A 72,089-nucleotide genomic window follows, 5' to 3' on the forward strand; every position below is an offset into this window, starting at 1 on the left:
GGGAGTGACAGTTAAATAAATGCGACACATTAGTTTTCTATGTACCAAACTCATTGTATTACATATATTACCTACTCTTTGCCGCACGTTATCGGAAGCGTCTTGAGAACTCCTAATGCGATATGCAGTCTTGGTAATGTTTAGGGTTCCCAATTGCAATTACACTGAGAACACGGAGAGATGTACCTATGTACAACTCAATTTAGTTTCTAAATATAGGTACGAAACATTTAGTTCACTTCGTAGTAAACACTTTCTGATAAATAAAGATAAACAAGGTCAATTGAGCATAATCTTATCTATACCTTTTACCAAACAATATTAAACACATAACACAATGACAAAGTTTAGTCTATTAATTTTGAATTAAGGCTTATATACTCCATAGCTTATTGACTGTGTGAGTGTAAGTAGTTCCTATTCGCGAGGAATAACTACTACCTAAATTCGCTTTAACTTGCGTTACCTATACACAAAATCCAACAAAAGCCAAAAACATACATAATGACATTACCAAGATAAGAAATCGGTAAGTTATTGTAACCTGTAATATTGTCTTCGGTTACCGCGATAGTTACTCATACTACATACTCTTCTCGGGTCCGTGGTGTAGGGTTGGAGCCGGCGTAGTTTTTATCGCGTATAATTATATATCTTTACTTGAAAATAATTGTAGTGTATAACTAGCCTTATGAACCGTTTTTGCATGTACAACCAGCCTTAAAGTTTGTAGTCTATGATTGTTCATTATTTTAGTATGTGGGTATTTTTGCACTTTGTAATTTTTCCTCAGTCACCCGTTGACCACGAACGCTGTAAAGGGTTCGAAACGTCGGGATGTATTATAAATTCAATATACGCGATATAATCCGTTTTCATAGTTTTATTTCATATTGTAACCTGTATTTAATAACTTTGCAAAGCATTGAAGCTGTGATTTTTTAAACAAACCGTAACCGCATAGGCCACACCCGATACTGCAAGCATTTGCAAATGGCGCTAGATAGTCACATTCAACTGATAGGTGCATTACGATGACATGCCGGGCCCAGCTACGGTGCACCGCCTTAGGTGAGTAAACTGCACTTTATCCTCATTAATTTGACATTGCTGGGCTTGGCTCCCACTAGCCCCAGTCTACGGTTTAATGATTGATATTGGGTACAATAAGACGATTTCTGAAAAGAAGTTATACAAAGCTAGTTAATATTTGCCTCCACGCTAGTGAATCAGTCATGTAGGAGCCTAGTTAGATTCTGAAGGCAGAATGATTGAAATTTATTTGTTATACACTCTATACACTAATCGAACTACCTATTTGATGTCAGTACGTATACTTATAATTAGCCTAGGTAGTCAATGATAAAATGATGGATCTGCTCATTTGAAAATAATAAGCACTTTTCCATCTTGTCAATCTCAGAGGTCGATTATTTTCTAATAAAGTATTCAACAATCGGTAACGAAGTGTAACACGTTCAAAGTTGACTAATTCGTGCCGTTTTAAAAGGAGGGTGTTCTATTAATTCTATAATAAGACCTGGCAAACGCAGACACTTAGCTAATTTCACACCTGACTTAGCCCTTTCAAAGTAAAGGGTGGAATGAAACACTTAAGAACGGTGCTTTTGCATTGTTAATGAGATTTTTCAAAGTATTCCATGTTTGCGGTGATGGCTTAATTAACTACTGGTAATTGCTAAAGTGTATTGTACCTTAGTGCGTTACTTTGAGCAATTTTGTGCGCCATTTTTATAAAACAACCTTTTCAATTCACTTACAAAAAATATTTCCATGGTTTCGCAGGTAACTATTTACACCACAATTTTTGAGACTTAAAACGGACCTATTTAAAATAAAGAAATGCACTGCATAAGAAATAATAAATTTTATTTAAAGGCAGGATTTTGCACTATAACAGTCCCTAAGATACGACTGCTATTACTTACTTACGGAAGAAACGTAGCGTCACTGATGCGCAACGAGCTCGCTTTGCAGGGGAAATGTTATGAAACACATCACGAGCTATCTACTGAGTAAATGTAATCCATTTACACCGTTGTTGCTTTTATTCAAAGATAGAAACAACAAAAGTGATAAAAATAATTAAGGTGGGTTTATATTCATTATTTTAAAATAATGGCATAGGCACTACCCACCAGGCCAGAGAGGTCGTCAAAACAAATAGAACAAAATAGAAGTTTGAACAAGAAGGTAATACTTAATGTTATAGTTTAGATAAAAAAGAAGTAAAGATCTTAGTATCATACTCAAAAAAAGTTTACTATCAATCTATGGATCTTCGTCCAGCGCTTATGTAGGCGATACATTCAGCAAACGTTGACCTTGTTTGATCAAACTATGTTTGTATTGGTTACTATGTATCCGAGAAGAATATATTAGGAACTGTACAAAACCGTTATTATTCTCCACTTTTACATACAGCACTAAAATTTTAATCGTAACTAAACTAACAATAATTTGCACAGAACTATTTAAATTTTTAATTATCTACAGCATAGCGGCTACAGCAAGGTTTATTGCGACGGCTAAATATAAAACTCGCTCGCTGAATTGTTAATTTCGCGTAACTGTGCATTTTTGATTATATCTAGTGCCTAAGAACTGGGATATAGTGGGAACAAGGATACGGACAAATATTTTGTTCGTAAAATGACTAATTAAAGGCATCTAAAACAAAAATAGACATTAGGTTTTCATTTCGTTCGTCTGGAATCAAATTTTCATCAAAAATTCTTGAAATTTTAAAAATTCATAGGTATGCGAAAATATTTTTTTACTAACTTGGAATAAAGAAAAATAATTATACTTCCATTGCATTTGATTGGGCGTCTAAATACATTTCAGCATTTGTCACCTTAGTGTGCCTTAGTGTAAGCTCAACCTACGAACTCCTTTAAAAGCGGCTCACGCCCGTAAAGCCAAGAGATACAACCAACATAAAAGTAATATTTTAATTATATTTTATCACTACTAAAGTCGTGTAAATGAAAAACTGTTTTCGCTGTTTTATGGAAATCGTAAAAAACTTGTCTCTCTGCGATTCCCGAAGGAAACTTTTGATGGTTTTGCATTGTTCGAGTTTCATTAGATGAGTTTTATGGCACCTCATTCGAAGGTATATGGTGTTCTTTTGTTGTGCAAGCTTATTTAGATTTTTTCATGCTTCATGCAGTTGTGGTAACATTATTTTATGTCTTCATAGGCGCCAGTTGTGCCAGAGAAACTCTCGCTATGGGGCTGGATCAAGGGTCAGATGCAGAAGGCGTTAATCTTGGATACGCGAATAGTACGTCGGTTCCTCTATCTGCGGCCACCGGCAGCTTGGGTGTTTCTGTTTATTTGTAAATATTTTGTATTGTTTTTGCATGCGTTTTTATATTTTACTTTTATATCCATATTATAAAAATCTAACCTAAGACTTAAGATTAATAAAGGATAACTACATTAACTACACAAACTAATAAAGTTAAGAAAGTAAATAGAAAATTGTATGTACCTAGCGTTTACATTGTTTTTTTTTTTTGGGAAAATCTGACTCAATTAAAATATTTAACAACTGACCTAAGTTGCCAATGATCAATTTTGAAAGTCAGTTAAAGGAAAACAAAAGACGACAAGGGTAGAGAAGTAATGGGGCTGAACTATTCCAATGCATGTTTTATCTCCAGCTAATATATAGAGCTGCTACTTACTAGTAGCTGCTAATTTTGTTCCAATTGATTATTGAGCCACTTATGTTGATCGATCTCTGGATTGACGATCAATATTTACCCAACATATAATTATACGTGTAATTTTTATGCTACATTAAGAAAGGTATCTAACAAATTGTACCTTTACAAAGTATGCCCAATTTTATAGTTGGAAAATTGAACGCAAAAATATACCTATCATTGTTTCATTTTATACGCTTATACGTTCGATATTTTCTTGTTTTCGTACAGTGGTATTACCAACTCTATGCCATTCCGATCCCCTGTCCTCATCGATTCAACCTGATGACTCCAGATAAGGTACAGATGGGATTGGCCAAGTTTTTCTTCTTTATTTATTGAACCGACAGACAGACAAATGGAGGTGGTGCTACAAATGCGACGTCGTTTTTTTGTTACTTCATTATGTTTGATTAGTAAATTGAGACGTTTTGTAAACGTCTTGTTATTTCGTTTTTACGAGCATAAATACAAATGGCTGTAAGATAAAAGTCCTAATGTTCGACATACCCGATTGGAACTTTAAAAACTGTTAATGTTATTGCCCAATTGATGATACCCTGCTGTCACCTCTATATACATACAATTATTATTATTATATAATTATTTATTTCAGATAAGTGACAATGACTTAAGTTTACAGATAACATGTTCCCAATACACGGGACAGTAGCGAACATTCGGATGTCATGGATGGATGGACTAAATTCACTTGATGAAAAATTCTAACATTCTTTGAGTAGCCTCGAATTAGGGAGTAAAACTTATATTGATAAATATGCTGTAAAATATTATATAAGTATGTATTTATTTAAGTGTCTTGTAGCAGTGAAACTATCTTTATATACATAGAAATATATAAGTAACACATATGTGTATAGTGGGGTAGCTGCAGCTGTGGCAAGCTTATAAATATTGACCAAGCAGCAAAGGGTACCTCAAGGTCCATTTGCGGCCTCGCTCGGCTGGTCATTGGGTTTATATGCAAGTGGTCCGGACATTTTTACTAGCATTATTTAAATATGCAGCAGTGCGTATTGAAAGTCAGTTTCGGGATTTTTAATGTGTCGCAGCAGTCGAGGGCAATTCGTAACCATATTTACATATACACACATACACATAGAAAACACCCGTGGCTTAGGAATAAATACCTATGTTCATCACACAAATAAATGCCCTTACGGGATTCGAACCCACGACCATCGATCGGTTTCATAGACAGTTACCACCGATTAGGCCAGACCTAGGCTACCTATTGTTTTACCTATTTATTATTATACTTAGGTAGATATGTACCTACTTTGTGTTTTGATACATGTAGTTTGGTTTAAAATGACTCGAGCACCACCACACATGAGCAATATAGAAATGTACGTATACTGAGATACAATACAATATAAAAACTCTTTAGTGAACACCTCAATACGGAAAAACAATAGAATGAATACAGCAACTTTAAAATGAAAATGAACAAACATGAACCCTTATTCCACTAATGATAAAATTATTCATTATTATTTACAACGACGGGACTTAATCGCGTAAAATAAGTATTAAACCCACCTCCGACGTTTCGAGGACGGCGTTGTCCCCGTGGTCTCGGAGAAGACTGGCTAAAGTTGACATCAACATCTTCTAGGCGCGCGAGTTTTTCGAACTACCCGCACTTGGTCTTGTTTATTAACTTGAACGTTTTGCGCACTAGGGATGTTACCGGGTCGACACACAACACGCACAATATTCGATTTTTCAACTTTCGATATTTGGTTTCGCTTACACTTACTAATGACTGGGTTCCATGTGGATGAGATCTTAAAACCTTCGTCTCGATTGAAATTTCTATGTTTCTTGATTTCAATGGCTTCACGGATTTTTCTACTATAAAACCCACGATCTGTAGAAAGTATTCTAGGGTTGTGAAGCTCAATCCAGTGGTTTGGCCCTGACTCTAGTAAATGCTCAGCAACAGCAGACTTGTTCACCTGACGGTTCTTGACAGCTGCGATATGTTCCTTAACTCGCTCCGCAATGGTACGTTTCGTTTCCCCGATGTAGGAACTACCACAACTGCAATCGATCTTATAAACGCCAGGTGACTGGAACGGGATAACGTCCTTCGGTGACCTCAGGTTTCCTGCAATTTTGGATAAAGGAGTGTATACCGTCTTTATAGAGTACCTCTCAAGTACTGTGCCAACCTTATCCGTTATTCCTTTCACATAAGGTAAAAATGCCGGTTGCCTGGAGACATCAGGACGCTTCACTCTTGCTTTTCGTCTGGGTTGCCACTTTCTCACCTTATACCCGTTCCACCTAAGTACCTCCTGAATATGCGAGATCTCGCTCTTTAAATATTCAGGGTCACACAGATCTTGTGCTCTGTTCACCAGCGAGCTGACAACTGATTGTAAGTGTCGGGGATGGTGGTGAGAAAAAGCGCTCAAATACCTATCCGTGTGAGTTGGCTTCCTGTATACAGTATGCGTCAGATAAAATTATTGCAAAGTAAATAGTTTAGTTTTAGTAGGACCAGGATTTTTTTTATCTTCCAGTTCTCTATTAAACTTAAATTTAGATTTATGGAACACTCTGTTATAAAATCTTTATAGCATCGCTCCGACTTTTCGATTTACGCCATACGTTCGGGATCTATTTGTCATACCTACTTTATGCTAGGTGCTATTGTTAAGTATACTAAACACTCATTATAAAAACAAAAACATTCGATAGACCAGCGCAGAATTAAAACATATAGGTACATATCGAAGAACCATCACAGGGGTAACATAAATCATATGCAGAAAACCGCCAATTAAGACGATTGATCGATTTGGGGATAACTAAGAACATTAATTCTTGTGCATCAATACACAAACATCCAAATCCACTAATAAATAAAAATAAATATTATGAGACAATCTTACAAAAATCTGCCTAGTTCCACATTAAGATCAGTAAAGCTTGTATTGTGGGTAGACGACGATAGATATAATTGAAAGACTTTTATTCATACTTAAATATAATTCAGAAATATATATCTGTGATAAACACAGAAATAAATGCCCTTACCAGGATTCAAACCCAGGATCTCCTGCTTCGAGAGGGTCACTACTGACAAGGCTAAGAGGCCGTTAAAACATCCACTCCGTTAAAACAAACTCGTTCATACTAAAAGTAATATGTACCCGACATATTACATCTTCATCATCATCATCATTCTGTCTAATAATGACACCAACCAACACCTTGTAATACCATGGTTGCAATAAACGATTATGATTATGATTGGTAAAGGTGTTTTTGTAATAAAAAAAACGAATCGAACTCGCCCACCGAGGGTTCCGTATAAATATTTTTTTTTACGAGTATAGTTTTTAGATTTTTCCCTGTACTTGTAGTGTAAGACGATATTACTTGCCAAATTTCATAGTTCTAGGTCAACGGGAAGTACCCTATAAATTTTGCTTCCCTTGAGAGTGTCGAAATCTACGTTTCTTGCGGCATAAACGGCCGAGAAAATTTTAGGACTGTACTTAATTAACACTAGATAGTCTTTCTAAATCTGACTAAAAGCTATAGGTATGCAGTTCTCTATTACCTACCAAATCCTAGATTTACATTTACGGGTCACAATCCAAAATGCTATAAAAGCTTTATAGCTATTGTCCCACGTCGCTTCTCTCGTGTCATGCTCTCATGTATTCCTAGGGACCGCAAGAGACGCTCTGAACATATATGTAACTACGTTTTACAATTAAGTATATAGGTACATAATATTTATTTGAGCCTACCATAAATATAACATAACAACAGAGAAGCGGAGAAAAAAATGTTTTTCCATATTTTTGTAATAAATGGTAGTTTATGAAACCTGAGGTGGATGAGTTGTCTAACGATAGAATTAATACTAACGAACTTTGTTAAAACCTGGAGGATAATTCAATATTCGTTATAAAACGGTTATGGATATGATTAGTCAGCTGTCAACAGTACTATTTCTGGTTGAAGAAATGTCATTAAGACATAAGATTATTCTCGTAGCACTAGCGTGCAATAATATGCTACGCCGTAGTAGTCGCGTAGACTATAAAAGTAAATACGCTTGTAAGCCTACACCTTTCGTAGACTTGATTGTTTTAAAGTATTTTACTTGTATTATACGAGACAAAAACCCTTTTAGATGTGTTTTTCTTATCATCATTATTTCGTCATAAAGTTTAGTAGTTTATATTTTCTGTCCCTATCCTAACACTAAAATAACCTCTTTTTGAACTTCGTAGATTTACCGTTTACGAGGAGATCGATCGTTTATTCAAAGCAGGTAATTTCGTGCGAACATCCTTTACGAGTGTTTCCTTTTGATAGTGCGCGGTGCATGGCGACGGCGGATGCGAAACTACGTCGTAAATTGAAAATCATAATAGTTTGGGTCAGGTGGCACTGATAGTAACGGACGTGATATAAAGCATCCGTTTGTAGCATACAAGTACCTACTTACTTCCTAAATATAATTCTTCTTCTTCCTAGCCTTATGTCCCATTTACTTGGGGTCAGCTCTCCTTATACGGCGTCGCCAGGAGCGTCTGTCCTGGGTCGTCTCTGGTGGTAATCTTTTTTCTTTAAGGTTCTTTTTTACAAGAGATATCCATGTAATCTTGGGCCTTCCTAAATATAATTGTCATATTTAATTGTATAACGTCTCAACAAGTCTACTCGAATGTAATTTATGTATTTAGGGTACCTACCATGTGACTGTAACCATTTAGTAGTCCCTTGAACTTTCGATCTAGCCTCCCGCCTCTCTAATTTGGCCCCACAAGACATAGACTTGTTCTTTGTTAATACCTAAACATTGAGAGATCAAGCAATCATTAAAAAACCTTAGACAAAATTATGGTTTATTTGAATGACTACGTGAATTAATAAACAATTTTATGAATTATGTACTTAAAATTATTTTTGAGCCATACGCATATTTCTTATTATCTAAACTCAAAAAGTACAGGAGAGCCTACTACTACAGTGACAAACATTTTATTTCCAACACACTGCCCCTAGTACATTTACGCAAACAATAAAGCCAATCTGTCCCCTACTCGAGCGTCTCTAGGCTTTTTATATCCGCAATCAAACGACAAGTGGCGAGAGCGGAACAACGACCTAATGAATTTCGACAATTCAAGAGGCGGTGGGAACGTGTCTTACGAGTAAACCAGCGCCTTTCTCTTGTCAAATATGCGCAAACTAAGCTTCTGTCTCCTTCGTACTTCACCGAGAAGAACAAGAAAGATTCAAATTAAATGACAAGGATATTTGAGGGTCATTTTGTTCTTATAGACACTTGAGTGATGGTTTCAAGAGAAGGAATTTACCATTTTTAAGATAAAGAGACGTGATTTTCTGGTTTCCTCAAAATATTGGCTGTACCCTGATTACGCTATATTTCAGTCTACGTCTGTACCTAAGAATCATGTACTTATTTTTAACAAGGGTTCATCTTGTCCTACATACATATCTAGGTCAACATTAAATTTATTTAAAAAAAATGGGGAAATAGGAAAAAATTGGAAGTGAAGTGAGTTGAGAACTGACGATACCGGCCGTTATTATTTGCGAAAATAAAGTCACACTACTCCTCCGCTGGGTATGGGCTCACGAACCTCTTAGAAATGTTCTCGCCTTTAGAAAAATCAAAAATGCGATGTAGCTTAAGAGGAGTACTCGAAATTTAAAGACCTGTTAATGGTTTGTTATTGATATTTGATGCACATCTCGCTTGCAGTAATAGGTACACATTACGACAACAATTAGACATTAGTGCACAAGTCTAAAAGTATTAGAAATTTCCCTACCGTTGACATAGGTGCTTGCAAAATAAATAAATAAAAAAGAGAAGGAATATGTCCGAAGACAGTCTTAAGACTGGGCTTAAGCCCGGTCTCGTTTACAATTTGCCTCAATAATGCCACCACCCGGTTCTTAAGCAATTTATCCGGGCTTATTCTCTTGGACCCAAGTGGAAACCGTTGAGGGAGCGAAACGAACTATAAACATTATGTAGACAATGGAAATTATGCAATATTGTTTTTGTGCGTTATATTATAACTATGTATTTTGTAGGTTGATTTACAAAGTAGTAGGTAAATATAGTCAGATTTTTTTTTAAAGACTACTAATGACAACGAATTTTTACATGAAACGGAGAACCATCCCCTTTATATACCTATACTTATCGTACGGTAAAGTAATTTAAAACATCATAACGATAAACATTTATAGGGATCATTTTCAAACACGGAATAAAGTCATTACAGGACACCACTTCATTACCAAACTTACTTACTGACTATTGGGAACGTTATAGAAATATGAATCTCATGTTAAAGGATATAGGTTTAAAATTTCACTCAATGATTTTAAATGTAGAATGAAATTAAAGCATACCGATTGACTGAAATTATAGGTAGATAGGTTGAAGTTATTGAAGCAGAACTATAGTAATTTAAAAATCATTACCATCTCTTGATAAGTTCGAACTTCATAAAAAATTTAACCCTCGTTAAAAAACAGGCCAAGTGCGAGTCGGACTAGCGCACCGACGGTTCCGTACATTACATAATTTTAACAATGTATTTTTAATGTGAAACGTGAGTGAAAGGTAAATTGCGGTTTACGATTTATGACGTATTAAAAAAAAACTACTTACTAGATCTCGTTCAAACCAATTTTTGGTGGAAGTTTGCATGGTAATGTACATTATATTATTTTTTTTCAGTTTTATCATTCTCTTATTTTATAAGTTACAGGGGGGGACACACATTTTACCACTTTGGAAGTGTCTCTCGCGCAAACTATTCAGTTTAGAAAAAAATGATATAAGAAACCTCAAAATCATTTCTGAAGACCTATTCATAGATACCCCACACGTATGGGTTTGATGAAAAAAAATTTTGAGTTTCAAGCACAAGTATTGGGAACCCCCAAAATTTATTGTTTTTTTTTTCTTTCTATTTTTGTGTGAAAATCTTAATGCGGTTCACAGAATACATCTACTTACCAAGTTTCAACAGTATAATTCTTATAGTTTCAGAGAAAAGTGGCTGTGACATACGGACGGACAGACAGACAGACATGACGAATCTATAAGGGTTCCGTTTTTTGCCATTTGGCTACGGAACCCTAAAAAAGTAAGAGCTCAATCAATCAAGACTACATTTTCAATTCAAATAAAAGCAAAAACTTGTTATCGGAACACTTCCTTTAGTAGAATGGTTTCATTTTACGTAATTCATAAATACATCTTTAGTTGTTAGATTGTTACGTAAAGCAATTATTTCGAAATAAACTGTAGTAGGTAGGTATTTATAAGACCATCTGAAAACAATGGCTTACTAATCTAAAGGGATTACTAATATGCTCTAGTCATCAACGAGCAATCATCCCCTAATGACTGGCTAACCAGATTACAATTCCATCACTACTCTCCATTTTTACCCCCCTTAATTGAAATAGTCAAACTTGTAACTAACGTGTGCTTTTGACTACACAGCGATTCAAGCGCTAGAAAATAAATACATGTTTCGTTGAGCATTAATGTCATAGAAGTCATAGTGCTTTAATTTTTTTATAGCCTGTCCAGGAATTCTCGTTAAAAGTATTTTAGTATTACTGATAACATTTACAATAATTACTTACGTTTATTTAAGGTCTCTTAATTAATTCATTAAAAAAATATTAACTTGTAATTATATATTGTTTACATAATGATGTAGGTACAGATTTAAAAGTTAACGGAGCCCGATTCTGATTTTAATTTCTAGTTCTGAACCTGTTGTCTATGTTGTGTAGTTATGTTACTGTTGTCTGTGTTGTGTAGTTCTGTTACTGTTGTCTATGTTGTGTAGTTCTGTTACTGTTATCTATGTTGTGTAGTTCTGTTACTGTTGTTTTTGTTGTGTAGTTCTGTTACTGTTGTCTATGTTGTGTAGTTCTGTTACTGTTGTTTTTGTTGTGTAGTTCTGTTACTGTTGCCTATGTTGTGTAGTTTTGTTTCTGCTGACAGATCAAACATAACAGTTTTAGAACAGTTTTAAACCGATGCTATGGAGTTGCTACAAGCTGTGTTTAAAATTTGTTCCATCTGTAAGTACATTTATAAATTATCACTTTACCTGTAACAAATGCGGTTTTACCTATAATATGGTTTCTTTTTAATAAAGCGCTGCAAACGGCTACCAATCGAGAAAATAATGCGATTTTTTGCACCGGCAACCCAAGCCGGGTTCGATCTAATTTGTTCCATTTTACACGCGTCTGCTCTTAATAGTTTTAATTAAACGAATAGTTTGAACACAGAATGAAACGTCATCATCCTGATGCCGCCATTTTTACCCATGGCTAATTTTGAAATTTAATAAGACTTTGCTCTAATTGAAGTCTAGTGAGGTTTGTTACTTACAGAGTTACCAGTAGAAGCTAAGGATTGGTGAGAAGTGAGTACACAGTGTTATTTTGACCTATTTTAACGAGGTACGATATTTCGTGGTAAATAAGACAAGGTTGTAAAAATACCTGATATTATTTTATCGATATGTAATTAAACACTTTTGTTTAGTTATTTGATTTACTGAGAGGGAAAACAGTTTTTTTATTTAGTAACAAAAATAAAAAATGGCCAGCTGGGAAAACGAGAATTTTCTATACCAAGTTTTCGAAGTGTGTTTATTTTATTATTTATAAAATATTTCACTAATTATATCATGCTTTTATTGATTATTTTATTTATTTTAAGACAAAATTAAAACCCAGCCTTCGAACATGTAAAATAAATTCAATTAGCGTCGGGTCGCAACGATACACTTCGTAAATAGAATACTATTGACTACCAATAGCCAGCAATGCAGCCTACACAATACGTGCACTAATGGATTATCAGTGATTTGCATTTAGCCAGATCCGCGCGATGGTGGTATGCAAGAGTGGTTTTTACTTGTGCAAACAATTGATATTAAAGGGATAACGAGGAAAATAAGTTTTTGGCAAAAATTAATTTGGTACACGCTTTTTTCACTGACTGTACTTTTCCTTCCACAGGCAACTAATACTTATCGAGACAAATCTAAAAACCCCAAACACAATTACGTTGCGTTGTTTTTATCACAGAGTTCCTATGACCACCTCCTGTCTTCATCATCAGATCAGCTCGATGGTACCATAATGTTGCATTGTCACCCGACTTACATGCGTATGCAAATTTTCAGCTTCATCGGAAACCGGGAGGATGGTTAAATTAGTTACCTTAGAATCCATTACATAGTTAGTTCAGAGTTCCTATGACCAGTTCCTGTCTTCATCATCAGATCAGCTCGATGGTACCATAATATTGCATTGTCACCCGACTTACATGCGTATGCAAATTTTCAGCTTCATCGGAAACCGGGAGTATGGTTAAATTAGTTACCTTAGATTCCATTACATAGTTAGTTCAGAGTTCCTATGACCACCTGTCTTCATCATCAGATCAGCTCGATAGTACCATAATATTGCATTGTCACCCGACTTACATGCGTATGCAAATTTTCAGCTTCATTGGAAACCGGGAAGATGGTTAAATTAGTTACCTTAGATTACATTACATAGTTAGTTACATACAGGTCGACCTAATAAAAGCGTGTTAAAAATGTGCATAAGTATAAAATAATACAAAATAAAATAAAACTCATTTTAAACCTTACTTTTTGCGAGCTTCGAGTCACCAATTGGCGAGAGGTCGCACAGGATCGAGAAAAGTGGCGCTGTCTTGTGTCGGAGGCCAAGTCTCATTTTGGGTCGCTGAGCCAACGGAGTAAGTAGTAAGTTAAACCTTATTTTTTAGTTGAGCTAACTAAATTTGAAAGTAACATTATAATAAAAATATATACTTAACTGTATTTTTGGGGTTATAATATTATTAACATAAGGAAAATACAGTAGGTATAGCTCTCTCTTAAAGATTAAATAACTCTCTGATATATTTTATAGATTCACGGTGACGTATGAAACAAATTATTTGGATTCAAATTATAAAAGGACGTACAAATTATAATATACGTTGCGTTTACAAAACACCAGTTCAGAATATGACGAACAATATGTTTCATTCTATTTAACCTCGTCCACTTAGGTGGAGGGTAATAACGCGAGGTCGCATCCAAATATGCCTGTATTTAGGGCAAAATAATTATCTAGCTGATACGATGCAACCGACGGTATTTGTGATTCCACGCATAAAGATACGTAGCTTATTAGACTACCCGGTTTTACGTTTTCACATATTTGTCCCTGAATTACTGCCGTGACATTTCAAATATCCTTTTGCCAGCATAGCAACAAAATACTACAATAACAAAATAAACATACGACACGAACGAGCACGGAATAATAGCTGATATTACTCCCAGGTAAAAAAAAAACTTTTTTTTTACTAAGTTGGATGGCGTATGGAGGAAATTATGTCAAAAATCTTCTACACTGAAGGAATGAATACTTAACTTTAACTTAGAAATACCTTATAATTATTTTTATTTTACTCGAAATGAGTTAAACTCTTTGAAATAAAACTATGAAAACGGATTATATCGCGACTCACCCGGGGTCACCCGTTGACCACGAACGCTGTAAAGAGTTCGAAACGTCGGGATGTATTATAAATTCAATATACGCGATATAATCCGTTTTCATAGTTTTATTAAACTCTTTTATTTCTATGCATCCTTTTTACTTCCCATTAGTCCGGTTTTCTAACAATCCAATGTAGTCTAACATTAAACAGGTTAAGGACATTAATCTCCACGTTTTAAAATGATCAATAAATGCCAATAACATCCAATCTGATAATTATTATACATCATGTAACAAAACTAAAGTGTTATAAACAGGGTTTTTACGTGTAGAAACTTATTTGACTAGATAGGAAACATTTTTTTAACGAGTGAGCGCGAAACGCGAGTGATGAGTCTCCGTTTCAGCTTGGGCAAACATTTTCCATTGGGGCTTTTCTATGACCAACTGTTCTTTCCTAGATCGTATTTCTCAACCAATTCCCGTGAAATTTTGTGTTTTTTTTTCGATTCAGTTCTTAGAAATCTTTCAAAATGACGGAACCATGGGGGTTCGCGAGGTCTACAAGCTCACAAACCCACTAATATATTTATGTTTAATCTAAAATCTGTTTTGCTAAGAAAGCGTTTATATTGGCTGTTGTTTCAGCATAAAGTATTGCGGCTGCAAACGCCGTGTCGTGGGCAATCAGCCATTTTACTGCCCTTTGTCTTCTTAAATCGCCGCTCTGAGACCGGTGGTGACTCTCAGTAAGGTAGAGTGATTCATTTTTGAAATTAATTTGTCTTTTTTAGGGTTTCGTACCCAAAGGGTAAAAACGGGACCCTATTACTAAGACACCGCTGGCCGTCCGTCTGTCTGTCTATCTGTCCATCTGCCACCAGGCTGTATCTCATGAACCGTGATAGCTAGTCAGTTGAAATTTTCATACATGATGTATTTCCGTTGCCGCTATAACAACAAATACTAAACAGAATAAAATATATATTTAAGTGGGGCTTTTTCGCCGCTTTTTGCATAATGGTAAGGAACCCTTCGTGCGCGAATCCGACTCGCACATGGCCGGTTTTTATATCAGACGTTTTAATATTCTAAACCGTGGCCAAGATTTAAGCAGGACTTCTAGCAACTTGAATGTATTTTTTCATGTGAAAGAGGGAAACGGATGAAGAAGAGATGAGGGAGGGTACGGTCTGCTTAAAACGCCACCCGCGACGGGCAGCGTGCCGTGAAGTCACGACAGACGACTGAGACGCTGCCCGCCGAGGCGTGGGTGCCTTGGTTGCTTGACCACACACGCCGTCCGCGCGTGCGACTGCCGCGCATCACACAATCAGAACAAGATAACAATTAACTCATAAGTGACCCATTTTTCTTTGGTAACCAACCCTATTATTTACCACGGGATACGACGTATTGCTATATTCGAATTCCTGTCAACTTCCGCGGCAGGTGACCTTGATCAGCTGCAAGTGGATCTGATCCGCGTCGCCGGCGGTGGGAGTACCAGACCATGCACATATATTTCCGAACATAGCATTCGGACGTCGTCGATCGCAGGCGGCGGCCAGTCGCACGCCACGGATGGTGTCTAGTCGAGTAGACCGCAGTCTAAAAGAAAATTCCCAATACTCCTGCGCTCAGGCAGATCATCTTCTATTACACATCTTAATTATAATGCTTTTACTTCTTCTAATTCTATCCATCCAGATACTAGGTCTTGAGGATCAGTATCGAATATCTTGTCATTCACAGCAATTTAACGTGCTAGGTGGACGATGTCCGTATCAGATTTTTGCTCGGTCGTAAACCGTCGCAAACAGTCGTGTAGTGTGTAACGGCGTGGAAGCGTAAACTGCCGTAATTCGCCCCGTCTCTTAACTCGTCATCTGATTGGAGCGACTAGTTCAAGCAAAGGTAGGTAGGTCGGTGAACTAATAAGTATATACATATAATTATACTCTCCCGGCCGGTTTCGACCACGGCGACTGCTTCAACTCCGCTGCTGAACTAATAAGTAACTAAAAATCTAATTAATATTTAGTCACACAACATTAATACTTAGGCAACATTTTGTTTAATATTTAAATTTAACGAAGGTCATAAGTACGAGTAAATCAAATCAAATGTTATATAAACTGACTCACTTACCGTTTTCTGTTTAGAGTTAAATAATAAAGGGAGGGTTGGATTTACTTACTTTATAAAATATTATACATAATAGAATTTGAAAATAAGTATAATTACATGCTTGCCGATTTTTATTCCATGCATATGCAAACTCGTATTAATGTTTAATACATGCAGAGTAGTGACCAAGACAAGGTCACGAAACAGTGGGAAAAAGATTAAATTTTACAAATATTTAAATATATATAAATAAGTATAACTCAATATGCTGTACACACGAGTCATTAGGCTTACCCCACCCAACATCATTTGTGTTTGTGTCATTTCCAAATATTGTATAAAAACAGGTATAGCCGTGTCGCGGGAGGGCCAAAGTGGCATCATGATTTACACCCTCTTGTTCATGCTAATAGGAGCACAAGTAGCTGCCTTGATTTACGATCTGGATTAATATATAATTATTTCACTCCGAATGCATTTATCACGGATTTTCCAGAGATTGTCTTATCTTTGGGTTTGTTCTCGATTAGTAGACAGGATAATCTACTCAACTTGACTTTCCCAGAAAAACAAATCCTATTCTTATTATTAATACGATATAAATATGACAAGTTATTACATACTACTACGTTACGTAAATAAAAAAGTTTAAAACAAAATAAAGAAAAAACATTATTGCATATATTTCACCCCTTTTAAATTTCAAGTACCTACTTTTGATTTAATTATTTAGTAGTCGGCTAACTAAGCGGTAGAAAACGAAAACTAGATTCTATAGTAAAACATTCAATATAATAGTAAAAATATGTACAATCAATTAAACTAATTTCTGTCTGTACGCGAGTCTAAACCAATAAAATATCGTCACTGGCCTTAACGTTCTCGAATTCTAATCTTCGTCGAGCCGAACGATGAATTCCGGCAGCGGGTGCTACTGCCGCTACGCGGGCTCACCAGGCACAAGTAGATAAAAACTTCAGGAGTGAACGTCCATCCAGAAAATAAGTAGCTTCAATAATGCGTATTCAGTTTCAAACCAAAAGAAAGGGCTGCAACAATCGTGCGTTCTTAAATTTAGGGTCGGAACCTAACCCAAGCCTTACAAGAACCAGTGACGTACAAATAAGACTAAGATTAGGTTTAATTTTAACATAATCAGAAACTTCGGCTCAGTGATAAGCTACTTACATTAATGTATGTGTTATGTTTTCTCCCTTGAGCTTGCGTCGCGAACGCACTGATGTTATTATTCTGTATAAGGTCATTAACAACATTATCGACGCCCCTGAGTTATTAAAATCTATTTCCTTTATCCCGTCGTTATGAGCGAGCATGTAGAAAGAAGAACCTCTTTTATATTCCTCGTAGTCGAACTTCATACACGAGAAACGGTTTCATTAGAAGAGCATGCAGGATGTATGATAATAAATTTCAAAATTAAGATATTTTCAATAACAAGTTTTGTACCTTCAAACGCCTGACCTTGAAGTGTATTAATAGTGTATAATAATAATTAGAAAATTAACTTTAATTGCACTTTTATTTGTTTACAATTTATCCATTTTTGTTTTATTTTTCCATTCTTGTTTTATTTTTGTTAAAATGAAAGAGTATTGTTGTAACATTGTTTTGACAACTTGGAATTTCTATTTCTAGTTTAATTTAGTATTTATATTCATACTATTTTTTAGGAAACTGTAGCTCTATAAGTCTTTTACCCTATATTTTAACAACTTATTAATATAAGAGACTGTTTGTTTCTAAATAAATAAAATAAATAAATTAATTAATTAATGTTTGACAGCAAAAAAGAAACAATACTATATAATACAAATTTTACCTGCATTAGACGCAGCCCTCGTATTAACTTTTAACACAAATCATAAGCATTGAGTCACATTATAAATAAAATCAGTTGTGCTATTTGCAACAACATTCCAAGAGAAAATTGATAAGAAAAAACAAAAGAAGGGCAAAAGGTTTAGTTTTTTTAGGGTTCCGTACCCAAAGGGTAAAAACGGGACCCTATTACTAAGACTCCGCTGTCCGTCTGTCCGTCTGGCCGTCTGTCCGTCTGTCCGTCTGTCCGTCTGTCCGTCTGTCCGTCTGTCCGTCTGTCCGTCTGTCCGTCTGTCCGTCTGTCCGTCTGTCCGTCTGTCCGTCTGTCCGTCTGTCCGTCTGTCCGTCTGTCCGTCTGTCCGTCTGTCCGTCTGTCCGTCTGTCCGTCTGTCCGTCTGTCCGTCTGTCCGTCTGTCCGTCTGTCCGTCTGTCCGTCTGTCCGTCTGTCCGTCTGTCCGTCTGTCCGTCTGTCCGTCTGTCCGTCTGTCCGTCTGTCCGTCTGTCCGTCTGTCCGTCCGTCCGTCCGTCCGTCTGGGCGTCTGTCTGTCACCAGGCTGTATCTCATGAACCGTGATAGCTAGACAGTTGAAATTTTCACAGATGATGTAGTTCTTATGCCGCTATAACAACAAATACTAAAAAGTACGGAACCCTCGGTGCGCGAGTCCGACTTGGCCGGTTTTATTTTACAACCGACCAGTGCGCGCGGTGGCTGCACTATGCAGGTTTGCCATGTTACAATTTTTCTTCGGTTGATTTTGTAGACTACTCTAATTTTAGAAAGTTTACACGTCCATATCTGGAAAATTAAAGATAAAGTATTACAATAATGCCATTATAATTTTATAACAGTAATACAGTCGCCATTTGTAAAAAGATTGAGTGGTTGCACACGACACTCACTACGTCTTTCGCTAAAGGTTCGTCCACACTTACCACAGACGTATTACGCAAAAAAGTTATCCAGCTAGGAGGCACTGACCAGGACCACCTCTATCACGGTTAAAACAAACAACGCCTGCTCCTGTTGTAGAAGCTCCTCGCTATGGAGCGAAACATTTCGAGCAATCTTCGCCATAAAATACGCGAATGACCCATTTTAAACATATTTAATATGTTTGTATCTCATGGAAGTTTTGTTAAAATTTAGATACATTAAAAACGTTCGTTAAAAAACGCCAACTCGTATAACTATAGTCGAAAAATTGTAGGTAACTATTTGTAAAAATTCTTTCATTTATGTTCGTAAACTATACTCATAATAACGAGAAACAAAAATAACATTTTACAGGACTACAAGCCAATTCGCCAGCGGTCATGAATGTTAAACAAATATGCTACTGTTGTAACAAAGGCATTTACATAATTATGATCAGAATGGAAAGCGCTTTACGAATATAAGTATAATTTTTCTCTGATTCAGATGTTTTCATCTGCAAATTCTGGAAGATTTTCAAGCTTATTATGGAGTTGTAAAACAATCACACAATAAACGCATAGGCATCAAATAAATTAAGAAGTTTTTTCTAGCAAGGTATAAGCAGCATTTTATACTGCACAATACATATACATTTGATATAGAAAAGTCCGATACCTTAATCCAGACGAGGGTAATGATCCGCGCTAGCTCATTTGACGGTGCCCGAATCGTAGAATACAGTCAGTATTTTGAAACAGAACTTTGTACTCTTCGAGATCACGGTAACTTCGGGAAGCACGTTTGAAAAGTCTAGTCGAAATGCAACGCAAATGCAAATGCAGCCGAGAAAAAATAGGCATTTCACGAGTAATATAGCAGTAAAGTATGCGTGCAGCATGCCTTAATTCCTTTCGGAAATAGGTACCTATACTTACATGTTTTTCAAATTCAATATTCTTGTTTTTGACAATGTGTATATGAAGTAAAACAATCAGAACACAAATTAAAACTATACTTATGTACGATATAATGCATACAAATAAAGCACTGGGAGTAATATTATGATTGTGACGAAATCAACCTAAAAGTTGGCTGCTGTTCAATAAGTTGTACAGTTTGCGGCTTACTTAAAAGACATTCATCCATGCATTGCATTGGAAATATTAAGTACATGAAAACCCAAAGGCTTGTATCGTATTATTCTATATTTCAATCATGCCGAGAAAACAAAAATAATTAATGTAACCATTGTTTTTAACTTCTTGACAATGATTAATATACATCAGCAACATTGTTCGACTCGTTCTGCCTCCCCATTCAACATTATACATCAATTTACACATATCAAACCAAAGCAGATATTGTTGTAAGTACGACATTAAAGATCACTTAACACTCATCGCAGGCGTTACCTACGCGCAAATGAAAAATGATTCCAATGAGGGTAGATCGTCCGTCCATATCCGCTTCCGCGCCGCATCCATCACCGTCGGATGTTTGTCGACACCCTTTTTAAATCACGGCGAGAGGATAGCTCGCCGCGCTCTGTGGAATCGGCGGTTAATTTCACTAGGCAAAAATCAATTCGACGCATCATGTTCTTTGACATAGTTGCATTGATTCCAAAGGCTGTTCCTAAAAAAAAATGAATTTGAATTGTCCATGTTGTAAAACAACCTAATACAAATATTCCCATATTCAGCAACAGCTTAAAATGTACAACCAAAACAATTCAATTCAATCAGCAAAGTCTGAAAAGAAATTATAAGGAAAAATCCATAGGTCACGGTTGCATCCAGTCAGTCGGCCATATAGGTAGGTATGGTATTTGTATTTATTTTACAATTTAATTATTGGAATCGATAGTACAGTAAAACCAATTTATTATAGTAACTACTGTTTGTTACTGTCCTATTCCCACTCGCTCCTGAAAATATATTTGTCACTCATGTTTCATACAAACACAAAGATTGCCGAGTATCTACGATTAATATTCTAGTTTTACTATAAAGGTATCTTTATCGCAAGCACTCTTGAAATATATAAGAATCCGAAGATGGCATCAATTTAGTAAAATGAGCACAATACTAGTTAATAAACAGGGGAGGCTCGGCCGTTTGAAGTATGCGAGGACTTACTACCGTTAACAATAGCAATCGAGTGGCCTGTAGTGGATAATAGCGATCATTACATGGACATCTTTTGTCTGTCCGTATGTCCCTAATTGACCAGCAGCCATGACAACGGGTGGTACCTAATTGGGACTCATGCGAAATTCTGTTCAGGCTATTTATGTTTATTTTTTAGAATTAACTAGTTGACAGTTTTTTTTTTCATCTGTAGGTAAGAAACAATAACTTTCTTCAATTCTACATGCTATTGAAAGCAGTCGGCTAGTCGATATTTTCTGAAAATATGGCAAATAACCTTAAAACTTGTATAAAAAATTGCATAGTTGTACCTAAATAAGGAAATAACTATGGTGCGAAACGTTATTTTGTCATAACTAGTGTGTGTCGGTACTCAAAAGAACTAGGTAAAGGAGAAACAAGGTACTGAAACATAGATATTTTAGTATGATATCTGTAATTAAAAAACTCTACATGTAAAGTTTTAAAGTAATGTAGGCTTTTTGGACGTACAATAATCTGGCAATTTCGTAAAAGCGTTTAAAGCAGCGTATCACAAAATATCCTGTACTTCCCTACCTATAAAACGAAAGACAAAGTGAACTTACCACCAAAGGGATTAAAGCGCGGATTATGCTTTCTTTTACTTTTTTTTATATAATTGAGCGCTTTGAGCTTGAAAGTTTTAAAGTCCTTTGCTGTTTGGCGGAGTGTTTTTCAGGCAATGACCGGGAAGCCATCGCGGTGAGTTGTACGAGTTTCAGGTAGAGGAGACTTTAATAATAGTAAGAAGGTAGATAAACGGTCAAGTTCGTGATGGTTTTTCACAGAAAGCATACATGGATAATTTTGCATTTTTTGCATTTTTGTTATACCTTTACACCAGCAATTCTTGTATATATCTATCTATACTGTATATATTTCGGGGATCTCGGAAACGGCTCTAACCATTTCGATGAAATTTACTGTATGGGGGCTTTCGGGGGCGAAAAATCGATCTAGCTAGGTTTTATGTCTGGAAAAACGCGCATTTTTGTATTTTAAATGTTTTTTCTTTCGCCTTCTGCCATCTGTATTTTTTTCCGTATTGAGCATACGCGCTGTAAGGTTAATACGGACGTACTAAATAGTCGTCAGTTTGACATTTAAAAATGAAACTAATGACAAATTGGTTTTGTAGTCGGATCATGGAACTTGAAAATATGTATTTGTAAATTACGTGTGGACTTCGAAATGCCTAGGAAACCTTTGAAAATTGTATTAAGTAAACAGTTAGGTCTCATTTAAACACATAACAATTATAATGGTTTAGGGCCACTTGCACCATCCCACTCACCCGGGGTTAACCGGTTAAACCTGGAGTCCATACCACCACCATACCACCACCACCATATAATACCTATATATATATATGGTGGGTACCATGGTTACCAGTACAATTAGACACTAGGTTTACAGTTAAACCGGTTAACCCGGGGTTAGTGGGATATTGCAAGTGGCCCTTAGTGTTTTACTAGCAATAAATAAATGAAATACAAAATATTCACAATTGTCAGGACAATTGACCGAAGAGCTGGCGGCTTTCTCGCACAACGTATCAGCATTGCGATACAGCGGGGAAATGCCGCCAGCATCCTTGGTACAATGCCTCAAGGGCCTATTTTAGATTTAAGCTAGTTATTAATTTCGTTTACGTAGTACCACTGTATATATCTTGTATGTAAATAAATTAATAAAAAATTGTCAGGATCGCACTTAAACTATCGTGACATGTTTTTTTTTTTTTTTTTTATATATCAGTACGGTTTTTACTCACTATTATTTATAGTCGCTTTTGGCGACATGTTTCGGATTCTTTGGGAATTCATCCTCAGGCACGAGTGTCCGCGGCGGTTGTACGTCGTGCACTGCCCGCGCCGCCCGCCTCGTCGCTCGTTGCGCACGCGCTGATATATTATCAGGATCACTAATAAATTACACAAGTTTTATGGTATTCTACTTAATACATACTGTCAAAATAAAAATAGTACAAATTAAACCACGTCTAAAAATTTTTTAACTTGGCGTATGCACAGACGTAATCCGGCACTTGTGCCGTAAGTAGAAAATTGTACCGACTAACTTCCTTTGTCCGCTGACCACTCGGCGAATTTTTTACTATTTGGCTCAATGACTAAGAAACTAGAAGCTATAACGTGCACTCGAGTGTTCTCCGTCGTGAATAACGAAATTATCTTGTATTACCTACCTAAATGTAAGTTATATTATTTAACTTGAGGCGTATTCTGATTGTAATAAAACTTACAGTTCTTCAACCAGAAAGGTTATTTTTTAAACTGACAAATCATATCTATAAGAAATGCAGATCAAAATCATAACATGTTATAACAATCAGAATACGCATCCTGATCTCCTTTTATTTATAGGTTTGGTAGGAATGAAATTCATTCGAGCATTGTATTTTCTTATTTTAATATTGATCATTATTTGACTTTTTGTACTTTACCTAAAAACATTTACCTACCTTAACAAGGTATATAATTGTACATTACGATACAAGTGCGAAAAGTAGGAAATTCGCAACGATTGGCGATAAATACGAGTTGTGAATTACTTATTCGCACATCTATCGTACGTTTTACAGTACATATGGCCCTTTAAATTTTCGACATAGTCAGTAGCACCATGTGGACTGTAAATGTTATAAGTATTATGCATTTTCCAATTGACTGTGAAGTAGACAGTAAAATACCTTTCATCCCTTGTGCGAGCAAATTGAAAGCAATGAAGTCGAAACCGTAAGTTCTCAATCATTCAAGTTAACGACAGTGCCAACATCCCTCGTTCCGTGGTGCTAGAGAGTCGTGAAAAGCTTGTGTCGGATATTGAGGGCACTCTATCCAGAGTTTCGGTGTGGGGCCGGGACAATTTAGTGCGATTCAACCCCACCAAGACACAAGTTTGCGCGTTTACCGCTAAGAAAACCCCATTTACTGTGGTCCCACAGTTCGAAGGCACAGCCCTTACCATGTCAGGGAGTATTGGGATCCTCGGTGTCGACATCTCCAGTGACGTCCAATTCCGTAGCCACCTGGAAGGGAAGGCTGATCTGGCATCCAAAAAACTCGGTGTGCTCAATAAAGCACGGCGATACTTTACTCCGGGGCAAAGACTGCTGCTATATAAATCGCAAGTCAGACCCCATATGGAGTACTGCTGTCACCTTTGGGCAGGAGCACCTGGATGCCAGCTTGGACCCTTCGACTCAGTCCAAAGGCGCGCTGTACGAATCGTCGACGATCCCAAACTCACAAGCGGTATCGAACCTTTAAGTCTAAGGAGAGACTTCGCCTCCTTGTGTGTGTTCTACCGCTTGTACAATGGGCTGTGCTCTGAAGAATTGTTTGACATGATGCCAACGGCCGCTTTCTATCACCGCACCGCTCGCCATCGGCAGGGTGTTCATCCTCACACCCTAGCACCTAAATGGTCGCGTACTGTGCGGTTTAAGAGGAATTTCCTTACGCTTCGGCTGTGGAATGAGCTCCCTGCCGAGGTTTTCCCGAGGGGCTACAGTATGGGGTTCTTCAAAAAAGGAGTGTACAGGTTTTTAAAGGGTCGGCAACGCGCGTGTAATATCTCTGGTGTTGCAGGCGTTCATAGGCTACGGTAACTGCTTACCATCAGGCGGGCCGTATGCTTGATTGCCACCGACGTGGTATAAAAAAAAAAAAAAAAAAAGTAGAGTAGAGGGTCGGTGTGAGTAGAGCTTAGAAGAGACCTTTGGACCTGGCATGTTTTCATTTGGAATCCTGTACGGATTACTTATATTTTGTATCTAGATGCCTATGTTCGTTATTACATGAATTCACATAAGAGCACATCGTTCTAATTCACAAGTAGGTATCCTTAGCTTAGATATCAATTTGCTTGACGTTATATAAAATGGAAATTTTGGTAGTAAGTACCTAGTTTTATTTCAACCGTTCACAAAAGTTGTCCTTTTAAGCAGGGTATTTTTGTTAACTTTTGTTGGTTATTGATATTCAATGATAGGTGCATAATTTGCCATTGTTTTAGTTTAAAGATGTGACTAAGTAGGTAAATTTAACATATAGGTTAGTTTAAAGCGCGCGGTTGTTTTATACGATTAACGCAGCGTTGAACGCATGCGTCAACGGAATGTAGGACAAATGACAATGCGCTTACAGCTGCGTTTTCCGCGTACAGCAATGTACTGTCATTGGATTATAAATAAGATAAAATGGGTGTGCGGCAAACTCATTGCGTTTAAGAGGAAAAGGGACGGCCGCTTCTTCATACAAACGTAGTCCCCATTTTCCTCTCTGGATATTGACATTATGGAAAATATTTTTACATAATTGGATGTATATTAACCCTCTATGCCCCTACGTTTGAATTTTAGATTTTTTGTTTGTAGCAAAAATTAGGAGAGAAAAACAGATATATATAATTAAATATAATATAATATAATAAAAAAGGGCATAGCTGTGGTTGATATCCAATAAATTGTGTCAGAATATTTTGAATAAAGTTAATATCCAGGGAGGAAAAAGAGGTTTAAGTTTGTATGAAAAGGCAATTTCGCGCGGGTCTTCCCTTTCATCTTAACGCTACATATTTTATCGCATAAAACAACCGCGCGCTTTAATAATCTTGTGTACTGGAGCATTATAGGTACGTTTTGGCATATTTAGCTGTGTACAAACCTAAAGTAAGTATTGTAGCGCTCTCATCCAATTAATTTCGGACATGTGAAAAATTCACAAGGCAAGAACTTAATAATATAAAAGCGAACGACATTGTCGACTCGTTCTACTAATGGCAGGCCCTAAACTATCTCGTTTAATGGTTGGTTTTTCATGTTCACTTACCTAATACATATATATGCAGATAGTTAGGTATACTTAAAAAAATACACATGGCCACGCACCAAACTATCCACAGTGGAAGCTAGACTACAACGACTCCAGAGGCTGGCCTGTACGGCGGCCACGGGCTGCATGAGGACAACACCAACTACGGCCCTGGAAGCCCTACTGGGCCTGCCACCGCTGCACCTCTTTATACAACAGGAAGCGTTAGCTGCGGCGGTACGTCTCAAAAAATCTAATCTCTGGAGACCGCCTAAGGTGCCACACACCGAGATCCTCTACGAGGCCATAGGTAAGGAACCGCTAATTGAGGCGGTGACTGACAGGATACCCAGGCAATTCGTCTTCGACAAAAAGTACAAAATACAATTATACGAAGAACCCCATGAAGGACTCAACCCAAGGGAGCTGAGAATCTTCACGGATGGATCAAAGACAAGGTCAGGCACTGGCGCTGGGGCATTCTCAGAGGACCTAAACATACACATCTCGACACCACTTAGTACACATAACACAGTCTTCCAGGCAGAATGTATGGGCATCATAGTGGCAGCACACGCAATCGTCTCAAGGAAAGTACTGGACTACCCCATCCGCATACTCTCCGATAGTCGGTCGGTACTACAAGCCCTGCAAAGTTATACTTTGACCTCAGAGCTAATCTACGAATGCCACAAAGCTCTGTTAGATGTATGTACCACCAATAGCGTAACTCTGCAGTGGATTAAAGGACATAGCAACTCGCAAGGTAACGATGCAGCCGATATATTAGCAAGAGGAGGCTCGGAGGCTGAAGGTGGCAGGACCGGAGCCAATCCTACCTCTGCCATATGCCTGGCTCCGGAACATGCTGCGGCACAACACCAAGGTAAAACACCAACACTACTGGACTAACCTAGGTACTTGCAGACAGGCGAAGGAAGCCCTCCCGACGATCAACCCAGGTCTGTCACGGAGGCTGCGACTGCTGAAGAGGCCACAGCTCCGGCTACTAACTGGAGCCATAACTGGCCACGCCCCACTAAACAAGCACTTACTAACCATGCGTGTTACAGATAGCCTCCTTTGCAGGGCAGGCATGGAGGCAGAAGAGACAGCCGCCCACGTCATCCTCGAATGTCCAGGGGTGGCAGAATACCGGGCACAATACCTCGGTTCGCCGGGGTCTCTCCCAGAAGTCGTCGGCAACATAAAGGGTCTGCTAGGCTTCCTGGAAGAGTTGGGTTGGCAAGAGTAGTGCCGTCAACCCATCACGCAAAATAGGCGCATTATATGGCTTCGAGTTGCGGAAACCAAGCCCGCGAAAACCTATAACCTATAACCTACACATGACCAGACCAACATTGTGAAAAGTGACCGGCTATGATTGTATCACTTAATTGATGTAAATTGAAGAATATTAGACATTATAGATAAACACGCTTTGCAAAAACAAATTATACCTAATAAACTTGATAAATCATCACACGCCTCTACGCTGGATACTACGTTTGGATGTCAACTGCTCAACTTGCGACATTACTGCGGCGGCGTTGACGTTGATCTGTCAATTTCCTTGATAAAATGGGTGACGTTCTAATGCCGCAATTATGACGGTCAATCCGTCACTCATCACTCATTTTACGAGTGACTATTCAAGACACCGTCATGGTATAAAACAAAAAAAATATTGGTTCAATATTTTCGTCGTAAAATACGATGACTATTATCATAAAATCAACATTCGAAGTTTTCTTAGTTTATTATATGTAATAAAAGAATTGTCTTCCAAATTCTATCAAAACGTCAAGTGCAGTATTGTTCAAAGGACACCTTTGTTAACCGAAATACATGCCACGCGAAACCGATAGTAGTGCATTGTCGCATAAGGTTTATTTTGTATAAACACGTTGCGCAAAGGCTTTGTGACTCGTGGTCAGTTGACGTCATTTGTATGTGATTTTCGACAGGCTTTGACTATTTACGAGGCATTTACATTACCGTTACTGCATTCAAACATTGTAGTAATTAGTACATAATTATTAGTCAAATGTACCTGTATGTTATTAGTACATTACGATACAATTTCCTATTTTTCGCACTTGTATCGTAAATAATTGTTACATATCATAAATTTCCCTTTAAGTTTTCGACATAGTCACGTATAATTATCGCACTAGGGCGGTAACTATCACTATCCGCGCGTATGTCGAAAATTTAAAGGGCCATATATGTACTGTAAAATGTCGTACAATAGGTACATGTGCGAAAAGGTAATTCGCATCTCGTTTCGATTTAAAACACTCTCTTCGGTCGTGTTTTAATTTATCGCCACTCGTTGCGAATTTCCTACTTTTCGCACTTGTATCGTAATATACTATTACATTTTATCTACTAATGATAGGTATACTGTAAGTAACACATCATCAGTCTTGTAATATGTCGTATTGTTTAATACAAACCAAGAACATCACTGCATAATACTTTCCTTAGTTAGAAGAAATATCTTGACCTGTAAAACAATGATTTTACCAATAAATAAATAAATCAATCAATCAATCAATCAATCAATCAATCAATACACGTAAATAATAAAATCAGAAGTTATTCGATGTCTATAATCAGGGATTGAAAACCGGTTAATTTGTATGAATACCGAATATTTTTCATACAAATTAACCGGTATTCAATTTCGGTATCTCGATTGCTTATGTATATTTTTCTATTTCATTTAGGTGATCTGATAACTCATTGTCCTTACCTAAATACCATTCTACAATGTGAAAGAAATATTTCAAATGCTACGTGATATTTTGATTTTAAGTTATACCGGTAACGATCCCTGTCTATAAGTTCCTACGATACCTCGTATGTTCGTTTTTTAAAATAATTGGGCATTCAACATAAAGGCCTTAACAAGAAAGCAAATAGGTGTTTTCAACATGTCAGTTCCAACTTATCGTCAAACCCACCGCAACACTACAAGTAGTACAGACCGTGAGCAACGAACGAATTAACTCATTAAAATTACAAAATGCCCTCCAAAACGGTTGTAACATCACAATCAAAAATTAATCTTGTGAAACTTTATAAATCAATATTGATTATGCTTCTTATATGTGGATTTGATTTCAATGTTTGGAAATTCAAATTACTGTTGAAAATATGTATGACATTATATTGTATTTTCCTAATAACTGTTAATATAATCACTAATTTTACTTGTTGCCCTGGACAAGAGTTACCTGCGGCTTGGTCTGTTTTGGAGTACACAGCTACGGTGATACTGACCTTAGTTTTTAAGAATCAAATCGCCAATTACTTTAAAAAATTAACTGACCTCGATATGTACTTGAGAATCGGTAATAAATACTACATAAACTCCAAAACGAAAATGTTTTTGTACACATTTGTACTTTGGTCGATTAGATTTATTTATACTATCTTGTATTGGATTTGGTTTCCTTATTATGAAAATGTGACTTTGTTTGTGATCTCCCAATTTTCATTGGTTGCTCTCGATTTAAATAGAGTGTGGAGATTTGTGTTATTTGATATGACGCGTTACAGACTGAAAATGCTCCGCCGTCGCGTAGAAGAGCTGAAGAATTATAATTTCTTTTGTTATGTAAGCAATTATAAAACAGTAAAGCAGCCGAGAATACGCTTTTGTTTACATTTGTACAAAAGCCTAGCCGATGCAGTTGATGTAATAATGCCAGAACTACAAGCATCAGTAAGTAAATAAATGTTTTTAGGGATCCGTACCTCATAAGAAAAAAACGGAACCCTTATAGGATCACTCGTGCGTCTGTCTGTTCGTCTGTCACAGCCTATTTTCTCCGAAACTACTGGACCCAATTAAGTTTAAATTTGGTATATATAAGCATGTAAGTTTGTGACCCAAAGACAGACATGTAACGTACAAAAATTAATTTTAAACATTTTTGGAGGGTAAATGAGAAAATTAAAAAATAAAGTTTTTCAAACAAAGTATATTGTGTTACATATCAAATGAAAGAGCTCATTATGAAAATCTCAAATATTTTTATTATTATTTTAGGAAAAACAGTTTAGAACTTATTCAAGAAAATAGGCAAAAAAATTACCACCCCCACCGGGGGCCCCTTTATCTCCGAAACTACTGGGTCTAAAATTTTGCAAAAAAATACACAAAATAGTTCTTTTCAGATGACAGACAGACATATTTATACATAACAGAAAAACCTATTAGTAATGTGCAGTCAAGCGTGAGTCGTACTTAATTACTTAGTTTTTGATCCGACCCCTACGGGTTTTATAAAGACATTTCACTCACGTTTCACATAACAATACATTGTTAAAAATTGTGTAATGTACGGAACCCTTGGAACACGAGTCCGACTCGCACTTGGCCGGTTTTTTATCTTAAAATTCCGCATAAGTTGTTGTTCTTCGCTTCATAAATGTTATCAGTAAACGGTGAATTGCAAATTTAAGATCAGCCATAACTTATGTTTTTTTTTAATTATTGAAAACTGATCGGCGATTGGCCCTAGTCACACCTGATGGAAAGTGAAGACAGGGCCTAAGATAGAGCTCACCGGTTCAGTAATAGCCTATGTTATTATATAGCATGTAACAATAGCAGGCTAAATTCACATTACTACACCGTTACGTGTGTGCTCAAAAGGAGTACCAAATGTTTAATGGATATTTTACTATTTCAGCTCTTCATCAGTATAGTGTGCACATTGCCAAAACTGATATTGAATGCTTATCATATCTTGCTGGTAATTGAAAAATTGGTACGTATTTATGACTGTTAGTTTCTGCTAGTTTTTTCGATAATTTGTTAGACAGTTACCTACTTTACTAAGTTATAACAGTATATAAGAAGGCTTGTGTTGTGGGTACTTAGACAACGATATATATAATATATATGTATTATAAATACTTCTTCATAGAAAACACCCATGACCCAGGAACAAATATCCGTGCTCATCACACGAATAAATGCTTTTACCAGGATTAGAACCCGGTACCATCGCCTTCATAGGCAGGGTCACTACCCACTACGTCAGACAGGTGCACATTCAGTTGATATGAATTATTATAATGAATGAATTTTTCAATTTCCATTCGCTTAATTTAATATCTGAGATAATGTGCCATAAGTTCTAAGATGACAAACCTCAACTTAAAATATTTGCTATGAGGTTTAATTTTACTTCTGGAGTTGAAACGTAGGAGCCATATTCGACCGCGGGGTTCGCGGCCCTGCACGTGACGCAGGTGACGCTGTTCATCTTCGCGCCGTGCGTGGTGGTGGAGCTGTACGCGGTGGAGGTGGAGCGCATGCGGCTGCTGCTTGTACACAAGCTGTTCGATGATCTTGGTAAATAAAATCCTATTCTAATACTATACCTATTGTATTATACTTATAGTTTTATACTGTTATTGTCGTACTAAAATTAATTATTGGCTTGTGAAAATAGAGTAGGTACTTGTCTTATGAGTGACGGATTGAACGTTTTAATCGCAACATCAGTGAATGACATCAGCGCAATTTATCAACAAATTTGATAGTGACAGCACCCGCTTCAGGGCTGCAGCAGTAATGCTGCAATAGTAAAGGTGACTGAGCTACATCATAAAGGTGATGTTTGAATTGCTATCGCTGACGTTTGGATGTCAACTGCTTTACTGTTGCGGCTTCGTTGTTGTCGCCATTGTGTCTGTCAATTGTCATGACGTTTACCACCGCAACAGTAATGCAGCTGCTGTTAACATCCAAATGTTACCTTAATGCTGCTGCGATCGCAAATCGCAAAAGTGAAATTAAAAGTCTATTCATATTATTTTGCAGATGAGACGGTGAAAGAAGACGTAAATTTATTCCTGCGTTACACTGAAGTTCGTCCGTTCCGGTTCTGTTTGTGGCGCGTGTTTCCCATCTCCATTATGCTGCCGTTGGAGTTGCTCAGCTTCTGTACTACTTACGTCATAGTTCTTATCAATTTCACTCATCTTTATGGTTAAGATATTGGTACAGACATCGTTTACAATTTACAATTGTCAACTCTTTAATAGACCTAATTGACAAAAAAAACAGATTGTTACTTCAGAATCCTTAACCTTTTGCATATTATGGAAATAATACAAACAGTTGATGTCAAAATGTGGTCATTATTGCTTTACAAAATTGTGGTCTATATTAGGCAAGTATGTACCTATAGGCCACTTGACCCAAATAAATTCAAATTATACAATAATCTTTGCCACTCGATCAAGATGAGCAAATTAAAATAATTATCATTATTTACCTAACTTAGACCTAGTTCACGTAAAATCGTTTGAATAATTCAATAAAAATAACGATGAATAGATACGTCGCTGACATGTTACTAACTCCTACATCAGACTACTTTTGTTCTTCAGTTGTCTCTTGCAAAAGTTGTGCCTTCTTCTACCTTAACAAAGGTAGACAATTTAAACAAAAAAATTCAAGTGACAGGCAGAATCCTTAAAAAGTTCTTAAAGCGGGTTTGATGGATTGAATGCACATTTCACTAACGATTGACCGAGACTTATCGATAGGGGCGGTTTTTTCTTCAGCATAACATAAGGTAAGCAAAGCTTTCCTTTGTGGTATTCCATATTTACTACTTCTTTAGGCGCGACTAGAGGGTAACTCAGATTTTCTTCTGACGGAAGTAACGCTCAGTAGTGACACACGCACAATGGGACACACGTCAAAGTGCCAACATAGCGATAAACGTCAAAAAAGTTTTACTTCAATCGCGCGTAAAGATTGCATGCACACACTTTTTTTTTGTTATTATTGTTACGAAAACTTGTAGAACCTTATATTATAAGATCCTTTCTTGTGCTTGGTGTTTGGATTACTAATAATGCTTGCGTCAATATGACGATGGCTAATATAGATATGAATACAATATTAGCACTAATTGACGCCTAATGATGCAAATCACTGGATCGGAATCTATTAGCGACCTCGTTACTGAATTTACATAATGTATAGATGAACGCGTCATTGTAACGTCATGATTATCGACTTACTTATAGGTAAATGAGCTTACAATTTTCAGTGCTAAGTCAACGAATTAGTGTTCATTTAATTAAAAGCAGATTGATTGAATTTAACATGTAACTAGAGCTAGGTGTAAGATGCCTCTAAGCAAGCTAGAGGTTTCTTTATAGATAATAATAAAATATTACAATAGTAGTACACCCTGGGGAGGTGCACATAAGACGTCACTCCTACGTTTGGAGTGGGCACAGCGAGCGGTTTTAAAAGTGATGTCCAAAAAACCTTTTTTGTTTCTAACGGTTCAGCTTTACCATGACTGTAAAGTGCTAACTGTACGAGGCTTATTTATACGGCAGGCAATAAGTAGGAAGCATAAAACATTGTCATTTAACCCAGAACTAACACGTAATAGGCGACGTTCGAACCATGTCTGTACAGTGCATAATTATAGAATGAAGCACTCTGGTCGTCATTTCCACTACCTGAGTCTTGAATTGTATAATCGAATTAACAAAATTACTGGTATTTATAAATTAACACTCAAAGAATGTAAGTCCAAACTTACTACCTGGCTGATGACTCTAACCTATGATGAATTGGAGGATCTTGTTAAATAACATTAAATTGCATATTTACCATCTTGTGACACACAAATACTTTTTCAATCTCCGCCTTTTCATACACACAAACACACACACATTAGCATGCAATTTCCAACTCTTTTAAGTTTAATTTTTCTTCCACATCCCTATATTTGACGTTTTGTTATTTTAATAGCTTATTAATGTAATTTCACTACACTGTAACTTACTTTTAAGAGTAAATCTTACTCCTCGTTTTTCGGGGTGAGGGCCTGGAGATCTGTATTACAGGTTTACGCCTAGTTCAGACTCCAGTCTCTCACAAAGGATATTATAAATCTAAGTTGTCCTTTACTCTATTTAAAAGTTAATATGTTAAATGTATCCTTTGTGAGGTGAAAATAAATATATTTTATTATTATATATTATATTATAACCTCGAAAAACGAATTTTGTACGAGTAAATATTGCTGTAGTAATGAAAACGAGTAGGTATAAAATTCGCCATACAAAGTGACTAGTTATATTTACTCTGACTGTAGTTAAATCCTTTTTCGCGTGCGGAAACCTACACACTAAGACACCAATTCAATTTACCAGCTAACAAAGACAAGATGCATGAAAAAAGATGAGTACCAATTCGCTCCGTCCATGGCACAGCAATCGAATATCCTGCATTTGCTTGCATTTTTGCTTGTATTTGTAAACAGCATGTAAACGACTCGTCGATTGTGCCAGTTCTGTTTGCATTTGGTAATTGACTTAGGTTGTGACTCACAGTTATTTAAACATGGCATGCATACTGAGTTTAATTACACGTAGGTACAAATTATTTTTACACAAAAACACGAATATAAAAAGTTGTCATTTGGCCATTTAAATAAGGTACCTATTACATTGTAAACGTATTGACCGCACGCACATGCCGCATGCAATTCACTAATTCGTAGGTATCTTAATGTATTAAAACACTATAACATGCATTATTATATATATTTAATATATGTATTAGGTTTAGCGCTTAACGCAGACGGTTGTTGAGAAGATATTACAATTTAAGTAGTACGTCAAGTTTACCATATACTAGAAAGTCACCGCACAACTATCTCCCACAATCATTTTATGTAGTCGAATAGCAAATCAGATTGCAGGAAAATAAAAGGGTAATTCTTAGTTGCATTCACTACAGAGCAGTGTAGTTCACGATTCATCTGTATTCAGAATAGTGTTTCTGTAACTTCCGGCTCTTCTACATGGAGCTAAAATCATTGTACAAATGGTCTTGATTTTGAATTTCATTAGCAAACACAGCTGCAGAAGCTTATTGCGAAAAAATATGGAGCTAAGTAACAATGGCTTTATTTTGGCCGGAAAGTTGTAAAAAAATATCGTATTCTTCGACAATTTATTTAAGAAGTCATGTAGAATTTTTACTAACGTCTACCTTTGATAGCAAGTCGTACTTCGAAGTAAACGTGGGCATGACACTGGGGTGATTATTGCAATTTCCATACAAATTAACTCATGTTGATTGCTTGTGAGAGTAGGTGCCTTAACGATTTTGCAACTAACCGCGGTACATAAAACTAAGAGGGCACAATTTGTTTTGTCGATCGACATGACTAAATACAAGACATTTTCAGCGACGAATAATATTAAAAATAATAATATATACATGTATTACACTTATTTATTAATATATTCATTATTTTAATTATTTTAGATTTTATTATAAATCTTGACCCCACGTCAAAGTATTGTGTCGATTATTTATGTATAATATTATGATTAATTTTAATGTACTCACCAACATGTAGCTATAATGATATGACTGATGATACTTACAATGTTGGAATTTTTACTTTGCTGAATTTTTTTTTTTTTTTAAAAACGGAGATAGGAAATACGCTGTCCATTGGCAGGGATTAACAACCTTCAAATTGCTATATCACCATCGACTATTAGAGAATGTATTCAGCCACCACAATACAGTCTAGTCTAGACTGATAGCTCCTCGAGCTATTAATCATTGCTTTTTGTTGTGAGCTAGCACTTAGCATAATTACTCTATTTTAGCAAAATTCAAAAGGGTCTACAAGGAAACGAGCATCTTGCCGCTATGCTAATCTAGGTTCGGTAATGACATACATTATTAATTACTTACTTACTTAAGTATAATTAGGTACGAAATAAAACTATGAAAACGGATTATATCGCGTATATTGAATTTATAATACATCCCGACGTTTCGAACTCTTTACAGCGTTCGTGGTCAACGGGTGACCACGAACGCTGTAAAGAGTTCGAAACGTCGGGATGTATTATAAATTCAATATACGCGATATAATCCGTTTTCATAGTTTTATTTCATGAGTAACTATCGCGGTAACCGAAGACAATATTATATAATTAGGTACATTAAATATGTTAAAAAAATGAAATTATCAATGTAGACAATATCGCAATTAGTATTATTATATTCGACCAGTAATATAACACTGCTAATTTACATCAAATAATTGCATTATAATCCAATAAAAAGTAGGATCACTCAAGTAAATACCTCCATTCCATAGGATTCTTTACTTTTTAATCATCTTTTATTACACTGCCATGAAAATATAATGTATTAAATTAATAACTAAAGAAAGGACGCTTACCACGAGGAATTACGTCCATCGACCCGCCTATTACTATCTCTATCGCACGCGCGTAATTATATTGCTGTCCCGCCCATGATGCCGCGGTCAATGACACTGCGAGTAACAGAGATAGGAACAGGCGGGTCAGTGTATGAAATTCATCGCGCTAAGCGTCCTTTCTTTTAAATGACTCCTCCATGTATTCTGTGAACTACTAGTATGCCAATTCATAGTGGTTTGCAATGTTCCTTAAAAACAATAAAGTCTTGTAAAGTAACAAAATAATAACTACGCTTTCGAGCTATCATTTTCATTTCTAAATAGAAGCACCCAGTAAAGGCTAAACCTCCCTTTATCTTAAACTACGATATTAAGGAAACTCCTCCTATTGGAGTAATATCCGGAGTGACTGCGCGAGCTTCATTATATACGTGTTATAGTTTTCTTATCGCGCTACTTTCTTTTCATGGCTGCGATTTAAGAACTTTTTGCTGCAACCGTGTCTTTATATTCACACCTTTAATACAAAAATGAATTAACTTCTATTAAAAAACAATGAAATGTGACTCTTGCTACAAAATAATACAGTATGAATTTGAACTAAAAATGATCTCGCTAATCTTTATATTCAAAGGTACATTTTGTTTGTAAAATGCTGTTTGTAATAAGTGTAATAACCTGAGTCGACTTTTTCGCTTGTTAAATTAATTAGATTTTGTACAGTCAGCATAAGGGATGACTCACGCTGGACCGGGCCGGGGCCGGGCCAGAGCTTCCGGCGCTTCGTTTTCTATAGAATGACATGTCGGACGCCTCGGCCCGGGCCCGGCCCGGTCTAGCGTGAGTCATCCGTAATTAGTATCTGATGAAATAACGCGCCGAAATTATCTGCTACCCGGAACACTTTTTCAAATAGAGATATGTATATCTACAGGTCGCGTTCAAAAATATCTGTTACATTCTAATTGTTTTACATGTCGAGTCCATTGAGTTGGTAATAATCTAATAATAGTTCAGTGGTAGAGGCATATCTCTTCTAGTTAAGTTATTAGAGAATGATAGGTACCTACTTTTATCACGTTTCCCATTTGTAAACTGAACCCAATAACAAGTAACATTGTTTAAGCATTATAATGTTACATGAGTCTACAATTTGATAATGCTACTTATTTATTGCCTCTAACCACTGTTTAAGTGCTGTTTTTTTAATTCAGCCTTTCTACATACCGAGCAGCTTGTTTCTTGCTTATAACGCTAAAATTAGTAGAAGAGCAATCCATTGAATCCAAGTATTCAAGGCAAACCAATCCATTTGCAGATGCTACTCAAATTTGCTAGGTTAATTGTCGCAAAACATTTTATGTCGTTCGTTTAACAACTACTAGTCGTTCTAAAAACAATTTTGCTGCCTGCAACATAAAGGTGTTACATAGTTTGAGTAAATGCAAATCCGCCATTGCCAAATATAGTAGGTTGTTTCTCACTGTAAACTGGAAGTTAGTCAAATTTGGCATCTGATACTATAGCAATAAGGTTAACAGCCCTTTAGTACCCTGAAAAGGTATATTGGTTTTGATTTGCTAGTGTTGCGCCGCAAAATACGAGTATTGTTCATTCCTTCTAGTGAATTGGTTTTAAGTAAAGGGTTTTAGGTGCGACGTTTGCCTAACACGTCTCTATCAATACCTACGAAGCTAGCGGTAATATAAGCATAGCTGGAGGCCCTTACTTAATCTGACTGATGTAAAAAATGCTTGAGGTTAATCGTGGTTAAGACAATTTAATTAACTAACAAGGGCCTAGATTTTTTACCTATGTTTTTTTTAAGTTTCTGTAACTCGATTTGAGTTTATATACTATAAGCTGCAAAGGTGCATACTCACTTTATGAAAGGAATTCATTTATAAAGTGGGTATGTACTTTTGCAGTTGGGTGTACAACAACCCGCGCTTTAACAACCGCTTTTTTTATGCAGAAAAAAATATTGCATGGGCAGTTCATTACAGTTTGTAAGATCTCAATACAAATTCCAAATTCCCTCCGCATAAGGTTTCCCTTATTATGGGCAAAGCGATAAAGTACACCATAACAAGACAAATACTAGTTTACTGCAAATACGGAGGTACAGTTAATAAGAACAGTATCGTAACTTTTAGCATTTTCTTATTATGAAAATACAGTATCGAATATCGATTACGGTCGTAATGTGTGGTCTATGTAGACTAGAAGGCGTAGCTAGAGCTAGTTTTTTGTATAAGTTTATTTTGTAGGCTTAATTTAATATAAGGTTAATTCATCATCATCTTCCTCGCATTGTCCCGGCATTTTGCCACGGCTCATGGGAGCCTGGGGTCCGCTTGGCAACTAATCCCAAGAATTGGAATATAAGGTTAATTCATATGTATGTAATTTTGTAATGACAATTTTGTATCTTATCTGTGTAATATTATGACTTAGTTGCAATTACTGCATTCAAATATAATCATAAATTAGACATGTTATTAGTCCTGGCATAACAAAGACTCTACCGGCCATTGACATATTTTCTTTAAGTATATTTCTTATCTAATAATACTCACGGGATAGTTATTTAATATTTTTTTCAAAACGATTTAGTGTTCGTGCTTATTAGGATCAGTTCTTGAGTTATTGAAACGTAATCAGAGTCAGAATACTGAGTAAAATAATTTCATTGGGTAGAAATGTGATATTTTAAAAGAAAAAACCGGACATGTGAAGACCTTTAAAGCAATCGCAGGGGAGCGCAATTTAATTTTCTTTGGGCGGACAATTGAAATAAATCCTAAACATATTGGGTAAAAAAAGCTTTGATGTAATTCTATCCTATCCCTTGTTATTTTTTAAAATAAAAGTTTTCCTGATAAAAAATATCTGGATTTATACCCTACAATAGTTTACTCGTGTTTTTTTCTTAACTAATACTATTGAAGCTTAAACAGTGTTGTGTTTATTAAAGTAGATTTAACTATAATTAATATTAATATTGGTATTTAGATAAACACATCGCTTTCGGTCGGCAGTTTTGTGGAAACCATCTTTACTAAATTTAGAATGCTTGTCGTACTTACTAACTCTAGAAATTTCAAGCTCGGTCAAGGAATTTAATTTCAGTACCATTTCGTACCTTGTCACAGTGACAATAATGAGGTCCCGAGTGACTTTCATATTGATTGTCATTGTGACAAGACATTAGGACGTAGGAGATTTTGACAGTAGCAGCAATTATTTTCTTTATCTAAAATGTAAAGTAGGTATTTATTTCTGTTATTTGTTGTTATAGCCCTTGACCGATAGGATACAGAACCCTCGTAATTAACATAAACAGTAAAAAACGATATGAAACAAATCTTGAGTGATTCTGATTTTTTGTTGCTCACTGAATCAAACTAAATAATTATACTACAGGACATCAAACGTAATTGCAAATTACAAGTATTCATCTCGCATCGGATAGAAATTATTCAAATTTAACAGGCTGTCAAACATGGCGCCCCGACGAGGCGTGACCGAGTCAAAGAGAATCCGCCTTTGACCGTCATTACGATGCATTTTTTTTTCATTCCCAATGTGCTTTTGAGTGAATATATTGTTTTGTTATTTTGTCACAAAATCAAATTTAGATAAATAATTTGATGTAACCTACAACGAAAACGAGGAAAAAGTGTACTTTCCTCGTATCGCCTAAGGTCAAAATCAACATTTAAAGAAATCAACACTTGTAATAATAAAACTTGTAGACACTCCTTAGAAGGTAATGCACCACGTACTTAAGTTATATTTCGATCCAACTACTACTATTCGTAAACTAATGCCTGCGTGTAACCTGCCTATCATATCATATATGTATAAGCAGAAATAAAATCTCCAGTTCGAACTAATTTTAAATGCTTAATAAAACTACTTCAAACGCCGATTCGCTCTCCGCAGTTTCCTATTTTAAAAGTCAACAATATTAACATCGTGAAATCTCTTTAACGAATTTTAAGTACGCTTTGCTATTTTCTACATATTTATTTATAACAAAAAACCATAAGAGAATGTCAACACCATTACCGAAATGACGTTAACTGAAACGTTGAGAAGAAAGTATGTAAAACTCTTAAAGTAAAAACCTTCACACATATAATAATACAGATAAGAATAACGCTCAAAATGTTAATTAACGACGCAATAATGGTAAAGATATCAAAGTCGACACATCTTCCGAGTGTAACGCGTGCACCGATAACGTTTACGCGTTGCGTTTAGCGTACGTTTTACTGGAGGGATTATGGGCTGACATTAATGCGTGCGTTAACTTCACGCGTAAGTGCTAATGTTTTATTTCAAGATTAGTTTTAATTGATTAAAAGAAATTTGTACCTGGTTGGTTGTGGTATGAGTAACATACACATATGTATATCGACCTGTTCTGACTGTAGAGATAGTACAATTGCAACATAACCATTCAACTCGGATTTAATATTAATCTGATATTAAATCTCAGCGAGTATACAGAGATGCGATTAAATACGCCTCATGAGTTATAACTATATGAGTGTATAGAGATGCCTTTAAAATACGCCTCATAGGTTATAACCTACATTATCTTATTCCACCCCCTCCGTCAACGCTACGCTTTTGCTACGGCGTAGCGCGTAGTGATTTTTGTGATACTGGGCAGTGCTAAGTAGCAAAAATCCTCCGTGAACCTAACCCATTTTTTCTTTCGCTTGGGCCCTGTTAAGGGGCCCACTGACTATCAGTCCGCCGGACGATATCGGCCTGTCAGATGTTCGGAACTGCCAAATTTTTGTTCTAACTGACAGGCCGATATCGTCCGGCGGGCCCCCTTTATAGCTAGACAGCACATGTGCCATTTTTAGGGTTCCGTACCTCAAAAGGAAAAAACGGAACCCTTATAGGATCACTCGTGCGTCTGTCTGTCTGTCCGTCTGTCAGCCTATTTTCTCGGAAACTACTGGACCAATTAAGTTGAAATTTGGTATACATATGTAAGTAGTAAGAGAATTAATAAAGGCTTTTTATTTTATTTTATTTTATGTAAGTTTGTAACCCAAAGACGGACATGTAACGTAAACAAATGAATTTTAAACACGGGGGCCACTTTTGGGGGGTAAATGTAAAAATAAAAAAATAAAGTTTTTCAAACTATATCGTGTTACATCAAATGAAAGAGCTTATTGTGAGAATCTCAAATATATTTTTTTTATAATTTTGGGAGAAACAGTTTAGAAGTTATTCAAGAAAATAGGCAAAAAATTACCATTCCCCCCCCCTTTACTCTGAAACTGCTGGGTATAAAATTTGGAAAAAAATACACAAAATAGATCTTTACCTATAGATCACAGGAAAACCTATTAGAAATGTGCAGTCAAGCGTGAGTCGGACTTAATTACTTAGTTTTTGATCCGACCCCTACGGGTTTTTTAAAGACATTTCACTCAAGTTTGACTTTTTTTTTAATAGCCTGTAGTGTCCCACTGCTGGGCAAAGGCCTCTCCCTTTGATTTCCATGACTCCCGTTGTTGAGCTGTTTCCGGCCAGTTGTTAGTGAAGGTGTCTAAGTCGTCCCGCCATCTCCGCCTGGGCCTGCCACGTCCGCGCTTCTTTTGCGGCATCCACTTGGTGGCTATACTAGCCCACCTATCCGGATGCATGCGGCAGACGTGACCTGCCCAGTCCCACTTCAGCCTAGCGGTCTTCTCCCCTACGTCAGCTATGCCTGTTCTGAAGCGCAGTGTAGTGTTTCATAAAAAATAATAACATGACATCAAAAATACATTGTTTAAATTGTGTAATGTACGGAGCCCTTGGAACGCGAGTCCGACTCGCACTTGGCCGGTTTTTATTATGTATCTTGGTTTGAATGAAATAAAAGCTATTTACAACGGATTCCCCCGTGGGGAATCAGGATGTCACTAAAATGTTTAACACCTCTTCTTCTTACTTCGATACTTACTAACTACTTAATTTAAAAGCAAACATATAACAAAGTAATTTGCAAATTGCAACTGATTCTTTGACCATTCGTCGACCAATAACATTATTACAACAGGGCATCTTAAAAATAATTATTCTTATGTTTTTTTCTAATAATCTTAATCCACACCTAAACCGTAAACAGAGAGCGTATAATCGCAAGTTAATGCTTCTCATTAGCGGGCGCTTACGACGCCGTTACTCCATGTCGTAAGTTGTACGTTAATGTAATGGTGACGTGCGTTTTATCTTGACTTGTCGTCGAACTGGGTAGATTGTCTGGGAAGTTTAAACACGGAATACGTCAAATCATTATTTTCTTAGACTTTAATTCTTACGTAAGACTTTGTTCATATGCAGTATGACTTACAAAAGAAACATACAAATATTAAAATAATTAAGGGGAAAAACTATAATTATTTCAAAATTTCATATAAATATTTATTAAATGTTATCTGACGGTTGTTCTGATTTTTAATGGAAGGATACAGTAAAAAATGCACACATTACAATTTTTACTGTACCTGTACATTCATATAAAGTTTATACGAGTATGTAGCATTTACAGATTTTTTTAATAAACAGCAAAGTAAAAAATTTCACAAATTTCAGATGACTAGATTAGTACCTAACGAAAAAAAATGTTTCTTACTCGTTAATATTACAAACACATGTTTATTCATTCAAACATCTCATTAAAAAAATAGGACCGTAAAAAGTCGCCGCATCTACACACTACAGTTAATCTTCTGTCGGCCTAATATTTTATCCTAAACGAGTGTTTTGCAAGTTTGACGACTGACTTGCGAGAATTGTGATAGACAGACTTCCATCTCGCGGATTGCGCAGTTAAGGGTTGAAGTTATTGTTAATGTAGCCGACTTTGATGACGGAGATGTTGGTGTGTTTTGATAATAACATCTTTAATGTTTTGAGTTAGTACCTAATCATTCTTGAAAATCCGTTTGTTTTGATGAGTAACAGTGTACCTTCTGCATAGTGCGAACGTTATTTTTTCCTAATAACATTTGATGATGATACCGTTGTTTTTATTATATTTTCGTTGTAGTTTATATCTGCTGGCATTTCAACTGGGGCAAGCATTAATGCTAAAACTGGAATGAAAAAAAAACTGAAATTAGTCCGTTTACCCGTTTAAGTTTGAATAAAACCTACCTCAAAATATCAGATTATATGGTTCTATGTACGCAGCAGATTTATCAAGCGTAAGTAAAAAATTAACCGTATGAGCGAGTATGACAAGCCCGGCCATACTCTCCGCGGAGTAGTTTTTGTTATAGCACCTCAGACTGACAAAATATTTAATATTAGCACAATTCTGACGGAACATACTGAAATAAATCATTTTTCTGGCAACACTAGAGCAAAAGGAAGTCTCACACACGAGACACTATTTATCATGGCAAGGATAGAAACAACTCAGAACAGCTATTTCTTTGGTAACAAATGTGCCGTATATAAAATTTGTGATTAAGAAAAATTACTTTGGGTACTTACTTGTTTTTTTTTGTGGTACGGTATGGTTCACTATTAGGTAGGTATACTTGACACTTCAATCGAATACATATCTAGGCCGAGTACCTCGATTGCTTACCGACGAGACGCCTTAGTGATTTTAAAATTTATCATTATTGTAGTTATTACACGAAATGGAAGGCGGCACGCAATATTACATTGTCTGAGGAGAGTGCTAGGAATGCTATGTAGGTATGCTAAAAAATACAAGCCCAGAGCCATAGCTGTTGTTCGCTGTGGTAGTATACCGAGCACGTATGAAGCACTGATTGCACGAACACGCCTCGGCTTTGTGAGCTACCTAGATTTTTCTAGAGTATAATAAATGGTGAACCACGCGTTGAAGGTAAATTTACAAATTGTAAATAGTTTTTAAGTTAGGATTACATGCACTCAACATTTTTTACAACATGACAGTGTATTTCTTGTATAATTAATGTGTTAGTATTGTTCAAACAGTATGGGTACGGTGACAGATTTTGCATTTCAAGATTATACATTTTATGGAGATGATATCTCTCACCGTACCCATGCTGTTTGAAAAATAGTGTGATTTCGGTGGTAATAAAGCACAGGTAATTTAATGTAAAGATATGATTATCTTTATATTAGATTACCTACCTGTGGGCTTTATTTTTCATATGAACATTTTTTAGGTATGTTTAGTGAAAATTCAAATGATTCCTAAGTACATACATACTGATCACAGGAAAAAGGGGATATATTAATAAAACTACATTGTAGGTTATTCGAGTACTCGAAGCGTTTATAAATCTATATCGAAACTACAAAACTAGCTGAAAACCAATAACTTAAATTATTCAACAATGCTTGAACCATTGCTATGAGATCCATTGTTCTACCACTCATCAGCTAGCAAGCAGCCCATAAAATCCAAACTCATATAACATCCCCACATCCACATAGGAATCTTTAAGCCCAGCATTGGCACTCGAAAACAAACGACCTCCTCAAAGCCAGGCCCATAAACTGTCCGATTCACTATTTAAACGTGGTTTAATGCGGGTCGTTAACTCACTTCAATCTGCTTAATTGGGAATGGTATTACTGGGCTTTTAATAGCCGGTATATTAGAAGGAGGATATGAGAGTAACATATGGATAGGCATTTGTTGTATCAGAATATTGATGTGATTGAATTAATTGTAAAAATAATACTTACCGTACCTTTACAAAAACGTGTTTAAGAAAATCTCCAGACTATCAGTCTGTTACTGGCACTTATTTGTGAAATATATTTTTTTATTGTGAAAAAGAATAACAAAACGTTTTCACCTCCATAAAAAGCAAACCTCAAACCCAAAACCGAAGATATTGCGTGCCGGACAGTCATCCGGAACTATATTTTTTATTATTCGACGACTCGGTCCGGTGCAATTTACTGCCCCCGGTTTATGCTTTGATACCCGCGCGGTCTGCTGTTATTACGGAACCCTTAGATTGTCCCTATTGAGGGATCAAAATTCTTATCTGGAGTAGATCCATCAAATATTTTTTTACAGGTGAGCTCCAGTACGAGTGGATACACAGAAAAGATGCAAATCAAATCTTATCTGTGCTACGCAATTATTAACAAATTACGACTAGTTATGTATGCTACGCCGTAGCCCGTAGCCGCATACTTTCACAGTACCATTAGTTATTCTGTGCTTTCACCATGCGTCAAGTCATACGTTAAAAGTGGGGTTCCATTTTTTATATGAGACAGCTATTTAATTTTGACAAGTAACTATGTGTCGAAATACCAATTTGCCTGCTAAAATATAGTAAACATCCAATATTATCTTGTTGTATATAATTGTAACTACCTTACCTTATTTGAACAAAATTCTTTACACAACTACCTAAAATTGAAAATACATTTCTAGATACTCGTATATATATATTTTACTATATATATAAAATAAAGTGTTTTCTAAGAAGTCACACAATGTGGACTATTTTCTTAGGGCAGGTTGCCGAGCGACTATTTCTTTGTCCATTATTGTGTAATCCGATATTATTGGGGCTCAAATTGAATTGTCATACAACACACGGAGGCCTCATAATGGCGCCCGCGCACGACTTGGCAACGGCTTTGTACCGAGTTACAGGCAGATTTGTAACGACGGGAATTCTGTTACAAATAGTGCGGTCAAATAAGAATGAAATATATAATAAATATTTTATTAAAATACATGCATACGCGCTCAAGGCGGAATATACTTCATTGAGTGCCTTTCACCCGAACTACTCGTGGCTATCGTTTTTTTTTTTTTCATTTTGCCTCCTTGTAAACAAATATTTGTTCTTCAACATAAGTAAATCCACTATTTTTAATAATAAATTTCACAGCGGTGTGACGACTATTGACCTTGCGGTCTGAGGCCGCGCAAAGCGGTCGGGACGTTTTGCTGCGACTGCGGTTGGAATGGATTTCATAGATTCGCATCAACCGCGACCGCAACCGAGCATTGCTGCCGGAATTCGAATGTTACCTTTAATCTTATTTGATTAACTCATTTATGCGAACGCAATAATGATTTGAATTTAGAACAATCATAATCAAGTATCAATATCAAGTAACGCAAGAAAGCCAATGTTTCATTTAGAAGTGATTATGATTATTGATTAATTAAGTTTATTTAATGGCCTCCTAGTAGCCTGTTAGTCGGTATAGTGACCCTACCTACGAAGTCCCGGGTTCGAATCATGGTAAGGGCATGTATTTGTGTGTTTATCACAAATATTTATTCCTGAGTTATGGATATCTTCTATGTATGTCTAGTACCCACAACACAAGCTTTACTGAGCTTTACTGTGGGACTAGGACTGATCTGTGTAAAATTGTCCTATAATATTTGTTTATTTATTACGATTGAAATAGGTACTTATTAATGTACTACAGCAATTGTTCTTAATACGTATTAAAGACTGCTGTCCTTGGTCTGTATGTCGCAGTGCTTATGTAAGTATTACTTTTTGCTGTTTTCTTAGCAAGGAGAGCACTCAGATATATTGCAATGCACTCAGTTGTCCTCAAGAGACACGCCAACTCAAATATTGCCGTATGTAAACGCTATTGTGATTTTATCGAACAAATTTTAATATAGACTGTGTTACTACTGGAATCAATTTGCAAGCACACAAGCAAAATACGTACTCGTGGGATTTGTGTTACAAATATTTATATGTAAAATCAGCAATTTTATTCGCTTAGCACCTTTGCATACAAACTTCTATGCAGGGGGGCTACCTTTTCTCTGCAGCTGACTGTACATACATTTTTATATAAGTATGTTATGTTTATTACTTTTGTTTAGATGCATTGTATTTATTTCATGAGCAGTTTTTTTTTGAGAAATTGTTTTTTTTACAATGTTATATTTTGTACCATTTTTAATAACATGTAATTCATAATTATAGTGTACCTTATTATTGCATTCCCCACATATATGTAGTACGAGTTCCCTTAGTAGAACCCCAATATGCACGACTTTACCGGAAAGTTCTCAATATTTTAGAGAAGAAACTTCGCTTGAGCGACGGCTCTGCCTGCATTAAGTGATTAGTCCCATTTGTGAGGAACACAGACTGAATCGAAAATGTTCATTTATGCAAAGTTTTGTCCATTGTTAAATGTTCGGCACTTGATGAATATTTATTGCTCTACTTCATTACTTAATTTATTTTAGTAAAGTAAATTTACGGACATCTTTTTATATATAGTTTATCTATTTTTTCAACACACTTGCTCGTAACATGCAAGTTATTGAACCGTTTTTAGGCTCAGAATCATAGATATTAAACACGCGTGCTTTTTCATTATATTATAGAACTTGTTAGGTAATGAATGATAATCCAACTGACTTAAGAATGTAACTAACTGCTAATAATATGTATGGAAACGGAGCTTTCTTAAATTTGTCGAGTAGATTTTACAACACGGACTAGATCACGGCAACACGGATCGTTACACAGATCAAAACAAACTATATTTAAAAAATATACTAGACACTAGGTACTCATATTAAGAAAGAAAACGTCGAGTCACGCAGTAACTCGATGGTGTTATGGGAACCATATTACTTTATAACAGCCAAGCCATTTGCTTGAGATCTGTTATAGATTAAACACTTCCTTTACTTGTCAGCAAAGATCATTAGCCATATAAGCGAACATTAAGACTGCGCGCTCTATCGCCCTCGCAAGTTATACGCTGTACCATCGACTTAGATAAATTGTATACAACATATTTAAGCTATTTGGTAGTTGGCGCCAACAGACATCTTAGGTAATATAAATACTCAAACAGCAGAGAAATTACTTCGTTGCCGCCTTAACACTTTCTATCGACATATACCTATTAGAAATGTTTTTTTTTTAATTCATAATATTTCATTTCTTCTGATATCCAATTTGAAAACATAGTCGGATGGTCAAAAATGCGGAGTTTTTGTTAACTTGCTTAGTAAAATAATCGAGAACAAAACCGGCAATAAATTCCACTCAATTATTTATTTGTTTCCTTACCAACAACCATTTTACAGAGCACTCTAAATATTATATTACTTACTCATATCATATAAACTAGGTAACATATCCACTATTTTACGATAATATTATAAAAGCTTTGGGTATAAAAATATCAGGTAAAGCAAATTATTGTCATCGTAAAGTGGGCTCGGCGCGCCGCAAAATTATCACTTGTTTACCGCTAGGTTATGCGAGGGAAAATTTTCATTTTTCATAGTCTGGTCCGAAGTACGAGTAGATTGCAATAACTTTTCTCAAACATGCATGGAAATATTCTCGTTACAATCGTGATAATAAACAGTGAAACGAATTTTTATTCAAGATGGCTGGGTTCTAAGTCGCGTTTTAAGATATAGTGCTGGCGGTACACCCCGAAATTCACTAAAATGCTGCAAATGGTGTTATTAAAGGTATGAAAATCGGTACGATTGATCTTTAGACCTTTTGAATCAACTATGCATCTGCATCAAAGGCCAAAACAAAGGAAAACCATTTATAATACCTATAGCACTACACAAACTTTGGCAGTTAGGAATAACTAAAGTTGTATCACATGCGAGATGTATTTATCAAAACCCTGATTTCTATAATACTAATTGAAAGAAAAATCAAATACGAAATACGAAATACCTAATCTTCAAATGAAATAATCTATTTAATTATTTCGTTCACTCTTTTGCTCTAGAGTACGCTGCAGCTACTGCAAGCATATATGATATGTATATAATATTTGGTAAATATCAAATTTTGGTTTTGAACGCGGTCCCAATAACCCCCTTAACTAAAAACAGAAACAATTTGAAATCCCATACAAATTCATTACACACATCCACAAAATAAAACCCGAACGTGCGAATTTTAAATTCAATTTGAAAATAAAACGAAGCAAGAACAAAGGTGTGTTTTCTGTCAACGGCTTTTTCACTGGTTACTTTCTGGGTTTCACATCTCAATCAACTCTTTTAATGCAAAACTAACCTTTATTCAATGGGGATAAAGTGTAAAACTCGAACCTGTAACGAATCGGTTCTGGTTGCAAATGGAATGTGGCGATTTACCACCGTTGGCAATGGCCAGCGTCTCTGAAAAAGAAAGAAAATAATAGCTGGATTGCATTGGTGCATGTGAAGCCAAGCAGATTAGATTTTTTCATCACAGGTGATGGTGCAGTTTAATGGGCGAGAGAAACGCGGGCGGGCGATAACGTTATTGGTGGAATGGATACTGCATCGTAGTGCATTGATATTGTTTTTGACACATCTATTTCAAGCCATATCGCACCATATTGACGTTTTGAAAAAATATCTGTTAAAATATGAGCTGCATCATGTATCTAGTCCGTACCTAGAACCTGATCTAGTACTTCTTTACATACTGCACAGATTTAAAATTACAATTCGAATTCAAATACATATTTCCTATATTCTTCAAATATACTTTGATGTTGATGTTTCTTTCTACAAAACTCAAGATTGCTACTTGGTCAAATCTGCGTAGCTTAATCAAAAAGCAAAATGACGAAGTAAATTTCCTATCAAACCCTTTATTAACGTCACTTCAATAACCCGCTATTGAAAAAACGCTAAAAACCTTTAATAGCACTGCGAAGCGACTGACATCAAACGCTTATAATTGCAATATTTCAACGTCGCCATTCTAAACGAAAACAATAAGTCGGAAAGAACATTTTCAAAAGAACACCGGCGTTACCCATGCGATAACTCCGGTCTTTACTTCGTTTCTATATTAAGCATATGCTTATAGCTTAGAGCGATTTTTACAATCAAAGATAGGGTTAAAAGATTTAAGCCATTGGCGTTCACTGTAATTAATGGAGTTTCCCAGAGTATTCATATATTTTTTCTTTGATGCTTTTGTTTATTTCTTGTTCATTAATGCTTGGTAGAATCCTTTAACATGTCTTTATAGAGTATAGATAAAAGAAGGTAGTAAAGGGCCATACTTATTGTTAGCTTATTAAAGCGACCACATAGAGCGACATCTAGCTCCGCACGGTAAATCATGGGCCGCTAGGTATTTTTAATATATATAGCAAAGTAAAAAATAAACAATTTTGGGTAAAAATACCCGTTTAATATAAACTATTTAAGTTAATTAAGTCACTTTTCTACAATGTTAATTTGTTAAAGACGGGTAACTTTTTAAACAAGCTAATTTGATTATATAAGAACACTGCTTTTGAGCTTCAAACTGGAACATCTATAAGTTCCTTCACAGGCTCAATTATGACAATAACCCAGGCGCTCCCAGGTTTAAATATATTAGTCAGGTACCTACATGAATATAAAATATTGCATACCTATGTGTATTTTATTACAGTGCAATAATTGAATGGTTGTCCAATGTATCAAAATTAAATAAACACCAGGAATTGCACATCACAAGCGACATTTATAAAAGTCATATTTGCATATAAACAAAGTCAACAAGTTAAGTGACGCAAATATTGACAGGTAATATTCATGCCAACAAATTGAGCAAATTATAATACCTACAATTAACCTACAACGCACAAAAACTGAATTTATTTTGTAATAATGTATAAACATAGAGAAAATTAGTTTTATGCTACGGGTTATTTCGTGAAACCATTTTAATATATAATGTTAATTGTCATTTAAAAGAAATCCAAAACAGTAGGTAACCACAGTTTTCACTTAATGACAGAATTTGCAATTAATAATCCATTTATAACTAATGTGTACCAACTGATATTATTTCATAAATTTGTGGCAAAAAGTGCCTGATAAAAAACTTTATGCTTTCTACTTTAAAATGATTTTGAATGCTAAAAATCGTAGCAATTGCAAGTGTAACATGCCGAGTACACTTCATTAGAATGCCGACATCGGTTGCATGATTAAACGCCATAACGGCCATAAAGCGGCGATGCTCAAAATACAATCCGATTACATGCTAGGGATGGTACAAACAAAACATTACCTACATTTTATTTTTGGATTTGAAAGAGGCTCCCTGCATCAGGGAGGCATGTTTAATATCTGCATTGTAACTAAATGTTAATAGGGTAATAAGTAGAAATAAACACAATTAACCTCAGTCTACTTGAATTTTCCTGAATGGTAACAACACGTGTTTACTGTGAATACTGTCAAACCCAACATTTATAAAATATTGTAATATTGTGTTTTTAATCGTGAAAACTGTCTTCTGTAATGTTATAAGTTGTTAAACTTGTTTTATGTGATGTTATTTGTGAATAAAAATATTTCTATTTCTATAATACTTTCGGGCATATAGTATAATCTGTTTTGTTTGTTTTGCTTAATATTTCTGGTAGCAGACAACCCTAATCCAGCACACTGGCCGTGGATCTGTTAATCATCGGCTCCTGGTGCCATATATTTCCTCAATTGTTATTTACAGCTCCGATCCCGATCGGTTTGTGTGGTTTTTAATTGTCACAGCGATTTATAGACATGATCATAAAATTAATTAAGATTTGATACGAAGTACATGATTCCGAATGCTTAATCTAGTACTTACCTGCCTAATTGATCTGGATTTTTTTACCATTGTGGCTATACCTAATTTCAAATGTCACGGCCCGATTACACTTGAGACCTTCATTAGGCGTAAACAATACGAATAGTGACAACAAAAGAGACTTACCCATTTTTTTTCTGCCACCACATGCTGACTTTGAAGAGCAGAACTCCAATATAATGGTAATCTCTGTGCAGTTTCAAGTGAAATGGGCTTGGCACTGACATAAACGCTATCGAGAACGTAACTTATTATACTATACGTTCTGATGCATCTCGCTCGTACTCGCATATTAATGCGAGCAAGACGTATAGAAAGTAAATTACTTAAGAAAAATTGTGGCATGTGCCCGTACCATGAGTCACTGACAGTGTCGAAACTGACATATACGCTAACATATGTCAGTTTTGACACTGTCAGTGACTCATGGTCATGGAGACTGTATAAAGGAGCCAAATCTCTATGTATGAAAAGTGTCCATCAAAAAACAGTAATTAGGCGGCGCCACCATACACCGAAATACTACCAAAAACAACCTACGTAATTTGGTCGGGTTATTTGTTGCCTTATATGGTTCATGTTATACTCATGTCCCAGAGCCTAACTAGCGCCACCGGAGAGATTAGGAACTATTATTTAAAGCTTAACGCGGTCACTTGTACAACAATTCTGCCATAAGAGATTGCGATCCTTTCTATACCATCCATACTCATGGTACGGGGCACATGCCACAATTTTTCTTAAATATTATTAAAACTAGCTGTTGCCCGCGACATCGTACGCGTGGATTTGTAACATTATGCAGCAAAAGATATCAGTAGGGACGGTTAATCATTTGTTAATAATTATACAACGCATGAAATTTGTCTTTCACAAAGTACGAAGTTTCAAGTCCCTGAACTGAAACAACTGAAAAAAATTGATCTCGTTATAATCCTTTTCAACACTTAGATTTTCAAGTCCACTATTAAAATAACATGTTCGCTCCCGATGCAAACTTTATTAATACAAACTTTTCAAACACGGTGGAAACAGTTTTCGTCTATTATAATATAATGCCCTTTTACCAAGTTTCATGTTCCTAGCTTAAACGAAAACTTATACTACATATAAACTACATCCTCTTTTTAACCCCCTTAGGGGTTGAATTATTAAGAACGTTGAAATAACTTTTTTTTGTAATATTTTGTATTTCTAAGAAGTTTCAAAGCATGTGTAATGGATTCAAACTTTCAACCCCATTTTAACCCTTTTAGGGGATGAATATTTTAAAACGCTTAAATTACTTTTCTTGTATTCTAAAAATATGCCTTTATACAAAGACTGAAGTCCTGTACGCAAAAAAAGATTTGATCTCCATACAAACTTTCAACCTCTTTTTTACCACCTTGGAGAATGAATTTTCAAAAATGCTGAAATAAGTTTTCTTCCCTTTTAATTAAATATCTTTCTACATAGTTTCAAGTACCTAGCTTACAATAAAATTAGGACCCCTACAAATTTTCAACCCCTTTTTAACCACTTTACGGGATGAATTTTTAAAATCGCTAAAATTACTTTTCTTCTATGCTAATAATATACCTTCATACAAATATTCAAGTCCCGTACTCAATAAAATGTTTGATCTCCATACAAACTTTCAACCCCCTTTTCATCACTTTGGGGGATGAATTTTTAATAACGCTGAAATCAGACTTCTTGTTTTTTTAATATAATACCTTTGTGAAAAGTTTCAAGTTCCTAGCTTATAATAAAATTTGAACCCCAAGACAAACTTTCATCCCCTGTTTAACCGTAGGGGTTAAATTTCCAAAAATGACGAATTTTTTTTTCTAAGCGTTTGTATAATTTCGCTGCTATTTTATTAATTATTCTGATTATTGACATGTCTTTATGATTATGATACTAGTCAAATTTTTAATTTTAATGTAATAGTAAATGTTTTATGTAATATAAATAAAAACGGCTCACCCGGTATTGTATTGTCCTAGTCCTAGCTCTAAGTATATTGATTTGCATGGTAGGTTTTAATTAATTGTACTTTTTAACATTAGTATTTAAGTTTTTTGTTACTAACACCTCTATGGGTCATGCCTGAAAATAAATGATTATTTAATTTAATTTAATTTAATTTAATTTATTATGCCTTTCTAAGAAGTTTTTAAGCATTAATATTTTGTAATGGTTTTAAATTTTCAACTCCTTTTTATCCCTTTTAGGGGATGAGTTTTTAATAACGCTGAAATGACTTTTCCTGTATTCTAATAATATGCCTATATACAAAGTTCTAAGTCCCGCATTTGATAAAATTTTTGATCTCCATACAAACTTTCAACCCCTTTTCACCACCTTAGGGGATGAATTTTCAAAAACGCTGAAATTAGTTTTCTTGTATTTTAATAATATATCTTTTAACGAAGTTTCAAATTGCTAGCTTAAAATAAAACTTGAACCCCATACAAACTTTAGACCCTCATTTCATCCCCTTGGGGGATGAATTTTGAAAAATCCCTTCTTAGTGGATACTAACGTTATAAAATCTACCCACTGTGAAAAATTCAGCTCTCTAGGTCCAACGGTTTGGGCTGGGCGTTGATTTAAGTGAGTCAGTCAGTCAGTCAGTCAGGACTTTTACGTTTATATATATAGATAATCTAGAATCAAAATGAATCATATACTTTAGAAAGTATTAACTTATATTTGTAATGTTGTGCCGAATACAAAAACAACTTAAGAAAATGAGATAGCTAGTGATATTGGCAGGGATTTACATCACATCATTACGCGATGACAAATGATAGCATGGCAGCTCAATTTGATGGTAACCGAGACTACCTATTTAGTTTAAGTTTGTTCTTCAACAACAAATAGAGTAAGCAGGCATTTTCAATGACAAAGTGTGGCAATATCATCATTAAAGTGAAATTTAAAATATGGCGTTTATAACAACACCGCCTTACATTGTTCTGTTTAAGTGAGTGCAAAGTTAGCTTACATGGATTTTTGTAAGGTTATTTCTCCGGCTGGCAAAGTAAACTTCTCTATGAGTATTTCAAAAATATTTTTTAAGCTAATGAGCTTAAAAAATAATTTTACCCGTACATATACAGAAAAACAAAACTGGACCCTAATTTTAAGAGACCTACGTAACTTATTGACGATGTGGGTTTAATTTTCTCGTGTACTTAACAACTCCCGGGAGTAAAAAAGACAATTCTAAACCTAAATTTTTGTATGACTAATATATAAGAATTTATACATTTGATATTAATTCAACTTATATACTTTACCTACTTTAAAATATGGAAATAAATCCAGTCGCTATAAATCATTTAAACAGGATTTCAGTAGTCACCCCGTAATATTCGAAAAAAGTAATACAATATTTATCCATTATAGGGATTGCATTCCATTCGGCCCATAAATCAGAGTGAGTAGTGACATCCGAGTTTTTGACAAATGGCGTGCAGAAACAAGTGACGTGTAGGATAAATGGTGTGTGAAACTGGGGCTCACCTCAGCGACGTTCGGTGAGGATGATCATTCGAGCTTCTACCCTATTGTTTTCCGAGTTACATCTTATTAATCCTATGTCTCTGGGTGTTATGTGACTGAACCCAACATCAACGAAACTTTTTCGTTTTTCATAACCTAATGGTGAACATGAGGCATCTGGCAACAACTGGCAACAATTCAAAAATGCGCTTGAATGTTCTCTATATGATCAACATTTCCTGTACCAATTATCTGTCGGTATATTTGAGCGTTTTCTATTATCTGTTACAGATGTACCTACATGTGGCCACCCGCTGGGTGCAGTAACCGAATTGCGTTGGAAACGAGCAGCACGCGTGACTAGGGGTTTTAACGCTACTTTAACGATAAACCTAAAGGAATAGCGGTCTCGGAGGTCTATTATTGGAGTTTAATTTACCTTTTATAGCATGGTCTAGTAAACGTAACACAGGTGTATAGGTAATTCGTTAAAAGGGTTGTTTTAAATTTATACACTCATTTATTGATACAAATACAATTGGAAGATGTTTTTGGGATACTTGATCGTGATTCTCAATATTTCCTAATACTCGTATTCCAAGAAGTTCCAAAAGCAAAACACGGTAAATAAGGTTTTTTTTGTGTATAGTGTAACCCGTTCGAATTAAAAAACCGCAAATCGATGTACAGGTTAGCCGTTTGGCACACGCATACTAGAGGTCAAAACAAAATGTTTGACCCGCAGAATTGTTAATGATATTATTTTCAAAATTGCTTTCTTGGGGTTGGATATAAGGATATCACGTATCATTTGTGGCATATTGTACCAAAAAAATTCTCCGGGGAATTTTTTTAGGAACTGCGGGTCAAAAATTTTGTTTTGACCTCTAGTATGCGTGTGCCAAACGGCTAACCTGTACATCGATTTGCGGTATTTCTTTGTAATTGGGGTCGAGCGGCTTCCGCTAGTAGGCCATTTTAAAACAGATATTTTTCATTGCAATAAATCTACATACATACAATTAAATAATTAGGTACTGACAAATATTATTTGCTCGCAGAACTGATGGCCGGTGGGGCCGGAAGGTTCTGGAGTGGCGTCCGCGTACCGGAAGACGAACTGCCGGTAGGCCTCCAACAAGATGGAGCGACGACCTGGTGAAGGTCGCGGGAATTCGGTGGTTGCGAGCGGCACAGTATCGGTCGGAGTGGCGAGCCTTGGGGGAGGCCTATGTCCAGCAGTGGACGTCTATCGGCTGACATGATGATGATGATGATGAAATATTATTTATTTATTTACAGTACATCTGGCGCTCCATTACGACACCCTGTGCTATAATAAGCATATTACGTAACTACATCGAAAATTTAAAGGGCCATACATATGTACTGTAAAACTTTGTACGATACATGTGCGAATAGGTTATTCGCAACTCGTATTGATTTGAAACACTCCCTTTGGTCGTGTTTTAAAATTCGCCACTCGTTGCCAATTTCCTATTTTTCGCACTTGTATCGTAAATAACTATTATTTTTATCAGCTAAAACAATAAACTTAACCTTTTTTAATATTTTTGATTTGTACGTCACGTCGTAAGACGAATGCATCAGAAGATAGGTATTATACATAGATAGAGCGGCCAAGTTAGTGTTATATCGGATACCTAGAGCGAGTCTAGCTCAGAGTGCAGTGATTAACGACGTCCTGGCGATGACAGGGCGAGGTGAAACGATATATTTTATATACAGGGTGTTGCGATTAATGAGCGACCTTATTTAAACGAAATAGAAATTCCTACCTCAGCTTACTCGTATAAATGTAAAGTGTATTTACTTCATAAAGGAAGTAAATACACTCAATTAAGTTCTCTCAGTCTATTTGTATTTGAACAAATAAAAATATGTCATTACATATATGATCAAATTGATGTGTGTAGATTTGTTATTAAGAAATTTGCAAATTAACAAAATCTGAGTGTTTTATTAATAGCCATGCTTTTTAACTAAGTGTAGGTGTAGGTACATTGTACAATAATGTTTCAGTGTTTTATCTCAAATTCCTTTTACCATTACTATCTAATTAAATTAACTCTAGGGAATATTCTAGAGCCTTATAAAGTTACTGACAGATCCTGTATGTGTAAGGTATATCTTAGATGAGTTGGCATGTCTCGCGCGCCACTTGCCCTGTCAATTACCCGATATCGAGACCGGGTGATGGACGACTCCTGAGCTGGCAACGCTCATCGCTGCTCTTATGTTACGTCACACTGTGTTACGTTGCTGCTGCGCCACAGACCACTTGGAACATAAGTTACAGAGTAATTCTGTACGTGCAAGGTACATCTCAGATAAGTTGACGTGTCCCGCGCGCCACTTTCCCTGTCAATTACCCGATATCGAGACCGGGTGACGGACGACTCCTGAGCTGGCAACGCTCAACGCTGCTCTTATGTTACGTCACACTGTGTTACGTTGCTGCTGCGCCACAGACCACTTGGAACATATAAGTTACAGAGTAATTCTGTACGTGCAAGGTACATCTTAGATAAGTTGACGTGTCCCGCGCGCCACTTGCCCTGTCAATTACCCGATATCGAGATCGGGTGACGGACGACTCCTGAGCTGGCAACGCTCAACGCTGCTCTTATGTTACGTCCCATTGTGTTACGTTTTATAAGTAAAAGAGTGTGACTTTGCAGTATTTGTAAACTGTACATGCACATGCAGAGGAGTCGGTAGGTGGTAGTCCATATGCTGCACTCTCGTTGGTCTGGCTCTATGTGTGATGCAATATTTGTATATTTTTTTGTAACTAATCGATAACCGAGCCAAATTTGTCCGTACAATCCAACAAAAGGATGTTGTAGCAAATGTAATTAAGCAAAGAATGACATCTATTCTGTAGACCGTACCGTTTACTCACAAATCTTAAAAATGAAAAAAAATGATAAAGTAAATTTTTGTGCAAATTTGATCTGTTTAGTTCTCACAATGGTTTGAGGGTACTTTAAAAGGAAAAACCATTTACATCCTTAACAAATATATATTTTAACTATGTATAATTATTGTAAATATTTACAAGGCATTAAAAGAACATTCTTTTCCTTTAGAGTTGTTCCTTTTGAACGTTTCGTGGATGGTTCAATGAAATCGCTGTATTCTAATTCAGCCTGAAAAATCGGCATGTCGACGTCGTTTTCAATTTCTTCTGCGATTTGAAGCTTGGCGACGTTGTGACAAGAGACACTGCAGCTAAATTTGCATAACTGAGCATTTAAGGCCTAATGCTTTTATGCAGCTACAGCCTTTCTTGCACCCGCATGATAAAAAAATTCAGAAGAGAGGTACAGTTACATTATTTTATTAAATATTTTGATTTGTGTTTTTTAAGTAGTCACACTACTAGGTATATATAAATTAAAAACTGTAATAGATGTCATATATTAAAGAAAAAGTGACGAAGCCCTCCAGTGGTGAAGGCCGGACTATATATTCGAACTTAACGATAGGTACAGTCGCCATCAGATCGCCTCTCTTGTCAAGGCGTTAGAGTGCGTGTTCAGATATTGTGAACACCTCGGTCGCTCCGATATATCTGATCGCGACTGTACATGATAAAACACATGATTTTAATGCTACCTATAGTCTAACTATTGAATCGACTTTGGGACCTCTATTTCATGTGCTAATTGTTATTCATTCATGCTATCAAGGTTACTGGGAAAATAATAATGTAAAAAGACAAACTATTTATTATATCTATTATATCCTAAAATATTCAGTAATGTCCCATTTCGGGATGTCATTTCATCCGACATGAGCTCAGTCAGCGCGGCCTCTAAACAAGACCGCACTAATTACGGGAACATAATCCAAGTATAATTAAGCGACCTATCAGACAGCGGCCGTATTGACAGAAGCCATATCCGAGTTACATGATTAGGTTGCTGGCATTCCGATGTTGATTCATTGGTCCAATTATTGGTATTAACCTTGTTATTGTTATTGAGTTCCGAAGCTGTAATGCAGTGGTTAGAACGTCAGTCCGATCATAAATACTGTAAAGGCCACTTGCACCATTCACTAACCCGGGTTAACCGGTTAAACCTGGAGTTATTTACCATGGTTACCAGTACAATTTGACACTGGGTTAACGGTTTACCTGGTTAACCCCGGGTTAGTGGGATGGTGCAAGTGGCGCTAATGCGTATAGATATATTATACCCAAACATGCAATACGTTTTATGTTTTTTGCACCTCTAATATTGGCACTAAAAATAGCACATTAAATTTAAAATGATAAAATAAATCCGTTAAAAAGTCTGTTTGTGCGTACGTAATCACAAATAAAATCCAATCAACTCTAATCTTTTAACATTCTAAATAAATCCATTAACACTATTGAAACAAACGCTCTCAAGCAAACTTAATCTGCATACAAAATATCCCATTAAGTGTCTTTTTGTCACCGGTCAGTAGGGTACCCGAACCTATTGTTGGTCACTCCAATGTCCATTTTAGGTGACAATTTAATGGAATGAATAATTTAATGGGGCGAGTGTTAAGATAATTGAGCGTAGTATTTATTTGATTAGGAACGGTTATTAAAGGGTTTGCAAACGCAATCTGGTTTTTAATGCACTAAGTGTTTTAATGTAATTAATATTGATAACTGCAATCTATAACCAAAATCTTACAATGTTAACTTATAACAAAAAATTGAACAAGTCAAATATTTTTGTGTAGTATACAGGGTGACCTTAGCCATTGGACAAACCCTGAAATCCCACGTAGGGTTACTTCTCAGGAATGCTCTCACGTTAATATTTTTTTTTAATTAGAACAAAAGATAAAAAAATAAATTGTCAAACAAAAAATAATTCCAAATATCGACAACAAAAAGAAACATGCTGTATGAATCATTGGCAGTGTTTTTGACAACTTGCTCGAAAATGTGCGGCAATGATGACATTTGTCAGAAGTCAGAATCTTATTAATGTCATAAATAAAGAAGATAATCAAAAAGGTCGAAGAAGGTTTCATACTATCTATTACCTCAGGAGCTATTAACACATACAGACTGCTCCAAACTAAAAAATCGTAATTTGTTAATTATTTCGTAACGTTATGATACTTGGTATACTGATTCTGAATACCCTAATGCATACGTACATTTCGGCTTTGTCCAATGGCTAAGGACACCCTGTATTATTATTATACTAGTGGCTCTGTGAGCTGTAGACCTCGCGAGCATAGCTTAAGATCGATGTGTCTAGGATGGTTTAAATAACAGGGTAGAATAGCTACAGACAATAGGTACTTTTTTCATACAATTTCCATTTCGGGAGAAAACGGTTTCGACTAACTAAATCTTAACAAATCACTTTGATTTTGATGTTGATTGCTTCAGCATAATATTTTCTAGGTTTATAAATTTCGCTTTGAAAATTATTGTGGCGTTTTAGTAGGTACATTACCAGTAGTTGATCCCTATGAAACTATTAATACTGGATAGGAATGGAATCGATTGGCATAAAAAATTGCATGTGAAAAATAAAAGTTTTCATTTGATACAAATTGTATGGGAAAAGTTTTCCTCGATTTGTGGCTTTCCTAGGCGGAAGTTTTTTATGGTCCCGTACAAGCTTTTAATCGTGGATAGGAATGGGATCGATTGGCATCAAAAAACATAGGAAAAGCCTGTATTAGGACTATTAGGGACACAACAGCAGTGGTTGACGTGAAACGTGGCGTGGAAAAGTTATTGCGAAGACCGCATAAGGCCGCTTAGGGACCTCATAGCGTAAAGCAGGCGCCCTGTATGTAAGACTTGAATGTTGGCCTTTGCCCTACCCTACAGTGAAAAGCTTGTAGGTAAGAGAAAAAGGGCGCCCCAGGCATTTGTCAAAAATGACCTTTTTCTTGCATCCTGTAGGTACCTATGTTCTTTCCAAAATCTGTAAACCCCAATCTTCATTCATTTGAAATTGAGGAAAGGTTTTCTAAGATCATTTTCACGTAGCAGCACGGGATCTGGTAGTTGCCCTCACTGACCCAAACCACCCTGTATACCTGGCTGATTTTTGAATTTCTAAAAGTATTGAAATGCTTAGTAGTGGAGATATATTGAAGGAAGCCACACGAAATCAAGCGCTCGAAACTCTAAAAACCGCACGAGTGCGGGTCGGCCTCGCCCACCGAGGGTTCCGTACGTTTTAGTATTTGTTCCTATAGCGGCAACAGAAATACATCATTTGTGAAAATTTCAACTGTCTAGTTATCACGGTTCATTAGATACGGCCTGGTGACATGCAGACGGAGAGACGGACAGAGGAGTCTTAGTAATATGGTAGGAGTCTTAGTAATAGTAATATGGTCTTGTTTTTACCCTTTGGATAAGGAACTCAAAAATCGGCCCGTTTCAACCTTACGATGTCACCACATATCGAACAAATTAGGCACTACTTAGCTAGAGGTCACCTGTGCTAAAGTGACATCTTTGTTAGTTATTATTAATCTTAACTTCACCATCTTGTTTAACATGGATGATCACTCACACCGGACAGGCGTTGAGCAAAATTTTCTCAATTTTTATTGAATTTTTCAATAATATTATTGAATAATTAGCTCCATAAACCCACTCAGACAAACGAATCTATACAACCTAAACCTCAGTTTATGGTGCAAAAATCTACGTATTTTAAGAAAAAAACTGTAAATAAAATTATATAAAATTCGGAATAAGGAGAACCACTTAAATCTAAATAAATGTATGGCTCCGCGGTTAAGAACACTTTAGAAAATTAAAATAACAAAAAAAAAAATATTTTTAGGTCTAGTTAAATAAAAGCTTGTATAAATGAAACGAAAATACGCTTAGCCGGCGCTTGATCAATCAATAATACGATTTTTTTCATTTTTTGAAAATAGAAAAATATTAAATAAATAAAAAAACAATACGAAATTTAAGTGAAAAAAAAAAACAAAAAGTTATGCAGCAGCATACAATTACCGGGGATCGAACCGGACCACCCGTTGCAAACGACTGTTTGCAAAACACGCTACGCTAGTTCTTATCTAAGCTGACGAAATACGGCTACTCATTCTTGAGTAAAAACTAAACATCTAAATACCGCCAAAACCAACAATACAACATTTCTGCATTTTTCGCCGTTTAATCTGTAAACATATCTCAAAAAGAAAATACTATTATGATATCGATACGACTATTTGTTTGGGCGCGAGCTATCACGACTCCGCCATTTAGAAAATTTTCCAAAAACCGGGTCGATAAAAAAATTCTATTTAATCATAGAATTTGGTCACAAAATTTCACGAGAATCGGTTGAGAATTGCGCCCTGTAGAGGAGAACATCCGGACATACAAAAGCAAAATGCCCGAGTCAAACCGTAGACCTTCGCTACGCTTCGGTCAATAATAACCATCCTTAAAATAATAATAATAATTATTAAAACATAAATTGGCGCATAGAAGTCATACTCGTATTGCCAAATCGTTGTAAATCTTCGTGTTTTTCACCTACTAACCCTAGAAGTGCGTGTTGGATTCAGTAAGATTTTATTGCACGGAAAAGGGGAAAAAGATCTACCACGGGGTCAAGTGATAAGCGCATAGTAGTTCTTATGGTTGGTACATAAGTACTACTATGCGCTACCCTATTGTTACTTAAAGGCTTGCTATATTTATAATTTCTTGCTGGCAATAAGTTTATATTTTTCATATAGGTTGTCACGTTTAATTATATTTTACGTAAGTATATCTAATCTAAAACGTAATAATTACAATTAGGACCTTAACCAAACAGAGCAGTATCGCAAATGATCTTTTAATTAACTTTATCAATAAATATACAAATACAAATACAAAAAACGTACATTTAAACAATACACATTGAAAGAAATCATTGAATTAACAATGTCATTCAAGTTATAATGTAATACTTACATATGTAAGTATGTAACCAATATCAATATTTGTTTTAACTAGTTATAATGTTTTTTTCACAAATGTATTAAAAACGACGATTAATGTAAGTGTTTATCATTAAGTAAGTACCTACTTTTCCCGTGTGTTTTAGTCGGCTCATAAAATACAAAATGACACACTTTATTTAAAATTATGACGTAAGCTTGTAACTTAAACTACTCCCCATCACATCACTTATAAGAAAATCGCAGTAAAGGAAACGCAAAAGCGCAAAATATCCCAATGTCCGCCACAGACCCTCAATGGTCACTGACGGTAAATTTAACATTTACCCCAAACAGGGGTAACGTCAACCCTTCCGGCGCGCATTCAATACCTCGCTTGTTATGGTAATGCAGAAAAAGGCTTGACCCTTTTGTTATTATTTATTATGTCCTCTAATAATATCAATAAATCGCCGTTTAAGCTACATTAGCTTTCCTCTTTTCTGGAATATAATTCATGGGGATATAATGGCACCATTTTTCAAATTACTACAAAAAGCGATAAACATTGCTCAGCAACAAAATAGACGCTAAAAATTATATTTTCAGATATCTTGGGTTATTTTGCATCATCCATCATAGCTAGACGTGCATTAAAGTAAGAGAAGGTAATTAATATGTTCGCTTGACAGTTTTCACGACTTTACTACTCATTAAGACGCCATTTCGCGTCTACTGGTTCGTATTTTTCACCTACACTCTATAGTTCGGTAACATATAGCAAAAAAATTGTAGATTTAATGTCCGTAGTTTGGACTACCATAAAAAATAACTAACATCTAAGCTATTTTGTCAAACGGGTTCAATATAGTTACCGACAAATTTAAGTCAAGCTTCCTAATAATAGTTAAATACTCACCCCCAGGGCTGCCAAATCACTTACAGCCCACAACAATACCCTGTAACCCCAAGCGTAGTATTCGGTCCCATTTGCGAGTGCTCGTCAACCCTTAATCTGCTGCGTTTTACGATTGCTCAAGCAATATCTGTCAATGTCCTTATCAATAAATTTTGGACGTTTAGTGCAAACGAGGTCATTCGACGCCGAGTAAGCCAGGCCCCAGCTGTGTAAGGGTTAAGTCGCGACAAATATACCATTTGCAAATAATAAGACGCGATGAGAGAATAAATTAAGGGTTTTGTAGGGCGATACTTGAAAGTCTTATAAAGGGATCAGCGGTAATAGGTTCTCATTCGGAAGAATCGTGTTTACGAGCCTTATCTTCAATTCTTACTAATCCAACAATAAAGTTTCCACCGACAAAAATATTTAGATTTTTCAGTTTGTGTTGTTAGACGTAGTGTATTAATTTATCGGGCAAATATAAGACATATTTTATTAAGCGCATAAACTTCTTTTACCACATTATTTTGATAAATAAAACCAACTCTAGGTTTTCCACAAAGTATAACCTGGAGCTTACGGTATAAAAGTAACGTTCGACATAAATGTAATCGAATTGTATATAGGTACATAAAATGAACTAGGCCTACTACTAATTTATTTTGTCACCTGCGATGTTCAGCTTAGGAAAAAGTTTAAGTCTATTTCCTACTCAACTCCTCAACCAGCATAGATCCTTTGTAATACGTATTATATAAATAAGACTACATAACATATTTCTCATCCTCTCGGAAACATTAACGTTACGTTTTAAGGCTAATTTCTAGTTATTTTTCCTTTTTCTTATTATTTCGTGATTTACGCACTTTCGAGTCATTAAATTTTACTTTCAATCAAGTAGAAAATCCAAATCTAATTAATTATTTTCACCTCATAAATAAAATCAAACTCTTGGACACCCTGTTGTGCAAATGTCTTGACTTACAAGGACAATCTTATAAGTGCTACCGAGGAATAAAAAGCATTTGATTTACCAGTGCAAAATGGTAGTTCAGTGAAATCACTCTTACGGCAAAATATAAGTTTGCGGCTCCATATCGTAACGTCTTAGAGATTCGCAATTAATAATTATTGCACTTCTTCCGGTCACATCCGGTTCCGTTGATGGCGATGGCGGCACTTCCGGCGAAGGTGGGGGAACAATGTCTGACAATATCCTATGCTAATAAACATTATTAACAGTTGAGGAGCTTTGATAGGTTTGAAGTCGGCCTATTGTTTGTTTAAAAGAAAAAAGTTCGAGGAAAGTGCAAATTACCGTCTTGTGTCATGTTCTTTATGCGATGAATTATATCTCTTTCCTTAAGAAGTAAGCGATTTCATTGCACAATCTTGTTTTGGTAACTATAATGTTACACATAAAATAGATGGATACAGTTTTTACAATTTTATTGTTCTGATTTATTAAGAATTAGTCACTTAGGATACTAGAATACTAGTCACTTATATAATAAAAATATAACCCGAAATCCCAGATTTCCACATATCCTCCACCATATAATACGAAAATGTCGTTAAAGTCCAGTTTTAATTAGCGAACTTTACAGCACGGTAGTTTATAGCCAGAGGACAGTAAACTGACGAGACGGGCGGAATGATAATTCGAGTCTGATTTAATATTTAGTTGGTATCGCTATGCTTTATCGTTAAAATCGCTGTACAGGTAATAAACATATCGTTTTATATTCACTAACAACATACGAGCATCAATTGTAATCACAAATAATTTTCGATCGTATAAATTCCGTATAATTAGAATAGCCAGTTATGAAAAAAAAGGTAATTAATTAGTTTTTTATCTACAATCAACCAGTAAAGACAATCGAGTGCAAACCAATAAATATTAAAATCGGTATTAACTTTCAAGTCGTGCCTATTATAATATCTTGCAAAAAATGTATAAAAAAAGATAAATATATAACATCAGTATTTACTAATAAAATCAGTATTAAATATTAGAATCAGTATTAACTTTCAGGACGTGCCCATAATATCTTGCAAAAATTTATAAAACAAAAGATAAATATAGATAATTATATATATAATAATTTATTTATATCCTTCGTAAACTTTGATCAAGAAGAAATCGCCTTTAGCGCCTGTTGTTATATTTGATTCTATATTGAATCTGTCTTTTTTGCCTGTATCATTTTTTTATTATGTGTGAATAAAATTGTATTCTATCTATATATCTAGGTACTTATAGGGCATCTTGAGTTAAGTACTACATTTTTAAGTGCATCTCTCAGGCCAATTCAAACGTGCACTGACATCAAACCGATATTAGAATTATATTGGAACCATATCCGTTAGCTGTCATTCACGCATTCATTTCACTCAGACTTGTCCGACAAGTATTAGTGCGAGCGAGACGCCCTTTTTTACCACTCATCAACATTCGATCGGTGTGATAAAATGTGAATTTTATTGTTTATACAAAAAAAGATTGATCAAGAGTCTGAATAGTGGCTTCACAATTCTGAACTAATGTCCTCATCCCCCTTCCCTTCCATATTTTTAACTGCATGTACTAGTACTACATGTAGTACAAGAATCATGACAAATTTTAAGGAAAAATACTTAAAAAATATTTTGTACACGACCGCATATTCCGCTATTGAAAACTAAACTTTCCTGCTTTAACAAAAATATATGGTTACTTTATTATAATTAAAATTTATGTTTTATACAAGCATTCATTATTCAACGGCAAATTTATCACTCACTGTGCTTATTTATTTGCATCTTTGAAACTATAGGTACACAAAATAGAAACAAGATTTCGAAGTGTGCCGACCTCACACGGAAATGAATCGGCCCCCACATCAACAACACATCGTAACACATCATTAATCTCTGATCTATGTGACATTTAATTACCTAAAACACCGTTATATTACACTTTCTTCCGGCCTTTTGGGAGGCAGGAACTTCCCAAATAAATCTGTTACAAATCTCGACTTTATTCTTCTGAAATACGGTATTGAAGAGTTCTCTTAGAAATGCAAGCGTTGACGTAATTAATATTGTTTTACTTATTGCTTCACGCCTAAAATTTTATTGCTTCTTGCTTGATAAGATAATGATTAAAAGGAAATTGGATCTTATACGTCTTAAGCCAAGCACATGTTAATCTTTATGTAAGACGTAAAAGAGAAACAAAATCTTTTGACTAGTTTTCATTAACGTTTTTATTTCCCGTACTACGACGTAGCTCGATTTATTGCTACGATTTTCGTAGCCGTGTCATCTCAAGCAATTATAGAAGTGTATTCAGATTTAAAAACATATAATTTAATTACAGGTGTTCACATTTAATTAAAAATATTTTGGAGATGCCTGTTTTACGCCAGTTTCTAAATATATCATATTAACACCACAAGCAAATTCTGAGGTGGTAAGGTAAGGTGGAGTAAGACTGACATAGTTTATTTTGCTCGGGGCAAGACAATAGTATGAGGATTCCATACTAGTGTTGTCTTACCCCGGTGATAATCTTAGCCCACCTTACCTTATCTTAAAAAAGCCTACAGTTATTGTCGTCGCACAATTCTGACAGACATTTGCTTGACACCAGAAGCTACCTGTTAACGCCTCGTCTTTGTTCGGGCATCTTCGGGAGCCGTCGCCGACGCAATGCATGGTGCGGGGCGCGGGGCAGCGGGGCCGGCATCGGCCATTCTCTCAGCAATCTTGCGACGGACGGTCAAGCCCGTCCGCTTACAGTGATAACTTAACACCTCTGTATCACAAAGTTTATTATACGTGCATGTACTGGACTACGAGTGTCATTTTAACTCACCTCATCCACGACCCCAAGATCTTCTCGTCCATCCCCTACATGCGTGGACACTACCTAATAAAGAGAATAAAATAATTTTTCATTAACCTACCCAATCTGGAAGTATGGCGGTTAGATAAATGTGATATATACTTAATAGGCAATCTGTCTTAAATAGGCAATTTGCAAAGCCTTTATGCATTCAGTTTTAAAATCCAGTAAATAGTTGGTAGCTTTATTTTCAGTGCAAGATTTAAAAACTATGTTTACTGCTTTTCTTGATTGCCATCAGAAAATAACTTTAAAAAGTACACTTAAGTTTTGTAGTAAGATCTATTTATTGTTAGTTAGAGTTGCTTACGCTACAAATTCTTGTGCCTACTCGTAATTTATCAAAATATATTATAATATTATAAATCAAATGCAAATAGATGATGTATCCAACGATTTCAAAATGATCACTAACTAAAGCACCTAATTTCCAATTCCCAATTTACCCAATTTATTCACTAGAAAAAGATCCATACACATATTATCAACGTTGCATAAAATTCATACTGCATTTTAGTGTAGACTAGTTGAAAAATACCAACACATTTAACAGTCTGGTTCACATGTAACAATAAAAGCCGTTCTATTTTAAACTACAAACGATGAATATGTATACCACCATTTAGCTAATGCAGCGATCTGCAATTCTCACTTCTTTTCAATGCTCGACTCGTTCGGAAGTTCCGAATCGGAACTAAAAAAAACAACTAGGTACAAAACGTTAACAAAATTGATAAAACGTAACACGTGACATTTCATAAGTACCATTTTTTTTTCTAAATAGAATATTTATTTGTTTTCAAGTACATATGTACCTACTTAAGTACCTACCTACTTGACTTTCATAATCGCGATCAAAAGTTTGATTTGTGTGCACAGGTTAACGTTAAGCACGTCGACTACCTATCTTCTGACGTGTATAAATAATTCTAAAAACAATATACAATTTTTCCGAAGCCAGCTATGTGCCACAAATCACGCCGCTAGAGCAACACGCTCGATATCGAGACTTGAGAAATGTCGCCGGTGTCGGACATTTATTTGATGTCTACAAACCCACGAAATAAATGATTCTTCTGCTCTCACTAGACTTTCATAGATTTACGCCGATGTTTTAAAACGATATCTAATACAGGGGGATTATAGGATATCGTCGACACGTTAATTTTATGTTGACGAAATGTAGGTATATTTGACAGAACAGAGCATAGAATCGAATAATATTTGTCTGATTTAATGACTATTTATTATTATATATAGTATAAGTATTTAAGCTATTAAACTTTATCATTTCATTTTCCGCAATTTATCAGACTACAGTAATATTATATTCACATGAACTGGAAACATTTATACTTCTAAAGTATTCAAACGATCCAAAAACCCTTTTCACGGTAACATCCTGTTGCCAATCGTAAATTTATCTCACAAGCTATTAGTTCGATAAAATTCTCGAACGATAAATAAAGAAGACTTTGACGGATGGCCAGTTTCCCCCGCAATGTATGAATCTACCAATATAACAATATTGCCTAATTCGAAGCACGATTTCCTGTAATATGCCGTATACCAATTGCAATAAGGATCTTTTTACGCGAGTGCAACTTGACCAGCGGTAATTTTTGTTTTTGTAACGTATCGTATCTGTGTCACTTGGGAACATTTTGTCCGAAACTTAACTTATTTAGTTCGTCCACTGAATAAAACATTAGTCGAAAAAAGATGTTTGTGAATCGAATATGTATAAAATGTATTGATAATATACATATATCATTTTAACGATTATTTAATACCATTTTTAATAGGTAGGTAGTGCATATAACTATAAATACCTTTGCATTATTTGATTTTAGGTGTGGATGATAAACTTGTGTCAACTTATTTAGGGTTAAAATCGTCCACATACAGTCAGACATTGTTTTCTTATACTTAACCACTGCGTGAGATATATTTCATTTAAATAAAATGTAATTAAACTTTGTCAAACATTACTTATTACACTTTGGTATTATTATGTTTGCTGTGCAGACGGTACACGGTGCAACAAACCACCCTAAGTAAAAAAAATCAAATCGGTCAATTACAATACCGCCTTCGGGCAAAACACAAACATTTGTTTAGAGGCTGGTTTCATTTTCCGCTTCGTTGTACGAGTATTGTCAAAAAGGAACATGGAAACAATTTAAAATTTGTGAAATGTAATGACGCCTTCATTTCTAAGGTGTATGATCTGTTTGCATAGTTATAGCATTTTACAAGTATAGACGTCGTAGTACGTAGTCACGTATTGGAATCATGAACAGAATTAATTGGTATGTATACAACTGCAGGTTACTTAATTATAGTAGATTGTTAACCAAGGGATGAAAGGCACTCATTATTGCCGAGGTATTTTGGCGCTCGAACGCACTGAGAGCGCCAATAGTCCGAGGCATAAATGATGCCTTTCACCAGAGTTAAGACACTCTACTTTTCATTTCGAATAGGAGGAAAGTAAAATGCGTGTTTTTTTTTTAAACATGACTAAGTATACATTTTTATAGTATTTCTTGAGGGTACTTGCAATTAACAATTTAGACAAAAGTATCGTTATTTATGGAATGGAGAGTCAAATATCAGTATGAAAATTGTATAACAAATCCATTTAAGTTCAAAATTTCAATTGCTTATCTTAAAAAAAATTTAAAAATCGTACTTCGAACGTAAAATGCTCTAGTGCAGACACGTATCATTTTCTGCACACCTTTTAGAACAACAATGACCCTCTTTCAGAGCATAAGAAATGAAACATATATTTATTATTACCAAATTACTATTGAGCTATCTGTCATTGAATTGATGTCTTATAATTGTGCGATAATTTACTAGACAGGTAGTCGAAAAATCTTAATTTGTAAAAATTTCTTACAAAAATGACAGTGAGATAGAAGAATAGATAGGTATAGAAGCTGGTTAGCCCTTAGGAATCCGAGATAGGTATAATTAGAAATTTGTTTTACTCATTTTACTATTTAAGCAAAATTTAAATATAGACACTAAAATATTACCATTACGCTAGTACGAGCCATGCATAAACAGAAGCGTAAAGCAAACGTGTCATAAACAATATTAAATCCCAAAGTTTCCTGCTTCCTCGCCGACACATATTAGCTTCGCCTTCGACTTACAGAACGAGACTTTTGCATTCCCATAACAACGAGTTAGTATTAAGAAGACTAACTTTATACGAGAATATACATAGTCATTTATTTTATGATATCATTGTTTTGAAAAACATTTCATTTTTACAGTCATAAATTAGTTCACTCATAAAAATCGACACGGCTGGTGTAGTTCATCACATAAAACAAAAGATTCCTAAGCTCTTGAATCTATATTCAGGGTCAGATTTCTACGCCCTTGATAAAGGAATTTACTTACCAAAAATATTAAAAGATAGCCTCTGCTTCATTGTTTTTCACCGTAGACTCTTTGAGCTACCTATTTAATACAAAAATATAGTTTAAACATATTTTATAAAATTATCGTTTATGGTTTTTATTTGAAGCTTACTCCAGACATTTCCAATTTCGAACTCTTTGAATATCAAAGATCACTTCAATGAACTCCGTATTCGTGTATGCAGATCATATGATTTATGCACCTTGAGTGCAACGCCGGCTAAGGTAAGGTTGACGCGTCATATGCATAATATATGATGTGTGGAATGTTATGTGAAGCTCTTCCATTTTCCGATAAAATAGAAATATTCGCATTAGGTATATGAATTACATGCAGG

General features: G+C 35.7%; 1 protein-coding gene across 1 annotated transcript; it reads left to right on the forward strand.

Moving 5' to 3' along the window:
* The first annotated feature begins 29,111 nt into the window (after positions 1–29,111).
* LOC134747128 (uncharacterized) lies at positions 29,112–32,265 on the forward strand. Its single transcript, XM_063681712.1, has 4 exons — positions 29,112–29,963; positions 30,937–31,014; positions 31,457–31,604; positions 32,076–32,265. Exons 1-4 carry the CDS (start codon positions 29,262–29,264, stop codon positions 32,246–32,248), a joined length of 1,101 nt encoding a protein of 366 aa, XP_063537782.1. The 5' UTR covers positions 29,112–29,261; the 3' UTR covers positions 32,249–32,265.
* The last annotated feature ends 39,824 nt before the right edge of the window (positions 32,266–72,089 follow it).

This window comes from Cydia strobilella, chromosome 1 (assembly GCF_947568885.1).
Source record: "Cydia strobilella chromosome 1, ilCydStro3.1, whole genome shotgun sequence".
Taxonomy (NCBI): domain Eukaryota; kingdom Metazoa; phylum Arthropoda; class Insecta; order Lepidoptera; family Tortricidae; genus Cydia; species Cydia strobilella.

Excerpts from the sequence above, each read along its gene's own strand:
- LOC134747128 (XM_063681712.1), top strand. The coding sequence starts at position 29,262 with ATGCCCTCCAAAACGGTTGTAACATCACAATCAAAAATTAATCTTGTG. Across the intron at positions 29,964-30,936 it reads TGCCAGAACTACAAGCATCA|CTCTTCATCAGTATAGTGTG; the intron begins GTAAGTAAATAA and ends TTACTATTTCAG. Across the intron at positions 31,015-31,456 it reads TGCTGGTAATTGAAAAATTG|GAGCCATATTCGACCGCGGG; the intron begins GTACGTATTTAT and ends GTTGAAACGTAG.